The following is a 72,089-nucleotide window of genomic DNA, read 5'->3' as shown; positions in this document are numbered from 1 at the left end:
TTCTGTTAACCAGTCATATTTACTTATCTTGATATAAACGTGTCTACTCTGTGTATCACAAATCATTGTGTAGTTAAGCTACAAAAAAAATCTGCAAACCAAACCCTGGATCTGCCTGGCTAGAGTTTAGGATACGGTGTGGAGAGGTGCCCATGATGGTGGAAATACATCCCCCCGACTGCTGATACACCCACCATGACATCCAAAACTAGGGCATGGCAGGAATGGGACAAGCCAGGGGAAGGATGCTTGGCCACCACATCCAAACCCTGCTCAGACCATGGCTACACGCTCACAGCTGGACAGGCCTTATGCCAGCTAAAGGGCTGGTGTACAGGGACACAACCCAGTAGGAAACAATGTACCAATGATCAACAAAAATTGAGTCCTTGCCCCCTGCCCATGCCAGCATAACAGTACTCTCAGGATACTGAGGAGCTGTGAAGCCAATGAATACATGGCCCTGGCAGGATATAAACCCTGAATGGGCCAAGCACACTATGGCTATGCACACATGCTCCGCATGCAGGGAATCTGAATGTGAGATGAGGAGCTCTGGGGAAGGGGCACCATGATGTGTGAAATCAAATGGCTTAAGCATGCCTCACTCTGTGCTAGATTTACACCCAACAATTAAAAAAAATGTGTTACAGATCCCCTATCAGATTTCTGTGAGTACAGCTATCCGAGTGGGCTGCCCTGAGCAATAGATTTATAATGCCTTAATTGGCTTGAGCCCAGAATACCCGAGGGATCTACACCCATACGTCCTGCCCATCTCTAAGATCAAAGGAAAGACCCTTCTCTATGTCACACCTAGGGTGATGGCACAGTTGATTACAAAAAGAGACAGGGCCTTCTCAGTGACTTCAGCAGTGTTGTAGAATACCATTACTCATTAAGCACAGAAGACATCCGTCTCTAGCTATCGTTCTTTGGCTGGTAATGTCCTTTGTCTTCTCTCAGCACCCTTCACAAACTACACGTCCCAGGATTCTTTGGGGTAAACCATGACTGTTTAAAGTAGAATAATAGTGGAATAAATGTATGGTGTGAATGTGACCTTTGCCTTCATCTGAAGGGCCCAGTCTGCTCTTCTTTGCTCATTTCCTTGGTTACCACTCTGACCTTCACATGCATCGAGATTCTCACACAATCTGTGAGGCCTGCTAGAAAGAAATTCCACATGCAGGCACACACACAAACTATGTTGTTACTTTGCTCATGCAGCTAGCTAAAATTCTGACCTTGGCTTACTTAGCAAGCCACACTGACTACTCACATTCAGCAATACACAGAAGCTATAGACTTTGTCATTTCTAATGATTAGGAAACTTCCAAATATCTGATCAATTAGCATAGCACACATATAAATGGTATAATCAGTAAATCAGTGAACTGTTACAAAATATCCTGGTTTAACTCAGGGGTTAATCAGCACACAAGGAAGTACTATATAAAGGAAACCCAACAAAAAGAAAAAAACTACAGGTGATATGGCTTTAGTCAGTGTCTGGAAGTGGGGCAAGGTGTCTCTGTGTGAAAAGGAAATGGGCTTCAGAGGTGCCCACAGTTGGAGATGGGCTTCAGGTGTGCCCACAGACAGGAGAAGGACAGTGCTGCAGTTTGGGACTGTGGCCTAAAAGCATTTTGGAATGCTGGCTGTCTTCCTAATGATCTGATGAGGGAGCAATGGACTTTGCCTATTGGCATGTTTAATCTGTACCTCCATCTATGCTCAAACTGTGTGTTTGCAAGCAAAGCAACTACTTGTTATGTGCCTTCAAGTCGATTATGACTTATGGTGATCCTATGAATCAGTGACCTCCAATAGAATCTGTCGTGAACCACCCTTTTCAGATCTTGTAAGTTCAGATCTGTGGCTTCCTTTATGGAATCAATCCATCTCTTGTTTGGCCTTCCTCCTTTTCTTCTCCCTTCTGTTTTTCCCAGCATTATTGTCTTTTCTAATTAATCATGTCTTTTCATTATGTGTCCAAAGTATGATACCGTCAGTTTCATCATGTTAGCTTCTGGTGATAGTTCTGGTTTAATTTGTTCTAACACCCAATTATTTGTCTTTTTCGCAGTCCATGGTATGCACAAAGCTCTCCTCCAACATCACATTTCAAATGAGTTGATTTTTCTCTTATCCACTTTTTTCTCTGTCCAACTTTCACATCCATACATAGAGATTGGGAATACCATGGTCTGAATGATCCTGACTTTAGTGTTCAGTGATACATCTTTGCATTTGAGGACCTTTTCTAGTTCTCTCATAGCTGCCCTCCCCAGTCCTAGCCTTCTTCTGATTTCTTGACTATTGTCTCCATTTTGGTTAATGACTGTGCCAAGGAATTGATAGTCCTTGACAAGGTCAATGTCCTCATTGTCAACTTTAAAGTTACATACATCTTCTGTTGTCATTACTTTAGTCTTCTTGGCATTCAGCTGTAGTCCTGCTTTTGTGCTTTCCTCTTTAATTTTCATCAGCATTCATTTCAAATCATTACTGGTTTTTGCTAGCAGTATGGTATCATCTGCATATCTTAAATTATTGATATTTCTCCCTCCAATTTTCACATCTCCTTCATCTTTGTCCAATCCCGCTTTCGGTATGATAAGTTATGTATATAGATTAAACAAAGAGGGTGATAAAATACAACCCTGTCTCACACCCTTTCCGATGGGGAGCCAATCGGTTTCTCCATATTCTGTCCTTACAGTAGCCTCCAGAGTATAGGTTGCACATCAAGACAATCAGATGCTGTGGCACCCCCATTTCTTTTAAAGCATTCCATAGTTTTTCATGATCGACACAATCAAAGGCTTTGCTGTAATCTATAAAGCACAGGGTGATTTCCTTCTGAAATTCCTTGGTCTGTTCCATTATTCAATGTATGTTTGTGATATGATCTTTGGTACCTCTTCCTTTTCTAAATCCAGCTTGGACATCTGGCATTTCTTGCTCCACATATGGTAAGAGCCTTTGTCTTAGAATCTTGAGCATTACTTTGCTTGCATGGGATATTAAGGCAATAGTTTGATAATGACTCCATTCCCTGATCCCTTCTTTGGAATTGGGATATATATTGAATGCTTCCAGTCTGTGGGCCATTGTTTAGTTTTCCATATTTCTTGACAAGTTTTTGTCAAAATTTGGACAAATTCAGTGTCAGCAGCTTGTAGCAACTCTATTAGTATGCCATCTGTTCCTGGTGATTTGTTTCTTCCAAGTATTTAAGAGCAGCTTTCACCTCACATTCTAAAATTTCTGGTTCTGCATCATACGGTCCCTCCGTGAATGAATGTCATCTTTGCATCTCTTTTATATAGTTCTTCAGTGTATTGCTTCCATCTTCCTTTTATTTTATCTTGGTCAGTCAGTGCTGATTATTGAACATCCCTACCCTTGGTTTAAATTTCCCTTTAATTACTCTAAACTTTTGGAATAGGGCTCTTATTCTACCCTTTTTGTTGTCCTATTTCTATACAATAACCATTGTAATTGTTCACTTTGTCCCTACATACTAGTCACTGTATTGTTGCATTTAGGGCTCAAATCGTGTTTCTATCTCCTTATGCTTTTGCTTCCCTTCCCTCTTTAACCATTTTAAGAGTTTCTTCAGTCATCCATTAATGTCTCTGACTTCACTAAATAGTTCTTCTGGTTCTCTGTCAACTAAGTTTAAAGCCTCAAATCTGTTCCTTATTTGATCTTTATATTCTTCTGGGATGTTATTTAAATTGTATTTTGACATTATGATTGCTTTGTTGTTCTTCTTCAGCTTTACTCTGATTTTCGATATGACCAGTTCATGATCTGTACCACAGTCTGCTCCTGGTCTTGTTTTTGCAGGAAGATGGAACTTCTCCATCTTCTGCTACCAATTATATAATCAATTTGATTCCTATATTGACCATTTGGTGATGTCCACATGTACAGTCGTCCTTTCAGTTGTTCAAAAAACGTCTTTGCAAGAAACAAATTATTGGCTTCACAGAATTCGATAAGTCTTTCTCCTGCTTCATTTCTGTCTCCTAAGCCCCATTTCCCCACAATTCGTAGTTCTTCCCGGTTCCCCACTTTTGCATTCCAGTCCGCCATGATGATCAGCACATCTTGTTTTGATGTGTGATCAAATTTCTTCCTGTACTTCTGCGTAAAGTCTCTCTAATTCCTCTTCTTCTGCATTTGCTGTTGGAGCTTAGACTTGGATGATAGTTATGTTTCCCGTTAAATCTCATTGATATCACTTGCTTAGACCTTGCATTGTAGCTCCTAATTGCTTTCGCTACATCACTTCTCACTATTAAAGCAACCCCGTTTCTTCTTAATTTCTCATTTCCTGCATAAAATATTTTGTAGTTGCCTAATTGAAAATGTCTCATTCCCGTCCATTTTAATTCACTCACTCCAAGTATTGCAATGTTGATACGTTCCATTTCTTGCTCGACAATTTCTAACTTTCCCTGGTTCACACTTCTCACATTCCAAGTTCCTATGGTGTGCATTGTACAGCTCCGGACTCTCCTTTCGCATCTGTGCGCATCAGCCTCTGGGCTTCCTTTCAGCTTCGACCCAGTTGTGTAGGCTAGATTTTACTTCATCAGTTTTATTCTAAGTCCGCAGGTCCTTTTTTTGGTAAAAAGATCAGGTGCTCATACTAGTATCTTGATAAAGGTGCTATGGTGCCAGCACATGGCTACCACTGGCAGAAAAAAAGAGAGGTACAGGTACTTTGTGTGGGTGAGTACTGTCAGGGCAAAAAAAAAAGCAATACACTATTATTTACACACGCACACAGGTGTTGAGGAAAAAAAAGTAAGCAGGTAAGTCAGAGGGCAGCCAGACATTAGTAAGCTGATTAACACCTACTACCCTAACCAGGTGAACTAGTTAGCCTGCTCCTGTTCTTTCCTGTTTAAACTCAATTAAGGGCTTGGCCTAAGTGTAAAAAGTGTGCAGAGTCACCTAGATCATCTTCTGTGTTTGTGTCATCATTTTATGGTGGGAAAGCTTTGTTTAACAAAATCTTCTTTGCCTCCTTGTAACTGGCTCTGTAAAGTATTCTAAGCCAAAGTAGATGAATTGGCACAGCAATCCAAATCCTCGCTGGAGAGTAGAGCAGCAGATCAGTTCCTACATCTGAAGCCGTGCCAGTTTGTACCAGCCAAGGAAGAAAGCGGGGGAGGTTTTACTTTTTTTTTTGCTGTGTCAGTTCCAAGCTGACACAGCTGTGGGGTTGGGTCCCTTTGAAGAGAATGGAGAGGCTTAAGATCTATTGGATCTATGACCAGCTCTGTTTCCATCCCCACTCTGATAGCTCCATTTTGTGCCCTATGCTGGCTACACCTCATGAGAACACCACTAGCTGTAGCTTTCCATGCACCATGCCTTTCCTGGATGCAGCAGCAGCAGAACCCCCTCACTAGGGCCACATTCACGCCATACATTTATTTCTGTTATTCCATTGTAAACACCCTTCACAAACTACACTTCCTAGGATTCTTTGGGAGAAGCCATGACTGTTTAAGAGAGAATAATAGTGGAATAAATGTATGGTGTGTGAAGGTCTAGCGGAACCTGCTCCATAAGAAAAGGCTGAGGCTGCATACACACCACAAGTTTACAGCACTTAACTTCCTCAAAAGAATCATGGGAACTGTAGTTTAGCCCTCACAGAGCTACAATTCCCAGCATCCTTAACAAACCACAGTTCCTAGGATTCTTTGGGGAAAGTCACGTGCTTTCAACATATGGTGTATATGCTGCCTGAGACAGTATTTGCCTGCCTTCTTCTCTCTCCAGTAGCTAGGTTACTTCCACTAGCTAAAATATTTAGTTAAGGTTCAAGGCCTCAAGTCATCATGAAGCCCATGTAGAGGGAGAAGCAGGGTGGGCTCAAGACAGTTTGCTGCTTGAGGTGAAAGGCTTGCTGGTGCCCCCCCTCCTCATTCCACATGCAGACATGATAGCATCCTCCCTTGTTACCTGAGGCAGTAGGCTAACTTAGGTATGGCCATACAGCATACAAGCTTTATTCTCCAACATACGGGAGTGGGAGGGGAAGTCTTAGGAACTGCATCTGTCTTCTGAAGCAGTTGTCTCACTTTGCCTAATGGGAAGGCCGGCCCTGTGGAAGAATATATGAAAGGTACACAAGCAACCAGGGTTGCCTATAGCAGGATGCAGAGACCAGAGCAAACAAGTGTGTGAGTGAGTGGGCCCCCCTATTGCCTTTTTCTTTCTTCTCCTGCCACTGCTTCCTCTCCATGGCAATGGAGTGTAGGAACATAGAAAGCTGCCTTATGCTGAGGCAGACCATCAGTCCATCTAGCTCAGTCTGATCTGCACTGAACAGCAGCAGGTCTCCAGGGTTTCAGGCAGAGGTCTCTTCCAGCCTCCTGGAGATGCCAGATATTGAACTGGGGACCTTCTGTGTGCAAAGCAGATGTTTTAACCACTGAGATATGGTCCTTCCTCCTCTCCCTCCACATTACTTGTTGTTTTGTCACCACTTTAGTGATAGCTGCCTCTCCCCCCTCCTTACGTTTTTCCTCCATCTTCACCTCCTTCTTTCCTGACTTGCTGTAGGAAGGGAGGAGATGGAGAATTTCATTGGATAGGTGGAAGGCAGTAGGGCTCCTGGCTGTGGCCAGAGGTGCCAGGCACAGAGCCCCCAAAGCACAGTCCTCAGGGCAGTTCCTCTGTTTCCCCTCTCCCTAAAAATGGCCCTGTAAGCTTATTTATCAAACAGCTCAGATGGCAATGTTTTCCCCAAGCAATGATTGGTCTCACAAACTGAATTTGTGTCAGCTTAGCAGCACTGCTGAGCTGAGCGTTTCATCCCAAATGAATGCAAGGCATTTGGGGCTGGGAAAAGATTAAGTGGGTGGGTAGTGACTGCCCCAGTGAGGATCTCAGAATGGGAGTTTCTGTACATAAGCAGTGGAGAAGAAGAGGAACTTGGAAAAGGAAGGAAAAAATTTCAAATAGGTAGGGAGGAAGGGGACATGTCCTTTGAGATGGTAACCTAGAGATGGGGAAATTTGGAGGAAGACAGGGTGAACTTTGAATAAGTTGCCTCTTGACAAATCTATACGTATGTCATATATTATACCCTGCAGTCTAAGGTTAGCTGCCAAAGTAAACAGACCGCAGCTGTAATGAAGAATGATAGCAAAGGCATGGGGAAAGATTCATATAATCAAAAGGACAAGATAGTTTATTTCTGGTCAGAAATCTACATCTATAAGTTTAGGATATTTTCAGTGGACATAATTACCAGAGAACAAGTTCCTTTTCCATTTTGGGCTGCCATCTAGTGTTAGAAAGTAGAGGGGTTTTGTAGTATTGTGTTCAGGCTCCTCCACATACTAGACTACCTCTTTATTTATTTATTTATTATTTATTAATGATATTTATTAGTCGCTTTTTTTCCAAAATGAAACTCAAAACGACTTACAAAAAAAATCTCAAAAACATGTACGGAATAAAGATAACAGTACAAAAGCATACCAAGGAAAACTCAATACAATAAATAGAATACGATAAAAATGGCAACACACAATACAACTCAAATATAGGTTTTCTGCTACCCCCCTCCTGTCTCAAAAACTCAGAACCTACTAGTTCAGCCATCGCAGCCAAGAAACCCCCAACCCCAGGCTTAGGCTACAGAAAGCCTCACTTCAGGTACGTTTGGTGGCAGAAGCCACGTTGGAATGATTCAGCATTCATTGTGATTTGCTTGTGCAAAACTTAAGCAGTGAGTACTTCCAGACAATGTGGTTCTTGAGCCTTCATCCTGACTTGTTTGCAGGGAGATTAGAGTTGGCTATTTAATGTGCATTTGTTCTGATTTATTTGAAGAAAGGTTAGATAACGTTCCATCAAAGCAAGTGTTATTCCACATTTTCCTGGGCATTTTCCCATCATTTTAAGAAAATATTATTATTATTAGTTTACTCTAAAAATTTATATCCTGTTTTCCACGATCTAGATCCCAAAGTGGCTTACAATGATAATATGCAATATGCAAGATTTAAAACATAAATTATACCTCAAGATGTTAAAATCTCAGAAATTTTAAATGTCACAAATTTAAACAAAGAACATCAAAAAAAGTAAAACATCAGAGAATCATGTGTGATACAAATATCTCCTGAAATAAAATGTTTTTCCTTATCATAAAAAGTCTGATCTTTTGGGAAAGAAGATATGTTGCACGAGAACCCCCTAGCAACTATAATTGTGCAATCTGAATTTGATTGAATCCCACCTGAAAACAGTGAGTCTGGATTGGAAGTACCTGTATCCAGCCTTTATTGAGCATTCATTCTGATTTGTTTATAGGACAGTTACTACGACAATGAGCATTTCTCCTGTGTTCATCCTGGTTTGTTTGCAGGATGATGGTGATGGTGATTAATTCAATTTGTACACTGCCCTTCCTCCTAAAGGAGCCCAGTGCGGCAAACACACCAACAATAAAACTCTTTAAAAAGCATTCTAAAAACAGTTTAAAACATTCTCTCAACCACTCATCTCAGGATCGCCAGGAACAGTGTTTTTCAGCCATCAAATGCCTGGGTAAACAGGAATGTTTTTAAATTCCTCCTGAAAGTCAATGAGGGAGATAGATACATCTTCACCTGATTCCACAATCAGTGAACCACCACTGAAAAAGTCCTGTTACAGGTCAGTGCCAACTGAACAGGCCCCACCAGTTGCACCACCATTGTCTAACCTTCCAATAGTAGAGCCCAAGATGCTTGATACTGGAGAAGGTGCTCTTTTAGGTACTTGATTCCCAAGCCATGTAGGGCTTTATATGCTAGTATAAACACCTTGAATTTGGCCCAGTAGCTCATGGTAGTTTATACACCTTAGAGCAGCCTTTCCCAACCAGTGTGCCTCCAGATGTTGTTGGACCACAACTCCCATCAGCCTCAGCTAGCATTGCCAATGGTCAGGAAAGATGGGAATTGTGGTCCAACAACATCTGGAGGCACACTGGTTGGGAAAGGCTGCCTTAGAGACTGTCCCTATTTTCAGGTGGGATTCAATCACATACCAAAAAATTCAGGGTGCTCATTGTCATGTAACTACCCCACAAACAAATTAGAACAAATGCTCACTAAAGACCAAATATAGTTTAAGGCAGTGGTTTCCAAACTTTTTTTCCCCCATGGACCACTTGAAAATTGCTGAGGGACTTGGTGGACCACTTAATAAATTTTCTGTATATTGCAGAAATTGTAATTCCATAGATTTCAAGTTGTAATACAATAACATAAATATAAGAAATATAAAAACAATAAAATACAATTTAAAGTCAATATGAATACTCATTGAGATGTGCCATCTCCCATCTTCAATCACAAATCCACAGACATGCCACAGACCACCTGAATGAAGCTAGTGGACCACGGTGGTCCACAGACCACAGTTTGCAGAACCCTGGTTTGAGGACCACGTAAGTGTGAGCAAATCAGGATGAATGCTGAATAAACATTTTTTTAAAAAAAAAACTTGATTTGTTGTGCTAGCGTGACACTTTAACTGAATCCCTGTTGCAAAATACTGACAGTCTGGAGCTCCCCTTCAGTAGTTTTTAGTAAACATTCTTTACCACAAAGAGCCAATATTTCCCCACAACATTCCAGTGGGGCAGTGAATTAAAGAATTGTGTTAAAACTAGAGATATGAAGGTGTAGAAAAAAACTGAAAAATTCATGGGAAAAATGTTCTTCCCCCCATTTTTTTCCAAAGCCTTTTTTGTTTTTTCTGAAAAAATGGGAAAAAATGAAGAAAAAACAGATTATGGAATGTTTTAGTTTAGCATGATGAATAAAATGTTTAATTAAATCTTGGTTTCCCCCCCCCCTTTTTTTCCCCTCAGTTCTTTTTATGGGAATGGATGCTTTATGTCTGCTTGACACTGTGGAGAACTAGCGGAGACATAAATAATTTTCTTTGTTATTCATGTTGATGGTTTCTTTTTTAAAAAAAATGTTTTTTGCCTGCTCCTCGTAAACTGGCAAAACGAAAGAGGTTCCTTATAGTTCAGGTGTTCCTTACAGTTCAGGAGCTTGTAGCTCCATTTGTTACAAAAAAAGTAAAACTTTTAAAAAGTAAATTCAAATTGTAATAATTGTTTGAATAAAATGTACTTTTAATATACCAAATGTGATAATTTTATGCCAAAACAACTTGTACATAATTACATTTTATGTTCCTGAAGTAACAAAGTGACTGACTTTCAATCTGTAAAAAGTGCTAATATTGCATTTTTTAAATTTTTTTGAAAAATTTCCATTTTCCCCAAAAAAACCCAGAAAAAATGTTTTTTTCCCCATGGCTTCAAAATTTATGGAAATGTTACATCTCTAGTTAAAGCAAATAACGGTGAATAGCATCAGATAAACCTGTCCAGATTTATAGGAATTTGGCTTTACTGCTGAATTCCTTGCACATTGTGTGTGTACAGGAATATAATATCCACAAAAAGGGATTATGTTCAGATTATGTATTCATTGCTTTAAAAAATTTTGTGCCAGTTGTAAAGCAAAAATTAGAGCCAAAAAAAATTCTGTAAATCATTCAAATAAAGTTAATTCCCATAATCTTTCATTTTGCACAGTTTATTCTGGTCAGGGATACTCAACCTTTCCACTAGAAATTTATTTATCTAAAGATTTTTACACCACTCTTCAGTCAAAAAAGGCTCCCAAAGTAGCTTTCTCTCTCTGTCCCCTATGGCCTCAGCGGTGGGAGCAACCCAGCTGACTTCCAGATATTCCACCATTTCTATACAACCATGAAAGTTACAAACTTGTTTTTAAAAGTAACAATAGCTGAGATTCTCAGGAAATAGAATTCAGTGTTCAGTATTAGATTACAGTATGTGCTTTTCCTGAAGTTTGGATGGTAATTTAAAGCCAAGTAGCTGTATCAGTGTAATACAACATGCTTTTAATGGCCCAGCTATTTCTAAGTCCTTTATCAAAGAGTGTCAGAGCAGGTAGTGAAACTAGTATTTGGAACAGAGAGGAAAAAATCGTTTAAATCCTTAGCCATGATGCTCACATAGACAGGAAAGTTTGTAATAATTCACCTATTTTGAGGGTGTACAAAGCTATCATTTTATTCAAGCTAAGCAGGTCTGGGACTGGTCAGTGTCTGGATGAGTATATGCCACCTTCAGTTCCATGATAAAAGCAAGGTGACTGAAAATAAATTAAAATATGCTTTATGCATGTTACTCAGAAGGAAGTCCTCCTACATTCAGCGAGGTTTATACCTAGGAAAGTGAACACAGCATTGCAACCTGAGCATTACCTGTGAGCTGAATCATAGCCAGCAACTATGCAATTCACTGCCAGTAGTTCTGGCTTGCAAGGTTGCTGTAAATCACTCTCTTATTCTCATCCTCAATTTGCAATATTAACAAGGTTATTGCAGGGACGTTGTTAAACCCATTATTACAGCCATGCAAATCACTTGCATTAGAACTGTCACTGGAAAGGCTGTTTTTTGAGGAGGATTAAGACACCCCCCTCCCGAGACATAGGGTGAGAAAGGCAACTCTTCTCTTTGCTGTTACCTTTTTTTCTGGATGGGCACGCTGTGGCTTACTACCAGTTGCAATCCTGAGTTTCTATACTCATTACTATGGGCAACTTTGTTTCCTCCTGTGTGTGCGTGTGTCTCCAATATACACCCGGAAACTCCCTGCTCTAGACCCTTTAAAACTTCTCTGTAGCTCTTTGTCTGATATGTGGAAATGAAACAGAGAAGAAGCTTCTCTATTATCATCAACAACAAAGTCGCCTGTCGAAACGTTCCAGCTTGCACGCATGCGTACTAAACAAAGTTGGGGAGGCGCACTCCCACATAGAGGAAGAGCGACAAGTTTCGATTCCACTGACTCTCTAATGAGCGTGCGTGGTCGATCGCGCATGCTCACCAACTCGAAAGAAAATGGCCGGTGAGACTGAAGTTCCGGGTTGTGAGTTTGGCGTTCTGGCAGGCGGCCTAGCGGCTAGAATGTTGACCTCTGGGCAGCCCTGCTTGGGGTGAGTGGTCGCTCCTGTGTCCTTTTGTTTCCTCGTCTGGTTGTCTTGCCTAGTGTCGTGTCCGTACGCGCTCCCTGTCACGCTACTGTTTATCTGTTTTTGTGAATCACTCTGTTATTCCTGTGTGTACGCTGTATTTTTGTTCTTGGTAATAGGATTTTTTTGTGCCCTTGTGTACGTAGTAGCTTCGGATGCCCCAGCTAGGAGCCCTTAATATCAGTGAGCGAATTACTGCTCATCCCTGAAGTCCCCCTTTTAAATGATGGTAAAGTTTGTTTGAGGGACTTGTGAGTCATTTGCTTTCCTTACAGTTGAGTGACATAAATGATGTAGTCATATGTCAGGCATTTGAGGACATGACATTCTGGTTATGAGTGCGGCTTCCAAACATCCTTGAACTCTATTGTTTGCCTGAAAACTGCCTGCCAATAGTAGTGGATCTGATACCTTCTCTCTTATTTCCTCTCACAATATAAAGGAACACAAACAATAGTATACGTGATGCCTTCCCTCTGAATCTCTCTCACACACCCTCGCCTTAATTTGAACACCTCTTCTGTAGTGAATGAGGTTTAATATTCCGTTTTTGTGCTTATGTATGTTTAAAAGTGTTTGCCCCATTAACGTTTTCTTTCGAAATATTTTCTGATTCAAGGTTTGAATGCTGTTGTGTTGGTTTTTTTAATGGATGAGGGAATGACTTGATGGATGGGTACCTAATATTTGCTTGCTCATCATCTGGGGCTTGTTTTAGAAAACCAAATGTGTATGTAGTTTTTTCCCCTTTCACTTAGTATATGTTTTCAGTCTTCCACTGGATCAGAAATATAATGAAGCATTCCACTATGTTGATTGGGGATCAGGTTTATGTACTGTTTGTTTTGTGTCCTGAAAATACACCTAATGCTTGTCAATTTGCTTAAGAGTATCTGTGAACTTATATCCAGATGTCTACTAAGCATGTTTCACTGAAACCTGTAGCTGTTAGGGTCTGGAAGGTTTTCTCTTGTTTTTAAGTGTATTCCTATATGCAAGTTCACATTTTGTCAATTATAGATAGTTGCTTGTAATGAGTGATCTTTGCTGTACATGGAACAGGTCCTACAAAGTGTCATGTACCCTGCTGTCAACTAGTCATTGTCCTCTACTCAGTTTGTCCTTCACTTAAAACAAAATGATTGACAACGCACACAGCTCTCTCTATGCAGCTCTTTCCTTAAAATGCCACACTAGGCTTTTGCTGGGAGGAAAGGAGGGATATGAATGAATGAATGCAAGGGCAACCCAAAATATGAAATACAACAGTGGGCATTGTGATGCATACAGCATGATTTTAATGTAGTATTTCAATAGAGAATTATTTTATTAAGAAAGCAATTTCTTCCTCTTAAAGTTTTTCCCGAAGCATGTTTTCTAGAGGCATTTTTTATTGCAATGCTCAGTGGGAAATATTGGATGGAGATTATTGGTGCCAAAGTGCAATGAAAAGAGATGTCTTAGAGTGGAATTGTTGTGTTTGGAGGTACAGTTGTCAGTGGGGAGGTATAGAATGGGTGGCTTTGCACTACTGGAAGCACTTCTATTTGCACAAGGTAGGAAGCCTAATTTTCGCTGATCCCTCCTCTCCAATGCACCCCTGCACCCCTCAAAGCCTCCTGAGGGTTGGAAGACCTTATGGAACAGTAGGGGTATGGCACAGAGACCTGCAGTTGGTAGGGAATGGATTGGTGAAAATGGGGTGCCTTGCCTTGCACTTGCACAACCACTTTCACTAATTTAAAGCCACTATTGGAAACAACGCTATCTCTAATATGGTTAGTTAATTCATTATGTCTAATTCTCCCCCTTCCTGTTCTTACGGGAATTAATGGTATGGTGCCTCTATCTCATCTCTTATTCTTTGAATGAGTGACCATATTCTCTCTTGCTTTCTTCTATTGCTTAATGTGGAGGAATTCTTGGAGATGTGGTGGTGTCTTGCTTCAGTGCATGACACTGTATTTGAGTATCTGTAAACCTATTCCTTCACATGATATCCTCTGATGCTAATTATTTCTATTCAACTTCTTAAAGATGTGGCTTCCTGGGATGATACAGTTATAAATGTAATGAGCTACATCTTAAGCTAAAAACAAGTATAGTCATTCTTGGGAACTCTTACTTGTTGCTTTGCTGAGTATGTTTTGCTCAACAAACTAACGTTCTTTATTTTTGATTTCAGGTAACATCATGAAGAGTGATGTTGTTGGATGAAACTAATTTATGGATGACCTCAGTATTTATAAGTAATGTTGGTTTGTTTGCCTTTAGATACCTATCCATACTTAGTAGTTAGTTCAAAAAGCCTTTGTAAACAGAGGACGAGGCAACTGTACTACTTGTACAGACCTAACCTTTTTTGGAGGATAAGCCAAGCTATTCCTCTGCACACAAGCAAACCATATTATAAATGGACCGGAGGCAAAACGCTCTGGTATAACAAGCACCTCTATTGTCATGATTTCTTGCATTACAGAGTTTCTAAACTTAGTACTTCTAAGGAATTGACAACTACAAACAGTCGCATGTCACGATTTAAGAATACTTTAGAATCTGTCTCAAAAGCTGTGACTGGAACTCACAGTGAACTGGTTTCACGGATAGCTCGGCTAAAGCCGTATTCTGATATATTGAACAAATCATCTGGAAATAATGGACAGGAAAATAGCTTTCATATGAATCCCGAAAATGTCAGACAAACCTCAAACAACAGGAGTCAGGAAGGGTATGATGACAGCATAGATGACAAGAATTTTGTGTCTGCAGGTAGAGACCTGGATCCCAATAGTGCTAATCGAGGTTCTTTGAAAGATCTTGCGGGTATCAAAAATAGCCTTTTTCATGTTAGCTACTTTGCTACAAATTTTGGAGAAACTTACAACTTTCTAGCTAATCACATTAACTGGTACTTTAGCACTGGTAGTATGGATCAAGAGAAAAAAGGGAATGCTTTCTCACCTAAGCCACAGAATCAGGGGGGAGAAGCACTTGATTCACCGGAAGACGACATATTAAGTAAAGAAGACAGAATGAATGCAATATCTGCTTTAATACCTGCAGCACAGTCTCCAGACTCTGAAAAGGCCAATGCCACTCCCCCAGCTTCAAGCAAAAAGGGTATCGCAAGTTTTCTTTCTTACCCAAGTAACAGTGTGCAGGCCTTTGTGGATGGTTACATTGGAGGCCTGGTGCCCAAGTTACGATCTGATACAAAATTTTCCTTGCAAGAAAAGAGCAAAGTACAAGAAAGTGAGGATACATTGAAAGATGGTGGGGAGACTAAACGCCGTGAAGAGAAAGAAAAGAGACTATCTCTTCAAAGAGAAAAGGCAAGTCTCTCTCTCTCTAACCATCACTTTTTAAAGCTATTTTGTTAGGTGACAGATAAAGTACAGTGAATAAAGTTCCATACAGTAGAAGAAAATTGCAACACACTTGCCCCAGTGACTTTAATAGGCAGGGCTGCAACCATTGGTTTTACAGTCTCCAGGGTATAGACTATTTAACTTAGTATAGACTTAGTAACAGCTGTCATGAAAATACTTACATGGTAAAATAAATGTAGAGATGCTTAAATCTTTTTTTGTATGATATTGGAATACCATTAAAGAAGAACTGATCAGTTGCAGGATCTGGTTTGCTGTTTAAAGAAGGCTAGTCTAGAACATTTTCATAAATCAGTCTACAAAAGTTTTCTGCCCATGCATCATTAACAAAAGTCAGGTAAGGAACATCAACAGCCTTGAGGCTGGGAGATGACCCGTTAACATAGAACATAAAAACAGCCCTGTCTGTTCACCTGGAGAGATCTGTAGTTGCCACAGATGAAGCTGCTGTTCAGAAGGCTGCCTGCTGCTTGTTGACCTCACGGGACTGTTGCAAGGATTGCCAGAATTAGTTGAATATTAATGCCAATAAGGTGTTTTTGAGTGCTGTAAAAAGCTATATAAAGATTGATTTTATGTAGATTCTATGTTGGGAAAAGAGCTGTGTGTTCTACCCTCATATTTTTCTACTCTTTCAGACCTCCCCACAAATCTCCAATTAGGTTTCTGTTTATTATCCTATCTCTCCCTGTATATATATATATACCCCCCATCTCTCCTACTTATTTTTGGATATGAGGGGGAAAATTGTAACTCTTGTAAACGGCCCTGTTTGACAAAGCTGATTCTTAGATCAACTCAGGAAACAAAGTAAGTGGTTATGTACAGGTCTGGTTTAGAAAAATAAAACAATGAAAATCATTATTTTGCTTGATAATGCTTTTTAAAAATTAGTTTCAGAGGAGTTTTGTTACAGCAAAACTCCTGTGGTCCCTTGAAGATTAAGGCTGCAATCCAGTATGTGTCTGCTCAGAAGTAAGCTCCATTGGGTTTAATGGGACTTACTTCAGGTAAGTATGTATTGGATAGCAACCTAAGGCTGTAGTCCTGTACCCAATTAGCTACATTAAAGTCAATGGGACTTGTGACATTGTGGTACAAGCTAGCACTCACTTCATCAGATACAGGAAATTGATATGCATAATGCAATCCTATGTATGTCTACTTGGAAGTCATATTAAGTTCAAAGAATTCTCTCCCAGGTAAGTATATACAAGATTGCAGCTTAAGTGGGTGGGTATTTAACCTCTGATCATAGAGAAAAGGAGGCAACAAATGGTATATTTGTAGTTTTTAAATGTGTTTCATAAAATGGGTTCTGGCATAAAAGTGTGTGCTGTAGGATCCCTTAGATATTTGATGGTTTTTAAAATTAATAATTCTTTTCTTAGATCATTGCAAGGGTGAGTATAGATAACAGAACGCGGGCTTTAGCTCAAGCATTACGGAGATCCTCTAGCAGAAGAGTCTGTATCAGCAGGGTTGAAGAACTGACATACCATCTCTTGGAATTTCCAGAAAGTAGAGGAGTTGCTATTAAGGTACAAATCAATTCCATCACCTTACTAGGAATAGTGAATGGAATCATAAATGTGCAAGCTTATATACCACTTGATATTGAGCTATGAATCCATAAGAATCAGTGGCTTTTTATATCCAGTCTAGATGATGTAGGATTCCAGCTCCTATCAGGCCCAGCTAGCATAGCCACTTGTCAGAAATGATTGGAGTTGAAGTCCAGGGACACCTGAAGGGCCACAGGTTAGCCATCCCTGTGCTGACATTGCACCAGTACACTTCTTTAATGCAGGGACAGTAATGGTACATAATATTCAAAGAATATTATGATACACAAATCATTCAAAGGTTTTCTGGTTATTTTCATGGCGATTTCTGTCTGATAGTACAATCTGGAGTTGAGTATATTTAGTTATACATTTTTAGAAGTTTAACTCTTTCATTATGGCCCTGCAACTTGAAAAATAATGCATTACATTTTCAGTAACAGAAAGATTCTCATAGAATGATCCTGTGAATCCCACAGATTTTATTGGGATTTATTGTGTGAGAAAAGTTTCAGGAAAACATCAGTGCTTTAATTTAAAAATATCTGCTTTAGTAGTTTTCATTTTAGTGTAATAGTAGAAGTACTAGCTAAATTAACTCTCTATTTCCTCCATTTAATATCTTTATTTTGTTTCTAGGAAAAAACCATTCCATGCTTGTTGCAGCTAAGACAGGCAAATGATGAAGCTCTACAGGCTGCTGTCAGGAAGGCTTTGGCTGTAATTGGTTATACAGACCCTGTAAAAGGGTGGGGCATTCGAGTGCTCACTATTGATGGTGGGGGGACAAGGTAGGACTGCACAAATATTGCACCTATGTTCTCTACTGGAGTAAACTATTTTAAACATTTTATTAATCTGTTTATTTTCCTTTCAGGATAGTCCTGTGATCATGAAACACATTCTGCTAGTTTGAGTTGAAAGAGAAAAAGAATGCAACTCCCTTGGAGATTAAAAACAGAATTATGCAGGCTCCATTGTCTCTCTGAATTTGTAGATTTATGTTTATGCTGTTGGGCTCTAATAGCTCCTCTCCCTTTGAAGAGCGCTGGAGATTCTTTTAGAAAGCTCTGTCTCTGAGGGTTGGCTTATATGCAGCACCACTGTTTGACAATTCATGAACATGGCTACATGCTTGTGTGCTCTGCTTTAACAAAATTATTCCTGTTTTTGTAGAAACATGAGTGGTCCATTACATCTGAACTAGTAAATCATAGTGTATATTCACTAATAGGCAAAAAACCTTGCGGTTTAAGAATGTACCTATAGCCCACAGATATTTCTACCAAACTTTAAAAAGCAGGGAAATTTCACAGCTATAGTGAATGCACCAGGGGAGCAGGAGACCTGAACTCCTCTCTGAGATATTGGACTGCCCTACAAAGTTGTCAAAATGCAAACACAATTTGGGTTGGTCTTTCACAGTCCAATCCACTTGCTGTGTAGCTTGGAAGAATTTGGTAACATGTGCCTCTGAGCATATGGTGAGTGGTGGCAACACCTGCCATCTCCAAAGATGGAGAATTATATTTTTGTATCTTTGTTGGTGTTCTTACTTTGCTTCTTTCCTGTGTTACTAATGTTTCTACAGAGAATCTAAACTAGAAAATTTTATTTCCCTCATTAGTCATCCTAGAAATCTGTGTCAAATTTATTTTTATTAATTTCAAACCCTTTTTATTGGTCAATGTCATATGATGGTGAAGATAGCCTTTTGTGTTTCAAACTGGAGGTTATGGTCTATTTCTATTTTGGGTGCATTAACAGTTGGACCTGAAACTGCAGTTTAATGTAAAATCAGACTGATTACAATATACTGCTACTTTAGCAATGACTCTAGTTGTTGGAAACAAGAGGATGCATGTTTTCAGGCTGCTATGTTTAAACCACTTTATTTAAGGCAAGGTGTTCACGATCAATTAAAAACATAGAGCACACCTAGAATTTTGCTAGAATATATTTCACTTCCCACTGTTTTATTTTGTGCAAATTGAGACACTTCTGAGGTCCACTGGAGACTATTTTGCAGAGGTCAGTGCCATTATTCCACAATTACGTTTGGAGTTTTTTTAGTATAAATTTTGCAAAGTGTTGCTGTACTTCACATATTCATAGAAACAAAAGCAAAAGAAAATGATTTCCTATAGAAAACTTCACTAAAATTGCAAAGGAAATCAGACATATTTAAAGTGACCATCTGAACTATATCAACTGTCTTAATAATGTTGCTTCCTCCCTGCTAAAACAAGATCAGCACAGGACATATTTTCTTTCTATTATTTGGGCTGATTGCAGGTGTTGCCACCACTCACCATATGCTCCGAGGCACGTTACCAAATTCTTCCAAGCTACACAGCAAGTGGATTGGACTGTGAAAGACCAACCCAAATTGTGTTTGCATTTTGACAACTTTGTAGGGCAGTCCAATATCTCAGAGAGGAGTTCAGGTCTCCTGCTCCCCTGGTGCATTCACTATAGCTGTGAAATTTCCCTGCTTTTTAAAGTTTGGTAGAAATATCTGTGGGCTATAGGTACATTCTTAAACCGCAAGGTTTTTTGCCTATTAGTGAATTTCCCTGCTTTTTAATCCGGGTGGTAAGAAATGGGATCCTGTGCAAGTTTGCTGAGAATGGATTGATCATTTGCATGCTTATTGAGTTAAGTGGGATTTACACACACACACACCAGGCAGTCATGCTTAGGATAGGTGAAACTGACCACAGGTGAAGGGGAAGGGAGGAGGGAGGGGTGGAAAGGCAGAGGGGAGGACTGGGATGGGATCGGCAGGAGGGGGAGGGGAGAAGGACAGATGTGGTTGTTTGCATGTTTATTGAGTTCAGTGGGATTTACTCCCATGCAATCATGCTTAGGATAGGTAAAACTGACTGGGGGGGAGGGACGGAGGGCTGGAGTGGGCAGGGAAGGCGGAAGAAGGAAGAGGGGAGGAGAAAGGGAGAGGAAAGGGGAAGGAGGGAAAAGGCATGTCTGATCATTTGTATGATTATTGAGTTGAATCGGATATACTCCTATGCAATCATGATTAGGATAGGTAAAACTGACCAGGCTGGGCCTGCCAACCAAGGCATCTTCTGTATCTTTCACAGTTGGGCAGGGGGAAGGGACAATTCTACCTTGTGGTTTTTCCCATTACAATGTTGCACTTGGCTGACTTTCTCTTCTCCTAAAGATACAGGATCAGTCTCAGGCCCTGAACCTGGCAACCCTACCTCCCACCCAAATTTAAAACAACGCTGTCCCTGGCCACATCCACACCAGGCCTCTATTACACTTTGGACAATCGTTATTTATTTATCTATTTATTTAGTGTATTTATATACCGCCCCATAGCCAAAGCTCTCTTTGCAGTTTACAATAACTAAAAACATTAAAAACAAATATACAAATTTAAAAACACATCTTTTAAAAACAATTTAAAAGAATTTATCATGGCTTCTCTCAAAGCCATGTCTCAAAGCCAATCATGGCTTCTCTCAAAGAATCCTGGGAAGTGTAGTTAGTGTTGGGTGCTGAGAGTTGCTAGGAGACGCCCTGTTCCTCTCACAGACCTTCAATCAAGAGTGGCTGACTGTTAACCATTCTCTCAGGGGAATAGGAGTCTCAGCACCCTTCACAAACTACACTTCCCAGGATTCTTTGAGGGAAGCCATGACTGTCTCAAGTGAAATCAAGTCTGGTGTGGGTGTGGCCCTCTTATTAACCAAGTCCAGCAGCTGTGAGGCTTTTAGAACACTGACAGTTGGTCCTTACTGAGCATGGCCCGCGTTATAATAGGCTTCCAGCCAAATTTTCTTAAATTAATTAAAAATCAGCCAGGCATTTTTTAAACTTTTAAACTGCAGCAGATGAAGGTCAGAGTATGGGGCAAGGTCAGTATTAGGATTACAGGTACTCTGTGAACATGGCTGATTTTTAATGAATTTCAACAGATTATACAAGTGCAATAAATAAATAAATAAATAAATTATGAGAACTCTCAGAGAAAAAAGTCCAAAAGGGCTCTGAGGTTTTTCTCTCTCCTTTTAGACTTTGAACTCTCTGTTCTCTCTGACTGTTTTGTGTATCGCCATGAAAATTGAGAGGCTGTTAAGCAAGCGTTTCTGAGTTCAGAACTATAAGTTTTGTAAGGTTTTGTTTTGAAATGAGCTTATGGGAATCCTCAGAATGGCATGGGGGATATTTTCCATTTAACATTGCGGAATGTGAAAAATCCCCGCTGACTGTAGTATACAGCCACTCTCGTGGCTGTATAATAAAGAAATAATTGAAAAGGTTTTGTGCTGGTTTGCAATCCTGGTTTGGAGGGCTCATGCACACATAGTATGAGAATTTGGATATAATGGCAAATGCAGCTTTCTGCAAACTTTCTCTTATCCACTTTTTTCACTGTCCAACTTTCACATCCATACATAGAGATTGGGAATACCATGGTCTGAATGATCCTGACTTTAGTCTTCAGTGATGTATCTTTGCATTTGAGGACCTTTTCTAGTTCTCTCATAGCTGCCCTCCCCAGTCCTAGCCTTCTTCTGATTTCTTGACTATTGTCTCCATTTTGGTTAATGACTGTGCCAAGGAATTGATAATCCTTGACAAGTTCAGTGTCCTCATTGTCAACTGTAAAGTTACATAAATCTTCTGTAGTTGTTACTTTAGTCTTCTTGATGTTCAGCTGTAGTCCTGCTTTTGTGCTTTCCTCTTTAACCATCAGCATTCATTTCAAATCATTACTGGTTTCTGCTAGTAATGTAGTATTGTCTGCATATCTTAAATTACTGATATTTCTCCCTCCAATTTTCACACCTCCTTCATCTTTGTCCAATCCCTCTTTTGGTATAAGTTCTGTATATAGATTAAACAAAGAGGGTGATAAAATACAGCTGTCTCACACTCTTTCTGATGGGGAGCCAATCGGTTTCTCCATATTCTGTCCTTACAGTAGCCTCTTGTCCAGAGTATAGGTTGCACATCAAGACAATCAGATGCTGTGGCACCCCCATTTCTTTTAAAGCATTCCATAGTTTTTCATGATCAACACAATCAAAGGCTTTGCTGTAATCTATAAAGCACAGGGTGATTTCCTTCTGAAATTCCTTGGTCTGTTCCATTATTCAATGTATGCTTGTGATATGATCTTTGGTACCTCTTCCTTTTCTAAATCCAGCTTGGACATCTGGCATTTCTCACTCTATATATGGTAAGAGCCTTTGTTGTAGAATCTTGAACATTACTTTACGTACATAGAATATTAAGGCAATAGTTCGATAGCAACTGCATTCCCTGGGATCCCCTTTCTTTGGAATTGGGATATATATTGAACGCTTCCACTCTGTGTGTCATGCCGCCTTTGGAGGAGTCCTCAGAAGGGGAAGAGGAGGACTACTCGGGAGCAACTCCTGAGGATTTTGCTCCAGCTCCCCCTCAGCTGGAGAGTGTCCAGGGCACAGCTGAAGCCCTTCAACCAGATTCAGGCAGTGAACAAAAGACTCCCCTCCCACCTGCAGAGCGAAGACGACAAGAGAGTCATGCAGCAGCGTCGCCGGTCTGGCTGTTTAAGACAAGCATGCTTTCAGAAGCCAGAGGGCTGATTACCTACACCTGTCTTAGGGAGTGGGATTTAAAAGACAGCTCCTGGCTTCAGCATGTTGCTGACTACAATGTCAGGCATGACCTCTGTGTTCCTCATATCTTCCAGAACCCAGATTCTCGGACTGACCTCTTGGAAAACTGGACTAGGAATCCCCCATTGACTTCACTTCTTGGATGCTGACTTGGCACATGAACTCGGAACGAACCCTCTGACCTTATCTTGCCTCCCCCCTGGTTATATCGCTAGCCTGGCAGATTTATAACCCAAGCTACCAGCTAAAGACTTTACAACCCTGACAATTACTAAAGAATTTATAGCCCAGCCTACATCCCGCCGACACTGACATCTCCCTGTAAAAGCTGACACTTTGGGCCATTGTTTAGTTTTCCGTATTGGTTGACAAATCATTGTCATAATTCAGACAGATTCAGTCTCAGTAGCTTGTAGCATCTCTATTGGTATGCCATCTGTTCCCGGTGACTGGTATCTTCCAAGTATTTTAAGAGCAGTTTTCACCTCACATTCTAAAATTTCTGGTTCTTCATCATACGGTTCCTCCATGAATGACTTTCATCCTTGCACCTCTTTTATATAGTTCTTCAGTGTATTGCTTCCATCTTCCTATTATTTCATCTTGGTCGGTCAGTGTGTTCCCCTGTTGATTATTCAACATCCCCAGTCTTGGCTTAAGTTTCCTTTTAATTTCTCTAATCTTTTGGAATAGGGCTCTTATTCTACCTTTTTTGTTGTCCTCTTTTATATTTGTATAATAACAATTGTAATAGATCTTTGTCCCTACGTACTAGTCACTGTATTGTTGCATTTAGTGTTCTAACCGTGTTTCTATCTCCTTTTGCTTTTGCATTTCTTCTCTCTTTAACCATTTTAAGAGTTTCTTCAGTCATCTCATTGAGGTCTTTCTAACTAGAGGTATTGTCTTTTTGCATTCTTTCCTGATAATGTCTCTGACTTCATAGAATCATAGAATAGCAGAGTTGGAAGGGACCTATAAGGCCATCAAGTCCAATCCCCTGCTCAATGCCGGAATCCAAATGAAGGCATTCCTGACAGATGACTGTCCACCTGCATCTTGAATGCCTCCAGTGTCGGAGAGCCCACTACCTCTCTAGGTAATTGATTCTATTGTCGTATGGCTCTAACTTCAATCCATAGTACTTCTGGTTCTCTATCAACTAAGTTCAAAGCCTCAAATCTGTTCCTTATTTGATTTTTATATTCTTCTGGGATGTTATTTAAATTGTATTTTGGCATTATGATTGCTTTGTTGTTCTTCAGCTTTACTCTGATCTTCGATATGACCAGTTCATGATCTGTACCACAGTCTGCTCCTGGTCTTGTTTTTGCAGAAAGTATGGAACTTCTCCATCTTCTGCTACCGATTATATAATCAATTTGATTCCTATATTGACCATTTGGTGATGCCCACGTGTGCAGTCTTCTTTTCAGTTGCTCAAAAAATGTGTTTGCAAGAGACAAATTATTGGCTTCACAGAATTCAACAAGTCTCTCTCCTGCTTCATTTCCATCTCCTAAGCCCCAGTTCCCCACAATTTCTAGTTCTTCTCTGTTCCCAACTTTTGCATTCCAGTCCCCCATGATTATCAGAACATCTTGTTTTGGTTTGTGATCAATTTCTTCCTGTACGTCCGCGTAAAATCTCTCTAATTCCTCTTCTTCTGTGTTTGCTGTTGGAGCATAGACTTGGATGATGGTTACGTCAAGAGGTTTCCCATTTAATCTCTTTGATATCACTTGCTTAGACCTTGCGTTATAGCTCCTAATTGCTTTTTGCTGCATCACTTCTCACTATTAAAGCAACCCAGTTTCTTCTTAATTTCTCATTTCCTGCATAAAATATTTTGTAGTTGCCTGATTGAAAATGTCCCATAGCTATCCATTTTAATTCACTCACACGAAGTATTGTGATGTTGATGCGTTCCATTTCTTGCTTGACAATTTCTAACTTTCCCTTGTTCATGCTTCTCACATTCCATGTTCCTGTTGTGTGTGTTGTACAATTCTGGATTCTCCTTTAATTGGTTGGAATTTATTAAAAATCAGTCATGTTCACAGAGTACCTGTAGTCCTGTTACTGACCTTGCCTTGTAGTCTGACCTTCATCTTCTGCAATTTAAAAGTTAAAAAAATGCTTGGCTGATTTTTAGTTAATTTAAGAAATTTAACATTGGAGTCAATGATAAGCGTGGGCATTCCCAGTAAGAACCAACCGTCAGTGTTCGAAAAGCCAGTCTCACAGCTGCTTGGCTTGTCTAATCAGGGAGGCACATCCATGCCAGCTATTTATTTTGCTTTAAACTGTCCAGACTCACAACTGCTTGACTTGGCGAATCAGGAGGCCACACCCATGCCAGCCATTTATTCTGCTTTAAACAGTCATGATTGTCCCCAAAGAATTCTGGGAAGTGTAGTTTGTGAAGGGTGCTGAGTTGTTAGACTCCTGTTTCCCTGACAGAACTCCAGTAGCCAGAGTGGTTTAACAGTCAGCCCTTCTTCTGGGGATCGTAGCTCTGTGAGGGGCATAGGGTGTCTCCTGGCAACTATCAGCACCCTTCACAAACTACATTTCCCAGGATTGTTTGGGGGATGCCATGACTGTCTAAAGTGGAATAAAGGTCTGGTGTGGGTGTGGCCAGTGACAGCTTTGGTTTAAATTTGGGTGGGAAACTACATGTGTCTGCTGTAGAATAAAAAGGTTGGGGAAATCCTGAAAAACAGTAATGTTCACAATGTTTTCTTTTTTTGAAAGGAAAGAGGGTTTTTCTCTGCCCAGTGCCTGCCCACCCAATCTCTTCCCCTCCACTTTCCTCCATTTCCCTCCCCCAGGTCAGTTTCACCTATCCTAAGCAAGGGAGTAAATCCCACTGAACTCAATAAGCATGCAAATGATCAATCCTCACCTTATGCTCAGAGGCACATGTTACCAATTTTTTCCAAGCTGCATAGGAAGTGGGTTTGACTGTGGAAGGGCAGTTCAATATCTCAGAGAGGAGATCAGGTCTCCTGGTGCACTCAGTATAGCTGTCTAATTTCCTTGCTTTTTAAAGTTTGATAAAAATATGTGCTGGCTATAGGTACATTCGTAAACCGCAAGGGTTTTTTTTGCCTGTTAGTGAATTTTTCTGCTTTTTAATCCAGGAGGTAAGATACAGGATTCTATGCACATTTGCTGAGAATGGATTGATCATTTGCATGCTCACTGAGTGCAATGGGATTTATTCCCTTGCAATCATGCAAGGTTTTTTTGCCTGTTAGTGAATAAAAAGCTTGGGCCCTCATTCTTAGTTGCATACATCTTGTAGTGTACAGCAGGAGTGGAATAGTCCTTTTTCTCTCCCACTCTCACAGCCTGATGGAATGGCTACTGTAAATAACCATTGCAGGATGAGCCTGATACGGCTGGCCACTGGAGAGGCCTTGCATATATGCTTTTATTATGTTGATCACCTTGCTCATCTATTGGTTAATGGTCTTTTTTATGCTTAGGTAGAACATGGGTTTTTCAGTTCTAAAGTGAAAATTGAAGAATCATGCAGTGAACACAATGGCTATTGGCACCTCTAATTTACCTAATGTTTCTGGAATGGGCAAGACTCTATTTGTGCTTTTGAAATATGGTAATCCAGAGCCATATCTTGAAACATGCAGGAATAATGCATGTGAAAGTGGTAAATGAAATAAAAAGAAAACTTATATGGTCATATGATTTCCTATGGGGAAAAACTTATGGCGTATATCCAGTTGATATTTCTCTCATTTTCATTGGTAATAGAAATGATTCAGAGCAAGCATTTTTGTTTGACATTTTGTCACATTTAATGGGCCATTCTAACTGATACTAGAATTAAAAGCTATCTTTGGTTTAAAGGGATGATAGCTAGGAGTATGTTGAAATGAATATTGTCCTTGGTAATCTGTTATTTGTGTCTTTCCCCTGTAAAATGCAGTTCTTTGTCATTTCTCTTAGTGCAGTGCTCATTGCCAGTTGATATTTTGGACTAATCTCACCAACTGTAAACTAACATAAATGTGACACTAACCAATTAATTGCTCATAAAGTATAGAGCTGCCTGAAAACATTAATTACATGTAATCATTACCATTCTGTCTTGTTTTGAATCAGTGAGCTGTGAAAGTATGTGGTAATGTATTCTTGTTTCTGATCTCCTTAGCAACTGCTTTCTCGCTTGATATCTTCTCAGTATTGGGGCTCCGTTTAGCACATTCTCTCCAAATGCCATGATTTCAGTTTTTGCCTCAGTAGTTTCTGTTTTTAACTGTGACGTTGCTCACTTGCATGACATAGTTGTGTTTTATGTTACAGGGGTTTGGTGGCGCTTCAGACTCTTCGTGAACTAAGCCCTAGGCTTAGCAAAAAGGTTTTTCTTTACCAAAGGGGGTCAACTTGTTACGCCAATGATAAAAATTTTAACAACTAAATTTCTCCCAAAAATTTTATATGGTGCAGAATTATGGGGATTGGCAGCAGGAACTAAATTGGAGTCAGTTCAGAACGCTTTTATGAGGTTGGTGCTAGGTCTTCCCCCGGGGACTCCGTCAGCACATCTTAGAGCTGAGCTGGGATTACCCTCAGTCACGGCACGAATTGATCTAACTTACTTACGATATTGGATCCGAATCTTGAACAGCGAAGATTCAACCTTGGTTAAGAAATGTTGGTATGATCAAATGCTGCGGGAAGGGTGGGCCATGGAATGCCAGTCACTATTCTCCAAATATGATCTTTCCCCAGCTAAATTATTGGAACTAAGCAAAGCAGCACTTACCAACTGGGTTTATGATTATGATGCTGCTCAGGACCGTGCGTCCATAGTGTTGGCCCCGTTCTCAACCTGGTTCCCATATATTAAACTGAATCATATGGCAGCAAAGTACCTAGAAGTACTTGATAGAGCACCAATCAGAAAAGCTATTACTGCATTACGGTACCAAGTAATTCCCACAGCCTATCTTGATGGCCGTTATCGTGGCATACCAGTGACTCAGCGTCTCTGTATCTACGGCTGCGATGCAATTGAGGAGATCGTGCACTACTTACTCCATTGTCCACTCTACGACGATCCCAGGAGGAAATTTTTATCTCCGTTTTTAGATATTTTAGTACATAGTTCAGATAGTGAGAAGGTAATCGACCTTTTAATGGATAATTTTGATTCAGTGACCCGCGCAGTCGCCAATTTTGCATTGGCTGCACAAAAACTGAGAGATGCCTTTGTGAAACGAATCATATCTTGAAAAGACCTTCCTTATTTTTACATTTGTTTAGCTGTCTAAACCAACTAGAGGTTTTGTGTATATATGTATGTATATGTATGTTTGGTTGCACATGGCCTATGGCTAAGCTTGCAATAAAGTATTCTATTCTATTCACTTGCATGACATAGTTGTGTTTTATGTTACAGGGGTTTGGTGGCGCTTCAGACTCTTCGTAAACTAGAAGAGCTCACTGGAAAGCCAATTCATCATCTTTTTGACTACATTTGTGGAGTCAGCACAGGTAAATACTCCTGCAAATATTGTAATGCTTGTGATGGGAAGAATTAGGGTTCTGCACAGCCACCCTCACCAGACCTGCATCCCCAATCCAGGAGTCTGGGAACAGGCTGACCTGCCCCATCCTGACCTAGGAACCACCCATCCCGGGTCTGAAACAATCTAGGGGATGGGGCTAATGTTTAATCTTAATCTTTCTAGACGGATGGTTGGGAGGGGGAATGTGGTGATGCTGTGTCTCTTTCCTCCTGTCCCAACTGAGAACAGGGGCTTCATCCTGCAGAGTGCAGGATGCTCTTTCACAAATGCCTTCACATAGGGAAAGCGCTTGCAAAGTAGCACCCTGCAGGATTGAATCCCAACTCCCCCTCCACAAAAACAATTTATGCCAGACCTCATGGTCTGTTCCTATGGCAACTGCTATGGCTTATCTTTGCCACCATGGCTTCGCATTTGCTCCTCTCCAGCCAGGGCCTGGCTCCTCTGGTATTGGTGTTCTGCAGCCCAGCTGTGGCTGGTGATAATAGGCTTGGATAATTACTGTGGCAACAAAGCCTTGGGAATGGGCCACAAGGGAGCCTGGAGAGTAGGGAGAGGAAGTCTGTAGGGTGCTCCTTCACAAGTGCCTTCACTCAGGGGTCGGACCTGTGAAGGAGCATTCTCACCCAGCAGGATTCAGTTCTCCTTTCAATAACTACTGAGCAGAGGATTTAATCGTGGGGTGCTGCTTCAGGGCGGGGCATTGGGCAGAAAGGAAAGGTTGGGCAAGATAGCTATGTGCGACAGAGCACCTGACCTTGCCCTGCCTTTATCCAAAGGCATCCACTCCCCCTTCTACCTTGGACAGTGCAGCTGGCAGGTAGGTTCCTCCTCACCTATGCTTTTTCACTGCTTCTCCTTCTTTCTGCCTGACACCCCACCCCTTGACATCCCAGATCACTCTGGGCTCCCCAACCCATGACAATCCAGGTCTGTCTTCATCTGACTTGAGTGAAGCCTGAATCCCCTCAAATTAGCCTGGTTCGCCTTTGACCATATCCAGTGCACTGTCCTCTTTCTGGGTGCAAGGGCAGAAGATCTGTCTATGGATCTTTGCTTCTGTGTGTGAACAGTAGTCTGTGTGGCAACACATCTTCCACACACCTTCACCAGTTTGAGCAGAATTTTTGTTAAAGCTTGTGATGGTGCATGTTTGTTCTTGGCTTGATGCTCATAGTTTGTCTGGAGATAAACAAACCACAAGCCTGGGACTGAATGTCACAAGCAGCCAAGGTTTCTGGTTTGTTGCTCCTGGCACGGACAGGAGTGAGAGAGGAGTGAAGCAGGGACTTTTGAGCAGTATGCACCATCACAGTGCTTGTTTGTGAAACCATAAGATGTTAGCTATGGTTTCATGTGATGTGCAAACCAGGTCGTTATCTTCTTGCACACTAGGTGGTGCTATAAATGAATGCTTAATGTTGCATGCATTTCTCAGTTTCTGGGCCCTTTAAATTATTTGCCCTACCATTGGTCCATCTTGCTCAGTATTGTCTGTACTGACTGGAAGCAGCACTGTAAGGTTTTTGGACAAGGATTTTCCCCCCAGTCCTGCTTGGTGATGCTAGGGATTGAACCTGGGACCTTCTTCATGTAAAGCAGATTTTCTATCACTGACCTACGGCCCTTCCCCATTTTACTTTGGGAAATGTAAAGCATTTTGCATTGACACTGAAATAATAATTTTACTCCTGAAACCAAAATTACTCTGATGTTAAAAAAAAGATGATGATGCAGAGTACGAAGTTTATGATCTGTTTAAGCAATAATACTATAAAAGACCCATTAGGTAGTGTTTGTTTTAAAATGCCACATTTAACATTTATAAATGTTTGGTTGCAGGTTCCATATTGGCATTTATGTTGGGGCTATTCCATATGCCTCTGGATGAGTGTGAAGAACTTTATCGTAAACTAGGAACTGATGTGTTTAAGCAAAATTTTTTTGTTGGGACAGTTAAAATGGGCTGGAGCCATGCATTTTATGACAGTGAATTCTGGGAGAAGATTCTTATGTAAGTTACATTTATCAAACATTTGTTTAAAATCCTCACCAGTTTTGCTTCCTTTAATGTGTATCAAAATATAAATAAACACAATACTCTTTCCACCATCATAAAAATTCATATCACAGTAGCTACTTAGTGCAATGCCACAAAATATTATATTCCTGATGTTGCAAGTAAACAAGGTGACCCTGTCTTTAGAGTCAGTGGTGGGTGACATTATTGCAATTTTTTCAAATAGTTTTTTTGTGTTCATGCTGTCCAGTGTCTTTTGATGTGATTTTGTTTCTGAGGAATAAACTGAGTTTATATACCCAACTGCTTCATATCTCTTTGTTGCGATTCATTATTGTCACTAAAAATGTTGAGAATCGCCAACTGAGGAATTTTGTCAGTAAGCTAAAAATGCTAAAACTGATAATGTGGTGATTGGTGCTTTCTGCAAAAGGAAACAAAAATGCAGAGAGTCTGGATCTAACCCAGTACGTTAGTTGAAGCTGAGTCCCATAGATTTCTGTGGGAAGTAAAACATGACTAACTTGTCCAGTTGACTTCAGTAGAACCTAAATTCAACTAACTTGGTCTGGATCCAGTCCAGTAGAATTGTCTTCCCTGCCTAAATACTTAGACCATTAATACACTATTGGTTTATTTTTTTAACAATTATTTTACTAATAACAATGGGTGACATCCAACAATGAAATCCCATTTATGGAACAGACATCTGTTCATGCAGTGGAACTTCCCCTTCCTCTCCTCCCCCTTTGCACCCCCAAACCTGCTCCAGAAGGTATGGGAACCCTCTAGACCAGATTTTGGGTAGGATGGGGCTGCAAAGAGGAGGAGAGGAAGGGGAAATTCTGTTATGCACGTGGAAATTTCACTCGCACAGTGTTGAATATTGCCCGAGTGAATGTGCAGTGCCTTAAGTTAGAATAGAATGCAAAGAACCATTCCATTACTTCTGTGAGTGAAAGGACTTTAAATTTAATTTTCTCAAAGGACATGCTCGTGTTACATAGAAAGCTGTTTTTTGTCAAAAGAATGCAAAAAGGAATAACAGCTGAAGGTCAGGGCAGCAGTATTTCTTTAGAAATACAAAGAACAAGGGCAGGCATAGCATATTCAAAATTGTAATTTGTAATTGTACCATTTTCTTAGAGATAAAATGGGATCAGAAGTTATGATTGAAACAGCAAGAAATCCCAGATGTCCTAAGGTAAGTGTACCTTAATCTAATGCAAGCTTATAAAATAGCATAAACATGTATTTCTCTTCTCCTTTTCAGTTCTAAAAACTCTGTTCTCAGTGCTCAGTTCCTGCTTTGCAGTAGCCTAGTACCTCCGTTCTTCCTACAGCCAAGTTTCAAAAATTGTTATTTCCTGTGGAACTACAGTACCCTACAGAAACAAACACATAATTTTTCAATTAGTTCTGCATTACTGTTTAACATGAACAGGATGGAAACGCTTTCGCTCCTGGCCTACAGAAAATATTTGTAAACCCATCTGCAGGTGTCATTAGGATACATTAAGTGAACCATTGGTTGAAATATCCAGGGATTTGGGTTTCAGTGTTGTCATTATGTTGATGACACTGATGAGTAGACCCAGGGTTAAAAGTGGATGATGCATTGTTGAACTTCATAATCCAACTGCCATTTCACAATTTAGACGTAATTCATGTACTTCTGTTTTTCTTCTAAAAAACCAGTTACCTATTACCAGCAGTATGTAGGAAAGCAGCATTTACACGTGTCAGTAGGTGCAGAATGTAAGTCCCTAGGCACGTTGATGCCATCAATGATCATTTGGAATTTAAAAAGTACAACTTGTTCCTAAATCTGACCATTTGCAAATCAGACCCATGGAGGGAAGAGTATACTTTGCCACCTAAGTGACTAAACACCTTGATCTGGCCCTTGAAAAAGCCAATGGGAACATAATTCTTATCCACACGGGAGCATACTTTCGTACTAAAGACACTACCATTGTGATAGATTTTACCATCGTGATAGTTTTGGAAGGTCCACACTTGGTAGCTTCAGATCCACTGTTTTCCATTCATGCTAGTAGGCATTCCTCTGTGAAGGATCAGTGTCGCTGTTTCCTTGCGGCTCTGCCCTCTAATTTTACATGTTTACTCCCTCCAGTTCAAGGCTGAAGCCGGGAGGGTGCGTTGGTATGAAACTGACAACCTCCCTCCATTGTCCCAGCCTAGAGGGAGGGGGGGTGAGATTGAGTGAAAAGGCAAAGAAGGGTGCAGCTGTGGCAGCTTTTGCGGGTGGCAGAGAGAGGGGGAGCAGGCGATGGGGCATTAAAAGAAAGCCCGCCCACTAAAAAAAATGGAAGCAAAGTGCCTACAAGGAGGGGCACTGCATAGCTGAGACGGTTTTTCCATTCCTTTTGTCATTATAATTGGATTGGGTTAATATGGATTTAAAGGGGAAAACTGCATTATAGCTTCTTTGCCTGCAACGTCATGTGAACTACAAGGGAATGCGAATAGCACCAGACACACACTAAATCGCCATGTGGACAAGCCCTCTGTTCATTGCAGTTTGTGTCTTCTAAGCAAGCAGGTCCCAGTGGGAAGAGAATAGCAGGAAGAGAGCTAAAGAAAAGAGATTCCCTGGCCTCTCTTTCTTTAACCCTAAATACCTAAGATTGGGCAAAAGGATTTCCACCCCACCCTTTTTTGCCATAAACCAATCATATCTTACGGGTTCGCAAGAGGCAGGTTTATAAAAAAACAGGAAGAGCTGGGCAAAGCAGGATTGTTCTGCACCTGATCTGAGCAATGTAATTTCTTCCTAGTACCCATTTCATCAGGTCTGCATTACAATAACACATCTAAGTAATACTCATTCTTGAGTTTCACAACTTATAAGAATACTTACAATAATTTTTTAAAATAAAAACAATATAATTTACATTTGAAACAGAACACTCAAAGTGGTTCAAGAAGATAAACATTTTTAAATGTTCTGAGTAAATGAAAATGTTTTTGCCTGGTATCAGAAAGACGTGCAGTTCAGTATCAGATTAGCCTTGCTGGGTGTGTTTGCTGAGAGGGTGCTTTATTTGGTTGCTAACTTCCTGAAGGTAGAGATATCCAGAGAAGGGTCTCAGAAGATGGCTTTCACCTTTGGGCAAGTAGGAGTAGACTGTACTTTTACAATATCTGGCTTCACAGCCTTTTAAAGTTTAAAAACCAGCACTTCAAATTGTGCTCAGGAATGAAATTATTAAAAGAACCAGCTACAGCCCATATCTGCAATTGAACACCCATATTTTAGATCCGTTGCACTTTCTGAGAAGACCTCAAAGGCAGCCCTACATACAATATATTGCAGTAGCATAATGCAGTGTTTTTCAGCTTTGGGTCTCCAGATGTTTATAGACTACAACCAGCATCATCCCCAATGGGAGCCAGTGGTCAGAAATATGGGGCTTGTAATCCAACAGCATCTGGAGACCCAAGGTTAAAGAAGGCTAGCCTAATGGATGCTACGAGAGCCTAGATAACAGTGATGAGGACTCCTTTATCTCGGTGAAAAAAACAGCTTTTGTTGATGTAAGATGCTTCATGTTAAACATTATCACTGATCATAAATAAAACCAGATGTCAATATTTTAATTTCAAGCCATGGAGCTGATCCATTAGGGCAGTGGTGGGGAAGCTGTGGCCCTGCAGTCAATGTTGCTAGATTACAACTCCCATTCATCCCTGTTGGTTGGACTGATAGGAGTCCCAACAACTACTAGAGGGTGAGAGGTTCCCCACCCCTGCTTTAAAGAGTGCAGCTCTTTCAGAATGGTTTGACCACCACCTCTCAGGTCAAATAAATCACCCTCCTTTTCTTTAATTGAACCTGACTTTTTTGGTTTCATCTAGTATATTACTGGCCAGTCAGTGAATTAACATAAGGAGCAGAATGAGGTGGTAGAGTGGATTGTACCACTTCAGACTTGGGTAGGTAGTGCACATAGTAAACCCTCTCCATTTTTTTTAAATACTATAATGGGGTGGAGTCTATCCTTGTTTATTTCCTGTGGTGCCAAAATTTCCTGATTTTAGGGAAGAATTCCATTCTTGTTTCCTGCATCTGTAATTCTGAGGTGCAGATTTATTCTACAATCCTGACCTAACCATTCAGTTCATGCATAAACCATGTATTGATAGTGTTTTAAAGGGGGATTTTAGGAGGGTAGAAAGACCAGGACTCTGCTCTAAATAAGAGTTTAAACACTTCTGAAGTAAAATTGCTCTGCTTGACATGACAGACAAATCACATTCATCACAATGCCTAGTTCTTTCTCTGGACTTCACTGCCAGATATAGTAGATTCTTGTGCAGTCATTCACTAGTTAGTATTAGACTAGATGTGGGTGAATAAACTCTGTCCACCAGCCAGAGATCCTAGTGATGGGTCCTATCAATCCTGATTTGGGGAAAATGCCTGTCCTGGGTAGGGGTCACATTTCCATCTCTGTTGGTATAACTACTATAATATGTTTCATGTCATACTGCCCTTGAAGACAGTCTGGAAGTTTCAGCTGGTCCTGAATGTGGTTGTATATGTATGTACGGACTCCCTTCGATTCGATCCCAACTTATGACGACCCTATCAGTAGAGTTTTCATGGTAAGCAGTATTCGGAGGGGTTTACCATTGCCTTCCTCTGAGGCTGAGAGACAGTAACTGGCCCAAGGTCACCCAGTGAGCTTCATGGCTGTGTGGGGATTCCAACCCTGGTCTCCCAGGTCATATGTATAACATCTATTCTTTTTTAACTTCACTTGCTCGCTAGTTACTTCCAGGCTGGATTCAAGGCACTGTTTTAATCTGAAAAGCCCTAAATTGCTCAAGGCCAGTAGCTGCTCCCATATATATGCATATTCCCATATCCTATCCTAACATGGACCAGTAAATTGAGATATGTGGTAGAAATGCTTCTTTGGGTATTGTTGCTGGTCTAAGGCAGCATTAGCCTTTACTAGGAAAATAAATGTTTTCCCCCAGTGGTGACACACATATTGTAGAATTCCTTCCCTAGCTACTCCATTGTATATTTGTAGAAGATTAGTAAAGAGGTTCTTTTGGGAGGGAGGTTGGACCAAGCCTTCCCAGAATTGGGTTTTGAGGCAATATCAGTTGGTCTTAGTATGTTGTGTTGATTACTGTTATATTGTGCCATTGATCACCGTAGCTCTTTGCATAGTATAAGAGGTCAGTCCCCTGCCCCAGGGAGTTTATCTATAATTCATCACAGAGAAAGAAAACAAAGGATGGGCAGGAGAATGGAGATGGGGATAAATAAAAGAAGAATATGTGATTATTTCAGTGACATGTACTTAGGCTTAGCTACAGTAAGTTATGGGATATGATGGAATTGCTCATTTCATTAATTACTGAAAACTATGGGCTTGTATTAGCACCATACATATCTGTACACATCTGTGCATTGCTGTTGTCATATTCAAGTAATATAAATTATGAGTGAGATTTTATTTCAGCTTTGTATCTGAGAATTTCTTAATTTTTGAAGTTATTTTTTTATAGAATGATATTACTTTGTAGCTAGACAGAAACAGTATGACTATAACATAAATGCAGAGCTTAAGTGTTTGGGTCACGATTTCTCAAGCAAAGGCAAGTCTGAAATGGGATACAAATAGAAATATACACCCACTGACTTGCTAAGGGTAACAATTTAAAAGATGGTATTTGTGTGCATCACTATAGGAATACCTTGAACTTTTCTGATGCTTATTGTTATGTACTCACTCCCAACATCTATTTCCTAACTATTTCAGTTGTGTCTTGAGATAAAATCAACTTTGCACAGGAACAAAACACTGACCATTCATACCATCATCTAAGGTTTTTTTATATAAGGAAGGGTATGCTGACAGAAGTCTTCTTTAGAGAAAAATTCTGTTGTAGAAAGGAATTAAGGAATTTTGGTACCGAGAGCACATTTGGCTTGCCTGTGATGAGGGAAGCTGGTTTAGTCATGGTTATTTCTCCACCCTGTTTTCTGATTATGAGGTGAGGCAATACCAGTATTTACCCAACATGCCTTCATGATGGTTATCTGGTAGGTAGTGAAAGTACACAGGGGACAACCAAGTAAAATATTGGAGAAACAAGCTGTGGCTTGCTTGCTCATCTCTTTACTGAAAATTATGGTTTGATAACAACAAACCATGGTTTGTTTTATGTGCAAATGCAGACAATGTGTATATGTTAGCATTATAAACATATCTGGATGAGAAGTATTTCATGGTTATGTAGGCCTAAGAACATCTATAAACCATAGGTTGGATCCAGACTTTGCTTCCTGTGAACAGAAAGGCTTCTTCCATCCACAGGAGGTTTCTGATCCAGCAGACTAATCTTGCTGTTGTTGTTGTTGTTGTTACGTGCCCTCAAGTCGATTACGACTTATGGTGACCCTGGGAATCAGTGACCTCCAATAACATCTGTCATGAACCACCCTGTTCAAATCTTGTAAGTTTAGGTCTGTTGCTTCCTTTATGGAATCAATCCATCTCTTGTTTGGCCTTCCTGCTTTTCTACTCCCTTCCGTTTTCCCCAGCATTATTGTCTTTTCTAGTGAATCATGTCTTACTATGTGTCCAAAGTATGATAACCTCAGTTTCATCATTTTAGCTTCTAGTGATAGTTCTGGTTTAATTTGTTCTGACACCCAATTATTTGTCTTTTTCGCAGTCCATGGTATGCGCAAATCTCTCCTCCAACACCACATTTCAAATGAGTTTATTTTTCTCTTATCCGCTTTTTTCACTGTCCAACTTTCACATCCATACATAAACATTGGGAATATCATGGTCTGAATGATCCTTAGTGTTCAGCAATAGATCTTTGCATTTGAGGACCTTTTCTAGTTCTCTCATAGCTGCCCTCACCAGTCCTAGTCGCCTTCTGATTTCTTAGCTATTGTCTCCATTTTGTTTAATGACTGTGCTGAGGTATTGATAATCCTTGACAAGTTCAGTGTCCTCATTGTCAACTTTAAAGTTGCATAAATCTTCTGTTGTTACTTTAGTCTTCTTGACGTTCAGCTGTTGTCCTGCTTTTGTGCTTTCCTCTTTAACTTTCATCAGGATTCATTTCAAATAATTACTGGTTTCTGCTAGTAGTGTGGTATGAATCTTGCTGACATGGTGCTAAAAGAGGCAGTTTACATAATCGTCCATCTTTAAATGTTCCCTAAAACTCTTCTCTGAATGGTTGGGGGGCCCTCAGGAACAATGTGGGATGTAGTGCACTTCCCCACCCCCCTTCCCTCTGGCAGGAGCATCGTGAGCAGAACTCTTCTCAGGCTGGTCCCATCAGCAAGAACAATTTCTGGATTCAGCCCGATGAAATCATCCTTAATTCTTTCTTTGTGTATTCATAGTTTACCTGGAATGGTTTTTATAAGGTATAGGAATTTCCTTAATAATGTAGAGACTCTTTTTTCCAGATATTTTTAATGTAATATTAAAGTGCGCGTATAAGTTTGTCTATGTAAATAAATGGAATGTGTCCCATTTCTCACAATTGACGTAGTAGAAAACATTGCTGTCATCAGATGAATCCTAATGTTTTGTTTCCCTGTCTTTGTTAGGTGGCTGCAATAAGTACCGTTGTAAGCAAAGGAACCCCTCTGAAAGCTTTTGTGTTTAGAAATTACAATCACCTCCCTGGAGTCAAGTCTCACTATCTTGGAGGTTGCCAGTATAAATTATGGCAAGCTATCAGAGCATCATCTGCTGCACCAGGTTACTTCCAGGAGTATGTACTGGGGCATGACCTTCATCAGGTTAGTTTTAATGCTTTTTATTTAAAATAATTGTATTTCTGTGCAGACAAAACTAATCTAGGATGAATGGAAGTTAAAATATGATTAAATATTGTTTAATGGAAAATGTCCAACAAGAAAATGAATGATAAGAGTGCATGCACTACAGAACCAAGATTAACCATGGTTCCATGGTTCCTTGCCATGGGTTTATGCAGTGGAACACTCTTCAGTGTTCATGCTGCAATATTGACTTCAGTAGTTCGAAGAGCCTTCTGATTTTTATAAATTGTTTAACCTGATAATAAAGGTCTTGCAGTTCTGTGATCTCTAGCAAAGTTCTGCATGTTTCAGGGTATGTTGACAAACCTTTATGCCAGGGCATCTGCTGTGAGGGTTGTATGCTGACTCTAATTAATGTTTCCACTGGACAGAATCCTTTGATATGTGGCATTAAAAATTTATTGTCTTCTGCTTCCTGCCTAATGAACCAGCTTATTAAGTATACCAGTTCTTTGATGTGTGACCATATTGAGAGTCTTAGGACTGCTTCATATGGTGCTAATTTGCTACAAGTAAAGCACTTCAGTGAGGAAGGGACATGAAAATCAGATGATCTATAGCCCATCTTTTTCTTCATGGAAGTAAAATAAAACTTGAAGCAGCCCTTGGAATTCTGTTTATCCCACCTTCCAACAAGAACCTCAAAGAGGCTTACAATTTTAAAAAGGCAATATACAATAAAATTACCTCCATAGAATATAGTTAATAAGAAAGCTAAAAGAAACAGAACCAACAACATTCTTCATAAACACACAAGACAATATTAAATAGTCATAAACAATAAATAGTGATTAATTTGAAAAAAGCACATTAGGTATAAACGTAATTTAGTTCAAATGTGATGAAAGTTTAGTTGAACTACACAGAGAGATGGTTCCATTGATGGTATTCTGCTCTGGGGACCCACCCGCTGGAGGAACAGGAAGAAGCTCTTTTTATTGATTGCCCTCTGAAAAGCTACTCTGGAGGTGGTGCTGGGGGCTGCAGAGAGAAGGGGGAATTAACAAAACTCACTTCTCTTTTTCTCCTCTCTTTTTCCTGCAGCATTAAACTAAATAGACAATTCTTTTCTTTCTGTGTATTTGTATGCAACCTGTTCTGCTCTGGAATTTTCTTTGGTACAATATGCTAGTTCCTACCAAATAAACTCCTAAAACTGCTTGGAGCCTAGGTCCTTGAAGGAGGACAATCTTCCCCTGAATATACTTGATTATATTCAACAACTGTGATCCTGCCTCTAGGTGCCCTTGCAGACTGAACATCAGCAGGAGTCTATTAGGAGGAGGACCTCTTTGGTAGGAATGACAGCTTTATGGAATGGCCTCCCCTGAGAGACCTGATGGCATTTTGAATCATGAAATTGTTATGACATACTTGCTGTTAATACCTGTTTTTGTATTTGGGCATTGCTTTGTCCCCTGCTGGTTTCTGCAGTTAAATTGCTCTGGTTTGCTTCCTTTGGTTTTTGTAGTTATTAGCTGATTTGATATATTTGTCCCAGTCTGTATCTGTGTTGTAATTGCTTTTTAATATGTTCTTAAACTTTCTTTTTAAAAATGTTTTTAATTTTAGAATATGTTTTTAATCTTGGATAGCTTTTTTAAAGTAATGTCTTTGAAGATGTTTTCTTTTAATGTGTTTCAAAGTTTATTTTTATGATGTTTTAATGTTTTTAGTGCTTTTGTTTGCTGCCCTGAGCTCCTGCTGGGAGGAAGGGTGGGATATAAATCTAATGATGATGATGATGAATAAATGTTAAGGGGGATGTAATCTTACATGGCTCACATCATACCCTCTCCCTGATCAGCAGAGCAGCAGGAGATGGTGGTGGGGACCTTTCACATTTTTTTTCAATCCAGCTCTCTTTTCACCATCCTCACCAGTTCCCCAGTCAGCTGAGAAGTATGGGGATGGGGGTTGCTGCAACTCTTCCCTTTCCTGCTACTCTGCTGATAAGTGGGAGGGCATGTTGGGGGCCATGTAAAATTAGGCAGTGGGCCTGAAGCAGCCTGACTGTGGGGCCAATTGTACACATTTAAACAAGAGATGGGATGGGGGGAAGCCATATTTCTTAGAGGCTATGCAAAGTGACTGGAGAATGTGCATATTGCTTGGAGAATGTAGAATATTTAGTAGATATATGCACATTCCCAAGGCTTGTATGTTATGCATAATATACAAAGTTTACCCAAGATATGCACTAATAGTAATAGTAATAAATATTTATGTTGTCTACCGCTCACCCTGAATGTTGTTCCCAAGGCAGATTTCATAGATCCAAAAATACAAAGCGTATATAAAACCATACAGAAATTTAAAAATACAAAAACATACAAAGAACCATACATAAACAAATCCATAAAATCCTTAAAAACATCAATACGAAGGGATTATATCATGGATGAGCCTGTATATAAGTAGTTATAGGTAAGCTGCTTTGTTTTTTCAAAAGCCCTAATGTATTTTCCCTTGTGCTTGAAAGTGTTTCACTGGAACAGTGGGGATAAGACAAGATGGCTTCGGATATAGTAAAAACTGCCAGTCTTCCCGTCTCTTATCCTGAAAGTTACCTGCTTGGTTCAAAACACTGGACTGCTGTACTTAAATTCTGTTGTTACAGTTGCTGCAACAGCTGCCTGTACTTTTCTCTTTGTAACAGCTTTTAAAATCTATCTATTTGGAATATTTCCTGTATTGAACGTGTTAAACCTCTAAGCTAATTTTCATACTGGTGTTTCAGCACAAGAAAATCAAAGTTTCATCAATTTAAGCACAAAGTATAGTTAGTATGCAATTAAAAATTTATACCATTGTTTCCCAACCTTTATGAGTACGGGACCCCCTTTATAAGCTCAAAAAAGGTCATGACCCCCCCAAACACTAATTGTAATTTTAGCCTCTGTTAATTGAAAAAATTGTGTGTGGCAAAATCACATCTCCAAATATCCCTTTCCATAGAAAGCTCCCAGCAGACAGGAAGCTCTTCCTTCCTTCCTTCCTTCCTTCCTTCCTTCCTTCCTTCCTTCCTTCCTTCCTTCCTTCCTTCCTTCCTTCCTTCCTTCCTTCCTTCCTTCCTTCCTTCCTTCCTTCCTTCCTTCCTTCCTTCCTTCCTTCCTTCCTTCCTTCTTTCCTTCCTTCCTTCATTTATTTATTTATTTATCCCTCCCTTCCTCCCAGCAGGAACCTCTTTTCTTAATGCAAAGGATCATCAAATTGATATCTCCCCCCCCCCAATAGTCTGAAGATGTACAGTCCTGTCTCCCAACACCAGTGGATTACAGTGTTGGACTAAGATCCAGGTTCAAATCCCCACCCAGCCATGAAGCCCACTGGGTGACCTTGGGCCAGACACAGTCTCTCAGCCTGACCTATCTCACAGGGTTGGTGTAAGGATAAAATGGAAAGTGGAGGAGACTATGTGCATCACCATGAGCAACTTGGAGGAAAAGTGGGATATAAATGCAGTAATAATTAAATAAATTCATTTCAGCTGCAGTATGTTAACCCTAGCCTCAGCCAACCTGCTGAGCTTTAATAATAATAATAATAATAATAAAGCAATGTGGTAGTGGTGGGGATGCTAGATTGTGAAGACAAAAGAGTGGATAGATTGAGTAAGGGGGTTAGTGCTTTAAGGCCTTTGGATGATCATCAGAACTGATGACTTGGTTAGAGTACACTTGGGGAATGAGAGTGGAGCAGAAGACAGTTCAGCGCATGCACACCCAAACACACCTGCCCATCCTACAAGTATCTGCAGGAGTGCATGAGTTTGGACACGTGGGAGGGGGGAAACTCTCAACTGCTGCAGCATCTTGGAGAGAGAGATTGGGTGGGCAGAATGTAGGTAGAAGAAAGGGGGGGATGCTGGCACACACACCTAGCTTCAGAGATGGGGGGTGAGCAAGTCCTGAGTTTCCTCACTGCTCCTTGGCTCCATCTGGGCCAAAGTCAAGATCTGGGTGGCCTCACAAAAATATGAATTTTTAAAAAGAGATGGCAGTGAATCAGGAGCCAAGAAAGGTAGGCAGCTCTGGCTGCCAGAAAGGAAGAGGGAAAGCAGCCTTTCCTTGCAGCCTTGCTTCTTTATGCTTCACGAAAAGCCCTCTCCTCTTGTTCTGAGTAAGGGTGTTGTCAGCAGTGGCAGTGCAAAGAGACAGGAGTCGGTGATAGTAATCCCCTCGTCTTCCTGGTAGCTTCACCCTCAGTCTCCTTTGGCACCTGTGATGTGTTTTATAGGCAGATGCCTGCCTTAAGCGCATCTGAAAAATACTCTGGTGCTTCAGCAAAAGTCCTCCCCTCTTGTTTGGAACAAGAGGGAGGTGTCATCTGCAGTAGCAATGGGAAGCAGACAGTGTCCATGGAATGAAGATTTATTTTTTTAAAAATTAATGAATAATACATTTATTTACTATACTATACTATTTACTATCTGGATTACTTTGTGGGGGCCCTGGGGGTCACGGCGCCCAGGTTGGAAACCACTGATTTAGACCACTATGATGTGCTTTGTTCAGAATTGTATGCTAGCCTTGCACTTATCCATATGATGTCTGATGTGCTGTTTGTAGCAAATACAAATGTAGTGTAAATGAAGCAAATGGACATTCTGAGTGTGGAAAATGTATTTTTTTAGTAGTTCTATATTACACTACTATATGAAATGAATCACGTTTGCGATTTCTAGTTTGTTTCTTAAATATTTAATTTCAAAATGGGTGAAAAAACATTTTTTGGTTCACAATGTTCTTTAATAATTAAATAGAAGACTTTCAACTTAACCTTCAGCTGAAGGTCTTATTCTTAGCGTGAAGGAAACATGATTCACCTGAAGTGGTGAGCACTTCTAGTTCAATCCATGCAGCAGAGAAGTATGCTATTTATGCTACTTTCTGTCCCCTGGTAACCATCCTAATATTTGAAGAAAAAATGCATCTTTTGCTAATACACTGGGATGTGAAAATGCATCAAGGAGCTGGCTCCCTGTTGTATGTCTGCTGTGTACAGGGCCGGTCCCAAAGGGAGGCCAGGTCGGGCTCTGGCTGAGGGCCCCTGGAGCCACAGAGGCCCCTGAGGGGCCTCTCAATAGGTTGAGGGAGGAGTAGCGCTCCTTTTCCGTGATCCGCGGCAGAGTAGCTACCATAGATTGCAGGGAGGGAGCTTCTTCTGCCTGCCCGTTTACTGGCTCCACCTATCCATCTCTCCTGTCTTTTGTGGTTGTGTGGGCTGCATGAGCAGGACTGCCATTAATCAAGATGGTGGCTGAGGTTTCCCTAAGGGACTGAAGCCTCTGCCACCATCTTGGTTGATGGCAGTGATGTGCACTCGTAGCAGCCTGTGCAGCTGCAAAAGACAGAAGAGACGGAGCCAGCAAAAGGGCGGGCAGAAGAAGCTCCCTCCCTGTGAGAGACAAGTAGGCGCAAGCTGGTGTCCAAGGGCCTCGGCATGTCTGGCACCGGCCCTGGCTGTTTATTTATAGGTATGATTTTCTTTAAACATCATGGCTGTTCACCAGCAGACAGCGGCCCAGCTCTGATCCAATGCTAAACAATGGTTTAGAGCTATGTGGGCAAGCCTCAACAAGTCTGAACAAAGTGCCATGTACCCCCCTCTATTTTTTTTCTTTCATGTTACTTCTGTTGAATGTCACTTCTAAATAATATCTTCCATTGTATACAAACCACCAATTTTGATTTAAAACCAACTCTGGTCAGGTTTCATAATAAGTCAACTTGAAAGAATGGGTTATGAAGAAGTCTTTTAAAAAGTAGCTAGTTTGCTAAGTTGAGATTCTTCAGAAATGAAACAAAACAAAGAAGCCTAGCTGAGCTGGACAAGGAAAAGGGGTAGCACACAAGCTCAGTCCTTGGCTTAGGTTAATTTGAGGATCATCTATGATAGCAGGGGTAGCAGACATGGTGGTCTCCAGGTGTTGGGCTTTAACTCCCATCTGGCACAATCTACATGCTGCCCTGGCCTCCTTCTGGAGGGAAGGACGGGATATAAATTTAATAAATAATAACAATAATAATAATGGTCAGGGATGATAGGATTGTAGTCCAACAGCATCTTGAGAGCACCACATATAGCTACCTCTGTTTAGTGTTGCATGCAAATGTCTCTGCTGATGGACAAGTGGCAAGGTCCTCTGCCATGTAAAATGGCAGCTAGCTCTTGGCAGGATGGAAGATCAGTTCCTTTGGACAACAAGTACAATTTAATTTCGTTGCAACTTATTTGTATTTTATTCGACTGCATTCATTTATTTATTATTTATTTATTATTTGATTTATATCCTGCCCTTCCTCCCAGCAGGAGCCCAGGGTGGCAAACAGAAGTGCTAAAAACACATCAAAACATCATAAAAACAGAGCCTAAAATACATCAAAACAAAACAACTTTAAAAACATTTTTTAAAAAAGCTTTTAAAACATCTTTAAAAAAGGGTCAAAAAACAGTGTTTTTTTTTAAAAAATGTATTAAAAAGCAATTCCAACACAGATGCAGACTGGGATAGGTCTCAACTTAAAAGGCTTGTTGAAAGAAGAAGGTCTTCAAAAGGCGCCAAAAAGATAACAGAGATGATGCCTGCCTAATATTTAAGGGGAGGGAATTCCACAGGGTAGGTGCCGCTACACTAAAGGTCCGTTTCCTATGTTGTGCAGAACGGACCTCCTGATAAGATGGTATCTGCAGGAGCCCCTCACTTGTAGAGCACAGTGATGGACTGGGTATATAAGGGGTAAGACGGTCTTTCAGGTATCCTGGTCCCAAGCTGTATATGGCTTTGTACACCAAAACTAGAACCTTGAACTTGGCCCGGTAGCAAATGGGCAGCCAGTGCAATTCTTTCAGTAGTGGGGTGACATGTTGGCGATACCCTGCCCCAGTGAGCAGTCTTGCCACAGCATTTTGCACCAGCTGCAGCTTCCTGCCCAACCTCAAGGGCAGCCCCACATAGAGCGCATTACAGTAATCCAACCTGGAAGTTGGATGATTTGCTTCCCATAAAATATCTTGAAGCAATTTCACAGTAAGGGCATCAACAACAAAAACAATTCAGTATGTAAAAACCATTCCATATATACAAACAAACAATTCCACATATAAAATAAGTGAAAAACAATTCATATGTAAAAACAATTTTATTAGGACTAGCAAATAGGACAAGGAGTGTCATCCTTGTTGAAACATTCTCAAAGATTTATTTCATAATGTACCCTTTTAAAAACTTGGAGATTTTTCCCATCGTATGTACAGTTGAACATTTTTGTTTCCCTTCTAATGAATTTATGAATAGACTGCATCCATATAAGTGTGAAAATTAGTTTTTATGCAGCATTTTTACTGTTGTGCCCATACTTCAGTGATAGGATCACAATGTCAAATGTGTAGGATAACTTTTAAAATATGAGAGATTAACAAAGCGTAAGAGGCATTTTTTGTCCATGTTATGACTTGCTTATTTTAAAATTGATGGAGACATGGAGAGGGGGTGGGACCTTCTATTATTTGTGGCATGGAGCTAAGGGTGCTGAATTTCATCTGCTTGGTCATTTTGCAGTAACAGAACAAGACAAGAGTGCTTTTTCCTAGGAATGTGTTCCATCTCTTGCTGCCATGGTATTAAATTCCAGATTTGGAAATTGGCAGGGAGTAGAACTGTGTGCTTTGAGGGCAGCTATAGAATTTGGATGGGATTGTCAGCTGCTAACCCAGATATGGTATTGGTACCCTTAAAACCTCTTTATGGGGATTGCAATATTGTCCAGCCATGCCTTCTATTCCCCACCCAACTGTTGTGACTAGAGGTGGTATTGTGCTTGCCATCAAAAGTGAGACAAATGTGAACATAGAACTCCAGAGACCTTAAAAGTGCCAGAACTGTGATTTGGTAATGCTAATGAGCTATGAACAGAGAACAGACCTACTATATAGATAAGACAATTAAGTACAGAGTTTCTCTTAGCACAGTTTTAAAGAGAACATAAATGGATGTCCACCACACACCCCTCCTTTGTTTTTCCTCACACTCTTTTCTACTTAGTATTGTGGTGTTGTCCTTTTTCTGTGGCAATTCAAGTAGTGATTAACATTCAAAAAGCATTTCAGTAAAATCCATTGCAATAGAAATTGTGATAATTGAAATTATGCAAAACGTCAAATATTTTTGTTGTGTTTGCCGCCCTGGGCTCCTTCTGGGAGGAAGGGTGGGATACAAATTTAATAAATAAATATTCACATCACTTGTGTTAGGTGAGTGTGTGTTGAACATATAGCTGTGATTGAAGTCCAAGGCATACCGTGAAATGCTAAAGTTCAATTTTACTTTTGTTATAGAAATGAAAATCCAGACTCCAGTGGAGTTCCTGAAAGGTTCTCTTATTTGAAAAAGAATGTGCAGAAATAATATACATTAACACTTTACCTTGACTGTTCCACCCAATATTTACCAGACAAAAGAAATAATGTACTCAAAATTCTTAGAAAACAGCTGTTTTAAAACCACTCCTACTTGTACACACAAGCACAATATTAATATTTTATTGCTGAATTTAATTTTAAGACAGGACAATTCTGTAAGTGAACATTGTTGACTTGTGTGGAGTCTTCTTTTTCACAAGCACAATGAAGGTAAACAACAGAGCAAGTCTGAAATGAACTAGAAATGCAAAGCATGTCTGCACAGGCATTGAAGGGAAATGGTTGCTATGGAGCCAGCAAACTCCAAGTATTGGAATTGGCTTTACTAAATCACATCTTTCAGTACCATGGGACTTGGTTCACATAACTTCACTGTGCTGAAGAAAAAAACTGTTTTAGAAAAGAAAGAAAGTGCTCTGTATGGTATAACTTTTGAAATTCTGCCTTTTTCTTGTAAATTATACAATAGACTTTAAATGTACAGTACTGATGAAAATGAGTAACGAGATTTTTAAAGTCCTAATAAGTAGCCTCCTGTTGGGCTTAGGATGAATGTATTTTGCCCAGATTCTTGTTGTCACAAGTGTACTAATGGCCACTTGTGTAGTGCGAAATATTCCAGTAGCTACAAAGCAGTCTAAAACGTGCTGCCACTTGTCCTAGAATAGGTAGTAAAATACTAAATTGCAGGAGGAATAAAAATTATTTTCTTGGGCATGTGATTGCTGAAAGCTGGAAAACAAGACAACTGATAATTTCTATTAGCATAAAAAGTGTCCCAACATGCATATTAACCGATGATCTTCTGTCACCCATCATGAACGCCAGAGAGGTCTGCAGAACTTTGCGAGAAAGAGAAAAGGAAATCGAGATATCTGTTAAAGGAATGTAGTTGTCCAGGAATGCATACCTTTAACGAATTGATTTATGTGGAACTTCTAGTTAAGGGAGGCTTCTGCCTCTCTCTTTTTACTGACCTACATAGGTTTTGAGTAAAGCATAAAGTGGGACTTTTCTTTAAAAAAAGAGAGTGAAAAGAAAACCTTGTCTTTGATCTTGTAAGGAACAAACAAGCCTGAGTTAGAAGTGGCAGCATTCTGCTCCATAACCTGTTTCCTTCACACTGAAAAAAAGTCCTTTATAAAAAGATAAGCAGATACTTTTATACCAGAAATGGTCTGGAGGCCAAAGCTCTGTGTTGAAGATTGTAATAGAAAGATTAAACCCTTTCAATGTTCCCAGTGTGCTGATGGCAACAGCAGGGCAAGGGATCAATGTAAGAATGCAAGAGCACAAAGAAAGGCAGAGATGGCTCATGTATATTTGGGGAGTAGTGAAGAGAGAAACTTGCAGTTGGAATAAGAATAAACAGGGAGCAGAGAAGACAAAATAGAGGGCAAGGAAAGGCAACATGAGAACTGAAAAGAGAATAAATGGAATGAAGTGCTTGTCAGTTTTGGCCAGTTGCCACATAGTTCAATAAAATCCAAGTCTAGTGCATGCACTTCATACGGATGTTTACTAAAGCATCTCAAAGAGAAGGGCATCCATCGTAATAGTTTTTCTACACTTCCAAGTATGTAAGGATATGTGATTTAAATATGACAGTACATGGTTGGTCTACTCTGTGAAATTTCAAGTTCATTTTTAGCTTGTACCAACCCAAAGTTTTAAACAGATGTTTTCTCTATACTTAAATAAATCCTCAAAGATAAGTTCTGTATTTAGCGGAGCAAATAGTAATTGCAATTCGAGCATAAACAAAGGTACAATGTGTGACATGTTCAAAACTGAGCTTTTGTGAACTCTTGTTTGACCTTTTGGGCACAAGGGTTATTAGTAAAGTTGATAACCTGCCTTCTGTGTATAAGAAACATCCGCTTAACTAATCTGTATGAAAGCTGAGTAGCTGCTTCTTTTTGGATATAGCTGCTATGTTAAAGTGCAAAATTAAGGGGAAACTTGATAAAATGGAGCTCAGGCTAAAATACTACAGTTAACTTAGATGATTTTCCCGTATTGTAGATAACTAAAATATATTGAGCATACAGTGCCTTGCAAAAGTAATCAGATCCCTGACCAATGCTCTCATATTACTGAATTACAAATGGTACATTGTAATTTCGTTCTGTATGATATTTTATTTTGAAACACCGAAATTCAAAATCAATTATTGTAAGGTGACATTGGTTTTATGTTGGGAAATGTTTCTAAGAAACATAAAAAACTGAAACATGTTGCTTGCATAAGTATTCAACCCCTGTGCACATTAATATTTGGTAGCGCCAACTTTCACTGTAATAACAGCTTTAAGTCTTTTGGCGTAGGTATGTACCAGCTTTGCACACAGTGTCGGAGGGATTTTGGCCCATTCTTCTTGGCAGATTTGCTCCAGGTCATTCATGTTGGTTGGACATCGTTTGTGGGCCGCAATTTTCAAAGAGCGCCACAGATTCTCAGTGGGGTGGAGATCAGGACTTTGCCTGGGCCACTGTAGGACATTCACCTTTTTGTTCTTGAGTAACTCCAACGTTGCTTTGGCCTTGTGGTTGGGATCGTTGTCCTGCTGAAAAGTGAATCTCCTCCTAAGCTCCAGTTTTTTAGTGGACTGAAGCAGCAGTATTTCCCTGTATTTTGCTCCATCCATTCTTCCTTCGATTTTAACAAGATGCCCAGTCCCTGGTGACGAGAAGCATCCCCACAGCATGATGCTGCCACCACCATACTTCACTCTAGGGATGGTGTGTCTTGAGGCATGGGCAGCGTTAGTTTTGCACCACACGTAGCGCTTTGAGTTTTGGCCAAAAAGCTCTATCTTTGTCTCATCTGACAACAAAACCTTTTACCACATCGCAGCTGGGGCACACTCATGCCTTCTGGCAAACTCCAGATGTGCTTTCAGATGGTACTTTTTGAGTAATGGCTTCTTTCTTGCCACCCTCCCATACAGGGCAGTGTTATGCAGAGCTCCTGATATGGTTGACTAGTGCACCATTACTCCACTCCCAGCCACTGAACTCTACAGCTTCTTCAAAGTGAATGTTGGCCTCTCTGTGCCTTCTCTCACAAGTCTCCTCCTTGTTCGACGTTTGAGGGACAGCCTTTTCTTGCCAGTTCCTTGGTGGTGTGATGCAGCTTCCACTTCCTGATTATTAATCCAACTGAGCTCACTGGGCTATCCAAACACTTGGATATTAGTTTGTACCCTTTTCCTAATCTATGCATTTGTATTACATTATCTCTCACTTCTGTAGAATGCTCTTTGGTCTTCATTTTCCTTCAGATCCACAGCCTGACCAATGATCCTTCAACAGTGGAGTTTTTATCCTGACAATGTGACAGCAACTTGAATGGTTCACAGGTGGAGGCCAATGGTAAGGTAATTGTGTCCTCAATAGGGCAATTTCTTTCATCTGTGTAAACTGGGAGCTTCCACAACACGGGTTGAATACTTATGCAAGCAGCATGTTTCAGTTTTTTGTTTCTTACAAACATTTCCCAACATAAAACCAATGTCACCTTACAGTAATTGATTTTGAGTTTCAGTGTTTCAAAATAAAATATCATACAGAATGAAATTACAGTGTACCATTTGTAATTCCGTAATATGACAGCATTGGTCAGGGGTCTGATCACTTTTGCAAGGCACTGTATCTGTAAAGGAAAGCAAAAGAACATGATTATTTCTTTATGGGAAATTGAGGGAGGAGGATTTAGAGAGGGGGGGATGGGAGGGGGGAGTTTATTCATTTATCTGTTCAATTATCTTGCATTTATTATTGGCATGAAAATACTGGGAAAAAATACATTTGGCATGATCTTTTAAAATGCTTAAAACTCATAGAACTGTACAAAGGGCAGAGGGGGGATCCAAATAGATCCCTGTTAGAATGACTTACAGAATGAATAAGCATAGTGTAAAGAGTGCTGAAGGGCAGATGAAAAGTAGCAGATTCAGAGTTCTGATTATTTTTACTTTTTAAAATAGCCACTGGTAGAGTCTGCTCTGGTAAGGACGTCCCTGTGGCAGTTGGTCCTAGACAGGCTGACAAAGAGATCCTAGCTTTCTTTTGTGTCAGGTAGAATTTATTTATTATTTATTTATTGTATTTATATACCGCCCCATAGCCGAAGCTCTCTGGGCAGTTTACAGTACCTAAAAACACTAAAAACACATATACAAATTTAAAACACATCTTTTAAAAACAATTTAAAACACAGTTTAAACATTTAAAACAATTTAAAAAATTGAATGTGCTTATTAAGTCAGTAAGTCTTAAAGGTGCCTATCATTTGCTGGATCATGCCCTTAAACTGTTGTAGTGTATATGATCTACAATTTAATGAATCGGGTGTACTTAAAATAAAACGTTGTTGTCCCCAAGCAGATTCTGTTAATATTTATAGCCTTCAGCTTTAAAAAAGTTATGGTGTTAGACTGAATTTAGTAGACTTAGTCATAGAGTGATAGCGTTTACAATGGGTGCTGGGGTGAAATCTGATTTTAGCCAAAATTAAAAAATGTGCACTAAGAGACTACTGTTCTTCTTACTTCTGAAGGCACAATATACTAATTCGGCCAGAAAGAGTTCAAAAAGCTTTTGTAGATTGTATTGAAAGCTTAGTCAAAGGACTTTCTCATCAGGCCAATGATCTGCATCCTACTTTATCTATTGCAGCTGTGGGAAAAAAGACTTTCTGTTTTCAATAAAGAATTCACTTGACTGTCATTTGAGGAATATAGTAAATAAATGTGATTCGGATATTCTTGGGATGGGATAAATTTAGAATTAGAATAGCTTTTTTAGAGATCTTGTAGTCTCACAGAAACAATTATTGCTTTTACACACACCTGGAAACAAGGGTTTTGCATACCAAAAGCTCAAAGAAAAAAGTGGTCCAAATTTCAGAATCCATTTCATAGAATACAGTACCTGCAGCTGGTTCTCCCCCACTCCACCTCCTATATGCTAATGCTGTTGTAGTGCACATTGACCTTGTGATCAGTGCTTTTAACATGATGATATAGCCCATGATTCAGAAAGTCCTTTTGCTATATAATTGCAGAGGGAATGGAAGTTGCCTAAATCTTTTACCATATAGTAATTTATAGTGAAGCACAGTTAATATACTTATTGACTTCTCAACAGTCAGGACTTCAAAGCATTTCGCAGGCAGTAAAAACCTAAAAAGAAGCCCCCCACCACACACTTCAAAGCACCAAGTGTAGCGAAAATGAGCAAAATGTAACCCTCCAGGAATTAAATCCTTCTCAGTTTGGCAGGATTACATGCAAACTGCTTTTGGCAAGGGATTTCATTCTGCTTTCATACCCAATGCCTCACATAATGTATGATGGATGTAGGGCAGGTAGGCATGGCTTACCCAAAACAGCCTCACAGGCCAAGTGGGAAACATGGCAGGCCAAGTTTGGCTCATGGGCCGGAGGTTCCCGACCCCGCTTTATAAATTCATATTGAGCATTGCATGTGACACATCATTCCTAATGAGCAAAGAAGAAATAATTATTGAACTCTGTGCAGTGAGAGAGCCTTAATTATGTGATAAACTGAATTGCAGAAAAGCCATTCTCATCCCATCTAGGGCTATGATGCAAGAATTTTGCTGGAAAAAAGGAGATACAATTGTAGCTGCAGCAGGGTTTTTACAGACAATCTCTGTATCTGTGTGTGAAGAACCCTTTTATCCTTTACACAGAAGTGTTTGCCATGTCTTGGTCCACCAAAGTGTGACTTTGTTGCCAACTTCTGAAGGGCAGAAGACCTACAGGAAGTTCCTGCAGAACTTGTAATATTTCTGTAAATTTCTGAAAAGCAAAATATCAGCACAAGCCCTGTTGAGTCGTTTGAATGTATCTGCAGTAACTTATGTACAAATGTATTTGTTTATGTTTTATCTTAATTGAAATGTGGAGGATTGGAGATACAGATTCTTGTGCAACTTCTAGTTCAGAGTAAGCAATACTGTGGGCACAGAATTGCTGACTGCTGGGATGGGAAAGAAACAGGAGAAAAATGGGCAATAGAGTGGCTGGTACCCTGAACAGAACAGTACCCTGAACATTCCAAATTGCAACAATTTTGTGCAGGACCTCACTTTGTTGTTGTTGTTATATGCCTTCAAGTTGATTACAACTTAACAGTGATCCTATGAATCAGTGACCTCCAGTAGCATCTGTTATAAACCACCCTGGTCAGATCTTGTAAGTTCAGGTCTGTGAATTCCTTTAGGGAATCAATCCATCTCTTGTTTGGTCATCCTCTTTTCCTACTCCTATTTTTCCCAGCATTATTGTTTTTTCTAGTGAATCATGTCTTCTCATTATGAGTCCAAAGTATGATAACCTCAGTTTCATCATTTTAGCTTCTAGTGATAGTTCTGGTTTAATTTGTTCTAACACCCAATTATTTGTCTTTTTCACAGTCCATGGTATGCGCAAAGCTCTCCTCCAACGCCACATTTCAAATGAGTTGATTTTTCTCTTTGCTTTTTTCACTGTCCAACTTTCACATCCAGACAGAGAGATTAGGACAATACCATGGTCTGAATGATCCTGACTTTAGTGTTTGGTGATACATCTTTGCATTTGAGGACCTTTTCTAGTTTTCTCCTAGCTGTCCTCCCCAGTCCTAGCCTTCTTCTGATTTATTTTGTCTCCATTTTAGTTAATAACTGTGCCAAGGTATTGATAATCCCTGACAAGTTCAATGTCCTCATTGTGAACTTTAAAGTTACATATCTCTTCTGTTGTCATTACTTTTCTTTTCTTGACATTCATGTGTAGTCCTGCTTTTGTGCTTTTCTCTTTAAGTTTCATCAGCATTCATTTCAAATCATTACTGGTTTCTGCTAGCAGTATGCATATCTTAAATTATTGATATTTCTCCCTCCAATTTTCATACCTCCTTCATCACTTGTACTCCTCTAAAGCTATGGCTGTTCTATCTTCCTGAGTCTTGCGTCAAGGAATAGTTGTTTAATACTGAAATATTTTAAAAAGTAATGTATACATTTCATTTAGTTTAAAATTACAAAAGGATATCATCAGCTGAGATACCACACATTTAAATCCCAAATTTACCAGTCACAAAGAATCCATGAAGTTATTTTATTTACTAAATTCAGCATGTGTAGTACTATAACAATCCTCTCATATATAATAGTGACTATTGCTTTTGACTCTCACTTGGACTGTTGGCACATATATTAGGGAAGCAATAGCAATATATTTCGTGTAGCTTCCTTGCATTGTAGTATATCAAATTTACTTCAATATTTGCAGAAGGTAAATAAAAACTGAATTCCAGATATGATTATTTAACAAGACTATTTGTTTTCATGCTGTAATTTTTTAGTGATATGCCTGGGATTACTGATAGCTCAAACACCTTGCTTTTGTTGGGTTTTTTTTAATTCACAGGATGGAGGACTTCTTTTAAATAATCCTACAGCTTTAGCAGTACATGAATGCAAATGTCTTTGGCCGAATGTGCCACTTCAGTGTGTAATATCCCTGGGAACTGGTCGATATGAAAATGAAGGGAAAACTAATGTCACCTATACAAGTCTGAAAGCTAAATTGACTAATGTCATCAGCAGTGCTACTGATACTGAAGGTTGGTATCTAGTGACTAAGGTTGTTTGGTTTTTATATTGGACCTTATGTAGCTCTTTGGGGAGTCTTGAGCATGCACGTTTTCATGATTAGAAGTGGAATAGCACAAGGTATATTGATATGAAAAATGCTTTACCGGTAATAAAAATATCAAAGGATATTTTCATCAAGGACATTTTTCAAACTCTTTCTTTGAATTGAAGTTATTTTATTAATCCCCATTTGCTGCCATCCATGTGAGGATTTTGCATTTAGTTCATATATAAAGCCAACATAGAAAGAGAATTAAAATGCATTGGATTAAATCAGTCTGCTTGCAAGTCCTTGTGTATGACATATTTAAGATTTAGTCTTTTGTCTGGCTAATATATTGTGCTGGATATTTTGTGAATAAGGATTGTACTGGCAGCTGATGATAAAGCATGCCAGATATGCATTTAAATTAACTGCTTGAGACTGTACATTGATTATGCTGCTATTAAGCTGTCTTTGATTGATGAATACATCATATCTGAAAAGTGTGGCTATAATGCTGATGTGTTGGAAATACAAAGGTCCATCCTTAAGAAAGGTTGCTTGCCTTGAAATTCAGAAGGGGTGCTAGAATTTGCATTATAGTAATTTGACAAGGACTTGTATAGGTTTGAGGGCAGTGGGAATATGCAAAATGGAGGAAGATGCTCCTTTGCAGTACTTCACATCAGTTTGTCACCAGCATCAAAATAAGCAGACAGCCATTTACTTAAAGTTCATAGAATTATTTAATGGCTTGTTTGATTCAGTTGAACTAGGAGCTGGTATAGACACTACTGAAAACCTTTTGGGTAAAACACCACCAGGAGATGAGTTGCGTAGTCAAGTTGTGTTGCTGTGAAGAAAGGCATGAGTTATCACTAACTTTTAACAGTAGTGACATATATGTTATTGTTTTTATTGCAGATGTTTTTATTGTGAAATCACTTCAAAATATTTTATGCGAAGTGTTTCATAAATAGAATTAAATAAATAAATGTTCTCTCCTTTGAAGCTGCTATTTATGTTGGAAGGAAATTCCAATCAATGATATTGATGTGGTAATTCTAATACAAATAACATCTTATCAGGAGATCCGTTCCACACAACATAGGAAGTAGATCTTTAGTGTAGTAGCACCTACACTTTGGAGTTCCATCCCCTTAAATATTAGGCAGGCACCATCTCTGTTACCTTTCAGCGCCTACTGAAGACCTCCTTCTTTCAACAAGCCTTTATCCCAGTCTGTGTCTGTGTTGAAATTATTTTTTAAGATGTTTTTAAAACTTTTCTTTAAAAAGATGCTTTTACAGATGGTTTGTTGTAATATAATTTAAAGTATTTTTATGATGATTTACAGTGTTTTTAGTGTTTTTGTTTGCTGCCCTGGCCTCCTACTGGGAGGAAGGGTGGGATATAATTTTAATAAATAAATAAATAGAGGTTTTGCCTCAGGAGTGCAGCAGAGAAAAGTTAAATTTCCCCTTCACACCTACTGAAATCTTGATAATTATCATCCCCCTTAGATGTTTGCATTTTTAAAACCTACACAATAATGGTGAGATCTAATTTGATGCTGGATCTACTTACGTTAGCAGACCAAAACCAGCCTGATGGTAGATGCTTTGGACTACAACTTGCATCATCCCTGACCATACTGACTGGGGCTGATGGAAGCTGCAGCATAACATCAGGAGGGCATCAGGTTGTGGAAGGCCATAAACCAGAGAAATATGAGGGAAGAAATTGAACTTGATGGTCTTGTGGCTCTAGATCTAGATTTTTTGTTTTTTATTTTTAAGTGCCAAATGCAGTATCTTAGTAAGGATGTGGCTCAGGAGCCTTCACGTTGCCAAACTCCCAAACTGTATTCCAAGGGCCTGAGAAGTGCCTTGCTACTGACAATCGCCTGACATAAAGACTTATTTTATGATAGCTGAGACCATTTTCTTACTGATTTATATGAGTGCAGTGAAGATTAACTGGCAGAATAAAAAAGAATGATCAATTCCTGATTTTCTAGTCACATGGTGAACCAGGCATTTCTTGGTTTCCTGCTTCTGAGTTGTGACAATGATTGGTTAGCTGCATAGTCATAGCCTACAGATACATACACTTCTAAGCAGCAAAATCAAAGGGTGAAAATACATTATTTCTTGTGTTTCACCTGCTTAAAAATGCATAATGTGGTAGGTCTGATATAAATGTGGGGATGCAGGGGACCAGGTAATAATTTGGTTCAACGTGTGAATATGGGCTTATGATAACTCATTCCCTAGAATGTAGAGCTGTGCATAATGACCTTCTAAACAGAAATAATTGGGGGCACACCTGTATTTTGTGTGTGTGCTGATCTCAATAACATATGAGAGCCAGTTATGTTAAGTGTGTGGCTATTGAATGCCATGTGCACATGTTTATTGACCTCCTAACCAACTTAGTTGAAAGTATCTGAGCACCAGACTTGAAGCTGAAGCATGTTTACCTGACTTTATGGTGTATTAAAATAACTGATTTTCTTTCCAATAAGTATTTTCAGATTATAGTTGTCAGCAGTAGTATTGGTAAAGAAAGGAATGACAGTCATAGAGTTCAGGGAGAGTAAATGTAGAGGCTTGCGTTTAAACCACACATGATGATGGCAGAGCTGTGTGTTTAAACATGGTCTGCCTGAATCCTACAGAAAGTAGACTGCCAAGAGCCAATTTAAAAAGCAAGCAGCACATGAATTTTGAGGAGGGGTGCTAAACCCCTATCTTGGCTTACCTCCCCACAGCCACTCACCATTTACTTCAGACACATTCTGTTACTGGAAATATGCCTGTCTGGAAGAAAAGCACTTTAAAAGAAGTATGAGTATGGTTTCATGCTACTAACCCATTTGCTCATCTAGCCCATTAGACCCTCCACCTCTTGCTTTCTGCTTCATATGGGCAGATCCGTGATATGCTACTGATTTGCTGCCATCACATTTGGTTCTGCTAAACTCAAACTAATATTTGAATAGTTTCAGACAGAAATGGAGAGTGAGTGTATGAAGACATGTGAGCTCACAGTGAAGTGAAACATGGAGAATAAACGATATAGCTCTTCCAGGCCTATTTTTTTCCTAGCAGTATTATTTATTTATTACTAAATTTATATTCCACCCTCCCAGAAGGAGCCTAGAGAGGCAAACAAACACTAAAAGCACTCTAAAACATATTCAAGCAAAACATCTTTTAAAAAAAGCTTTAAAAACATTTAAAAAAGTAATTCTTACACAGATGCAGACTGGGATAAGGTCTCTACTTAAAAGGCCTCTACTAGCTCTGCCTTGCACCCTCCTTGAGTGTTTTAGCCTGGTTAGAACATGTCCTAAACTTTGATAATGCCTCCTGCTTCCCTGGATGTAAGACAGAGAGGGGTGTGTGTGAGTGTGTGTAGAAGCTAGCCTATTATATACAAAGGTAAAATTTACATTCGTTGCTGTCCCCACCACTGGCATGCTGCCCCCAGAAGGTTGCCCAGAATGCGTGCCTTGGTCTGAAGAAGGTTCCCTATGCTTGCTGTGCAATGTTGCAAAAACTTACTTTTTGCTTTATTCCTGCAGCTCAAACTCTGGCTTACATTCTGCTAGTCTCTCACCTTGGCTACTGCAAGCTTCTTCTGTTCAGGTTTCCCTTATCCTCACTTTAGCCCTCCTCCCTCTGTTTAGGCCTCCGCCATCTAAATCACTTGACTATCCAATTATACAGAGCATGTCCTTTGGCATGAAAGCTGTCTGTGGTTTTTCTGTCACTCCCACCTTGTGATTTTATATCCACTCATTACCTCCATTCCTCTGACTCTGCTGCCCTTACGTATTCTCTCTTATGCCTGGATTCCTTCCATGCTTCCATCTCCTCATCCCCAGCATCAGCTTAAAACCTACCTAAACCAGAAAGTCTTTATCTTTAATTCTGAGTCCTCATTTTCAAATATAGCAGAGCTGAGGTTTGCATAACTGCATTTGTCTTCCCAAACTAATGTTTTGTTTTTACTGTTTCTGCCTTAAAACTAGAAGTCCACACTATGCTGGGTGCCCTTTTACCTCCAAACACTTACTTCAGATTTAATCCTTTGATGAATGAAGATATAGCTCTGGATGAAAATCGTAAAGAAAAGCTTAATCAGTTGCTGACAGATGGCATTCAATATTTAGAAAGAAATGAAGAAAAATTGAAGAAAGCTGCTAAAATATTAACACAGGAAAAAACAACTTTGCAGAAACTTAAGGACTGGATAAGATTAAAATCTGACATGTATGAAGGCCTTCCATTTGTTTCCAAATTGTGAATATGTAAAGTAAATTTTGTTTCAGAAATCTGTTCTGTTTTGCAAGGGATCAACATTTATTAGTCACTATGTCATTATTTTTGAATATAATGAACAAGATGAGCTGGGGGAATAGCACATCAATGGTGCTTCTGGTTGGATTGAAAGATTCCACTATCAAAGTCAAAGGGGAGGTGGCCAGTTGCTTATTCTGTCCCCTTTTCCCCACATCTGCAGCCCTGGAGGTTTCCTGGCCCTTTGAAGCCAGATTTCAGAAGGATTCAGATGGGAGTATTGATGACTCTCACATACTTTTGGCATTAGTGGAAACATTCTACTTGTGCAGTGAAATCTAAGGATTCATGTCTGTCTTTACAATTCTTGAAGTGAGTTTTTACTGGAAGTGTGTTCCTGAACTTTCTCCAAAGTAGTCACTTGGCTTTTTTTAATCTAACATTCATTATGGTCTGCCTAAATTTGTGACAATTATGGGGGACAAATTCTATTTTGGAAATTCATACCAAAATCATGTTGACAAAAATGAAAATGTATTTACCTGTTACTAAACTTTTTTTATGTAGGATGAAAAAACAAACCAGTTGGATATCCTGCTCTACAAAGCTTATGGCGGAATAAATAAAACTAATTTAGTCACATTGAATTATTGGAACTAAACTCTCTTAAATCCACTGATATCATATTGGATTGCAATGTATTATAAACCTGCAGTGTGCTACAGGTTCTTCACACTGCTGCTAAATGCCATTCCTTCTATTTAATGACAATGTAGATTGCCTTATGAGGTCTACACATGTAAACAATTATTGTATTTTAAAATGTTAAAACATTTTGTATAATATGCATTGGGTATCCATATTTCATCTAGTTTACATTATCAGTAGTTGGCTGATTACGGTAAGGTCTACAATAGTTAATCTTACATTTTTCAGGAAGTTTAAGAATGTTTCATTGGCTGTACTTCCTTGTTTGAAAATAACACAAAAATTCATATCTTGTAAGGAACAAAATCAATTTATAACATGATTATATGTTCATAGTATAATTTCTTTAGTGATGTGTATATTAAGCCTAGTCTAGTTATTAGTAAAATTAAACACGTTTACACATGTGACTCAAGTCCTATGCATGAATTGCTCAAAAACCTGGGTTTTAGGTTGGAATAGCTTTGCATACTGAGTCAGTGTGACTTCAGTACAAATACTCAACTGCAAAAGGACTACTTCTTGCTAACCATTGTTCATGTTGATATGCTAAAATGGCATTGGAGGGGCGGATTTCCAGGCACTCTCAGATGATGTTTTTCATAAACACCATGGAATCTTCACATTCCTCCTTGAAAATACATTTCCTAGCAGGCCTACACCTTCATATTGTTAGTCAAACAGAGATTTTCCAATACCTAAAGTCTTTGGCTTAAGCAATGGCATCTATGGTTAAGAAGTTTAAGAAGGGAAAGATCTAGATCAAAAGATAATGGACCACTGCTGTCATTTAGGCTACCAGTACTGGGCTAGAAAGACCATGGCTGTTAGTCATGATGGCTCTATACCATGTCCAGTTTCAGAAGCATTTTTGCCTCTGAACACCAGTTATTGGGAAGCAACCATGAGAGAGCTCTTGCCTCCTGCTTGTAAGCCTTTTTGGAGACAGCTAGCTGGCCACTCGCTGCAAAATGGAATATTTGACTAAATCTTTGGTCTGATCCAGCAGGGTGGTTCTTTTTAATTGATCTAACTTGCTACAGGGCCACCAACATGGGTTATTTCAAAAGAGGGTTAAATAAATCATGGAGAATAAGGAAGCTATGTTCTCTCTCCATTGCTGGAGGTAGTATGCTTCTGAATACCAGTTGCTAAGAATCCCAAGTAGAGAGAATGCTGTTGCATTCAGGTCCTGCTTGTGGGCTTCCGATTGGCATCTGCTTGGCCACTGTGAGGATGGGATGGACTGGACAGGCCTTTGGTTTGATCAGCAGGTCGCATGCTCTTAAGGCTCATCCTTAAGGGTGTCATTGGGTTGTATCCAGCTATGTCATAGGATTGGTTATGTCAATTGATTTCAAAGGGTCTACTCTTGATTTGTACACAACCCTTTGTTTCTTGAGTATTATGCTTAGAATCCCAGAAATGACAAGCTTAATGGACAGACCACTATGACTTAGCTAGTCCACTATGCATGTCTTCTCTATTTTTACTCTTTTTTTTTTACTGCTCTTTGTCCTCCTAAAGCATGAGTAGATACAACCGGGTGTGGGGGACCTGTGGCCCTCCAGATGTTGTTGAACTATCATTCCCATCAGCTCCAGGAAGCATGGCCAATGGTCAGAGATTATGGGAGTTTTAGTTCAGCGACATCTGGAGGGTCACAGGTTCCCCATGCCTGCCATGAACCACAGCTGCTCCTTGGAATTTGACCTCTCAAGACTTTGTCCTCTGAGAAAAGGGGAATGAAAATGGTAAGAATAGTTCCACAGGAACAAGGAGAGCCCAGATTCTGAATTTGAAACAATACATTTGTATTGGGGCCATGTGTGCTGCCAACAGTTCTAAAAATTATCATTAAACTTGCTCTATACCCCCAGCTGTGCATGAAGGACCCAAAAGAGACAGGATGTCACTTTGTCAGCTTGAAATGAAAATATGCACAAACCTATGCTTACTCCATTCTTCGTCTCCATGGCTTGCTTGCATTTTTCTAAACTACCTGAGATGCTGATAGCAACAAAAAAAATTGCCTTCATAGACCTCATGTCCAATTGATTCCAAGACAAGCAAATCATTTTTAGCATGGGATCTGTCAGTAAAATCTTGATTAAAGAGTTTACTGTTGAATACAGGTATAGTTTATGTTGTCTACAATTCCTTTAAAAATGTTTTTAAATTGTTTTAATTACAATGTTGCTCTGCAAGAAACCTGGTCAGTAAATAACATCTATTTAAAGGATTTTATAACTTTAGAACTCCCTGCCACACCAGCAAAGAGTAGGGGCAGACCAAAGGCTGGTCTGGCAATTTTGCTATCCACAACTTTGGGTGTAAAAATGTTTTCCCCCTGTGATAATATAGCCATTTCAACCCTAATAGAATTAAATCTATTTTCCATTCTAATAATAAATGTTTATATCTCGCCCACCCCTAAACAGGACGACATATTATTATTCTGGCAAAAGCTGGAAAACTATGTCATAAGCTTAGAACAACTTCATCCAAAAGCTCATTTAATAATTATGGGATATTTAAATGCCAGAATAGGTCCAACAAATGATATTCTGGCAACTTCCTATCTATGGGGTGGATTGGATACTACAAATGTAATCCCGAAACATGAAAGAATCTCTAAAGATCAGAAAATAAACTTTGCTGGTATATGCTTAAACAGCCCCGCCCCTTGCTCAGGAAGGAAGCCTGCCTTCCTGCCTTCAAAGGAAGGAAGCCTGAGAGAATACTAAAGAGTTAAGCCCCAGCTGATAGCCATCAGCCTCAAGTAACACATCACTGGCTGGCAGCAGTAGCTGGGAGGAACCAGCCACACATATAAAGTCAGAGCACCCTAGCGAGGGAGCCTGCTCCACGAGCTAGAGGGAGCCCCAGCTGACGAAGCGTCAAGGCGAGTTAAGCAGCAGAGCGAGTTCGGCAGCAGGGCAAGGAGGCCAGGGCCCCCCACTCTGCCCGTCTGTTCCCTGACCTCAACTAAACCGCAGTCTCCAACCCATTGACGTAATAAACCTTAAACAAAACTATGCAGGTAAGAAGCCAGCAGGGGTGTGGGGGCTTTCCAGTGTTTTGCACTGCCTGCAGCATGTACGACTATCTGCCTGTTGGACAGAAGTCGTGGGTGTGCTCTCGGTGCAATGAGCTCCTGGCTCTCCGGGAACGACTTCATTTCCTTGAGGCCAAGGTGGTGGACCTGGAAAAGCTGAGAGAGGCAGAGAGGTGTGTGGAGGAGGCCTTCAGGGACGTTATAGCTGTGTCCCACTCCAACGATGATAGCTCTCCTGCTATCATGGAGAACGATGGTCTCGGGGAAGGAGAGCATCCAGTTGAGGAAGAGGGAAACGATCCCTTAGAAGGGACCCATTCCTTGGGGGATGAGCAGCTATCCTCTCGTGCCGAGGATATATCTCCAGGGGGTGGAGGGATCCTTGTAGTGGGTGATTCGATCATTAGGAACATAGACAGTGGGGTGTGTGATGGGCGTGTAGACCGCAAGGTGTTTTGCCTGCCTGGTGCGAAGGTTGCGGATATCGCCCGTCGTTTAGATAGTTTGGTAGACAGTGCTGGGAAGGAGTCAGTGGTCGTGGTGCACGTTGGCACCAACGACATAGGGAAATGCAGCTGTGAGGTCCTGGAAGCAAAATTTAGGTTGCTAGGTAGGATGCTGAAAGCCAGGACCTCCAAGGTGGCTTTCTCTGAAATGCTACCGGTTCCACGCGCAGGACCAGCCAGACAGGCCCAGCTTTGCAGTCTCAATGCGTGGATGAGACGATGGTGTCAGGTGGAAGGGTTTGGATTTGTTAGGCACTGGGGAACATTTTGGGACAAGCCGGGCCTGTACAAAAGGGACGGGCTCCACTTGAACCAGAATGGAACCAGACTGCTGGCACTTAAAATTAAAAAGGTAGCAGAGCAGCTTTTAAACTGACTGAGGGGGGAAACCCGACAGGAGCTGAGAAAGGTCCGGTTCGGAATAAACCTCCCCCCTGGGATAAAAACCAAAGAAATGATGAAATTTTAAAAGGGGTAGGCCTAGAAGTAGGCATTGTGAGAGCAGGGGCACAGGATATAAATTCAGAAGAGCAAAATTACCACAGGCCTAACCACAAGTGCCAAAGACACTTGAAGAGAGACTGCTTACAAGTGCCTGTACGCTAATGCTAGGAGCCTCCGAACCAAGATGGGAGAACTGGAGTGCTTGGTCTTAGAGGAGAGCATTGATACAGTGAGCATAACGGAGACCTGGTGGAATGGAGAAAACCAGTGGGATACGGTTATCCCTGGATATAAACTATATCGGAAGGACAGGGAAGGACGTATTGGTGGCAGAGTCGCTCTATACGTGAAAGAAGGCATTGAATCCAACAAGCTCGAAACCCCAAAAGAGGCAGACTCCTCCACAGAATCGTTGTGGGTGGTGATACTGTGCCCCAGGAGGGACTTAATACTGGGAATGATCTATCGTCCCCCTGATCAAAATGCTCAGGGAGACCTTGAGATGAGATATGAAATTGAGGAAGCATCCAAACTAGGAAATGTGGTAGTAATGGGTGACTTCAACTACCTGGACATAGACTGGCTGCATATGTGTTCCAGTCATGACAAAGAAGCAAAGTTTCTAGATATTCTAAATGACTATTCCCTAGACCAGTTGGTCATGGAACCGACCAGAGGGATGGCAACCCTGGACTTAATCCTCAGTGGGGACCGGGACCTGGTGCGAGATGTAAATGTTGTTGAACCGATTGGGAGCAGTGACCACAGTGCTATTAAATTAAACATACATGTAACTGGCCAATTGCCAAGAAAATCCAACATGGTCACATTTGACTTCAAAAGAGGAAAGTTCACAAAAATGAGTGGATCGGTAAAAAGAAAGCTGAAAAACAAAGTCCAGAGGGTCACATCACTCGAAAATGCTTGGAAGTTGTTTAAAAACACTATATTAGAAGCTCAACTGGAGTGCATACCGCAGATCAGAAAAGGTACCGCCAGGGCCAAGAAGATGCCAGCATGGTTAACGAGCAAAGTCAAGGAAGCTCTTAGAGGCAAAAAGTCTTCCTTCAGAAAATGGAAGTCTTGTCCGAATGAAGAAAATAAAAAAGAACACAAACTCTGGCAAAAGAAATGCAAGAAGACAATAAGGGATGCTAAAAAAGAATGTGAGGAGCACATTGCTAAGAACATAAAAACCAACAACAAAAAATTCTATAAATACATTCAAAGCAGGAGACCATCTAGGGAGACAATTGGACCCTTGGATGATAAGGGAGTCAAAGCTGTACTAAAGAACGATAAGGAGATTGCAGAGAAGCTAAATGAATTCTTTGCATCTGTCTTCACAGTGGAAGATATAGGGCAGATCCCTGAACCTGAACTAACATTTGCAGGAAGGGATTCTGAGGAACTGAGACAAATAGTGGTAACGAGAGAGGAAGTTCTAAGCTTAATGGACAATATAAAAACTGACAAATCACCGGGCATCCACCCGAGAGTTCTCAAAGAACTCAAAGGTGAAATTGCTGATCTGCTAACTAAAATATGTAACTTGTCCCTTGGGTCCTCCTGTGTGCCTGAGGACTGGAAAGTGGCAAATGTAACGCCAATCTTCAAAAAGGGATCCAGAGGGGATCCCGGAAATTACAGGCCAGTTAGCTTAACTTCTGTCCCTGGAAAACTGTAGAAAGTATTATTAAAGCTAGATTAACTAAGCACATAGAAGAACAAGCCTTGCTGAAGCAGAGCCAGCATGGCTTCTGCAAGGGAAAGTCCTGTCTCAGTAACCTATTAGAATTCTTTGAGAGTGTCAACAAGCATATAGATAGAGGTGATCCAGTGGACATAGTGTACTTAGACTTTCAAAAAGCTTTGACAAGGTACCTCAGCAAAGGCTTCTGAGGAAGCTTAGCAGTCATGGAATAAGAGGAGAGGTCCTCTTGTGGATAAGGAATTGGTTAAGAAGCAGAAAGCAGAGAGTAGGAATAAACGGACAGTTCTCCCAATGGAGGGCTGTAGAAAGTGGAGTCCCTCAAGGATCGTTATTGGGACCTGTACTTTTCAACTTGTTCATTAATGACCTAGAATTAGGAGTGAGCAGTGAAGTGGCCAAGTTTGCTGACGATACTAAATTGTTCAGGGTTGTTAAAACAAAAAAGGATTGCGAAGAGCTCCAAAAAGACCTCTCCAAACTGAGTGAATGGGCGGAAAAATGGTAAATGCAATTCAATATAAACAAGTGTAAAATTATGCATATTGGAGCAAAAAATCTTAATTTCACATATACGCTCATGGGGTCTGAACTGGCGGTGACCGACCAGGAGAGAGACCTCGGGGTTGTAGTGGACAGCACGATGAAAATGTCAACCCAGTGTGCGGCAGCTGTGAAAAAGGCAAATTCCATGCTAGCGATAATTAGGAAAGGTATTGAAAATAAAACATTCGATATCATAATGCTGTTGTATAAATCTATGGTGCGGCTGCATTTGGAATACTGTGTACAGTTCTGGTCGCCTCATCTCAAAAAGGATATTCTAGAGTTGGAAAAGGTTCAGAAGAGGGCAACCAGAATGATCAAGGGGATGGAGCGACTCCCTTACGAGGAAAGGTTGCAGCATTTGGGGCTTTTTAGTTTAGAGAAAAGGCAGGTCAGAGGAGACATGATAGAAGTGTATAAAATTATGCATGGCATTGAGAAAGTGGATAGAGACAAGTTCTTCTCCCTCTCTCATAATACTAGAACTCGTGGACATTCAAAGAAGCTGAATGTTGGAAGATTCAGGACAGACAAAAGGAAGTACTTCTTTACTCAGCGCATAGTTAAACTATGGAATTTGCTCCCACAAGATGCAGTAATGGCCACCAGCTTGGATGGCTTTAAAAGAAGATTAGACAAATTAATGGAGGACAGGGCTATCAATGGCTACTAGCCGTGATGGCTGTGCTCTGCCACCCTAGTCAGAGGCAGCATGCTTCTGAAAACCAGTTGCCGGAAGCCTCAGGAGGGGAGAGCGTTCTTGCACTCGGGTCCTGCTTGCGGGCTTCCCCCAGGCACCTGGTTGGCCACTGTGAGAACAGGATGCTGGACTAGATGGGCCACTGGCCTGATCCAGCAGGCTCTTCTTATGTTCTTATGTTCTTATGTCTAGTACAATTTGCGGCTGGATTAAATTTAGTAATAGTCAATGGACATAAAGAAGTAGATCCTCTTGCAGAGTTCACTTTCATTTCAGGGCATGGCAGCAGTGTGGTGGATTATGTGTTGATATCTCTCCCTTTATTCACACATATTCAAAACTTCTTAGTCGGTGATAGGCTAGAAAGCGACCATCTCCCTTTAATATTCGAGCTCTCTATAGATAGGAGAAATTGTCCGACCATAAACCATTTTCAAACCAATATATCATCCAACTGTATTTATAGGAGAGTCAGTTGGAACAAATATACCATGGCTAAATTGGAAAAATTTCTAACTTCACCGAGAGGTCTTCTTTTCAAATCTCGCATAACTGAGTCAAAGGAGATTCTGGAAGTTTTATTTGAATATTCCTCCTTGTCCTCTGCTCTAGTTGAGATTTTAAAAGTACCGAATCGTCCTCGTCAAAAAACCAACAGATATCCAAGCTGGTTTGATAAGGAATGTAGGAAGTCCAAACATCATTTAAAAAATATTTACTTAAACTATCGGAAAACCAAAGAAAAAGTTCTTCCCTCTGAATATTATTTATCCAAAAAAAGTTATAAACAATTACTTAATTATAAAAAGAAACAAGCACTTCGGAAAGATTGGTCGCTATTAATCAACGCTTCTCTACATAACGACTCAAAACTCTTTTGGGCGCTAGTCACAAACGCCCTTGGTATAGCCGTACCCGTGCAATGTACCATCCCCTCTGATATTTGGGAGAACCATTTTTCACGACAGTTTGCAAGAAATAATGATAATTCTTGCTGGTCTTCTTTTTCTCTCGATCTCAACTTTTTACCAAAATGGCCACAAGTGACACAAACAGAGGTTTCCTTCCTAATAAATACTCTTAAAAATGGAAAGGCCCCAGGGTCCGACTCGATAATATCAGAAATGCTAAAAATCAATATAGCATGGTGGGCACTGTTGTTAGCCTCTCTTTTCACTCTCATAAATTTATCTGGAAAAATTCCTGTCTCTTGGTTAGAGGCGGTGGTTATTCCACTCTACAAAAAGGGTGATAGAGGTGACCCGGAAAATTATAGGCCCATCAGCCTTCTTTCAGTTGTGGGCAAAACCTATGCAAGCCATTTAAATTCCAGATTACAATCCTGGTTAGAAGAAGAAAAATTTTTGGGACAAGAACAGGCTGGCTTCTGCAAAAATAGATCTATCATCGATCACTGCCTAATACTAAGGTATCTGGCAGAAAAATATATGAGTGGAAAAAAGAGGGGCCTATTTGTAGCCTTCATGGATCTTAAGACGGCGTTTGATACAGTCCCGAGAGATCTGCTATGGGCCAAATTAAGCAAAACCTCAATAGATAAACACCTTTTATTTTTAATTAGTAGGCTGTATCAATCTACTTCAATTCGGGTCCGTCACGGGTTAAATGGCGACCTGACGCGCTCTATTCCAGTAGACATTGGAGTTAGACAGGGGTGTGTTTTGGCCCCCACTTTATTCAATCTTTTTATTAATGACTTAAGTTCAAACTGCTGCTCAAACAAATTCCACTCGCCAAAAATTGCAAATGTAAGATGTCCCATTCTGCTATATGCGGATGACACGGCCTTGTTGTCCTTCTCAGAAATTGGATTAAAGCGCCTTCTTCATGTATTCACGAGTTATTGCGAAAAAAACCTTCTTACCATAAATTTCACAAAATCTAAAATAATGATCGTTTCCCATAGGTTAACGAAACTTAATTGGAAACTTAAAAGCCAAAAAATTGAACAAGTAAAGAAATTTAAATATCTTGGAATTTCTTTCTGTTCCTCTCTTTTGTGGTCTTCCCACATAGGGGCTGCAATCTTGGCAGCACAAAATACCTCGAAAGCTAGCATCAGATTTTTTTACACTAGGGGAGGTCGCTATATTCCTCCTGCACTAAAAATTCTAAGAGTCAAGCTACTCCCGCAACTTTTGTATGGTTCCCCAATATGGATAACCAATTTTAATGCGAAAGTTGAATCGGTGCTCTCAGGTTTCTTGAGGGCTATTTTTGGTTTGCCTCGATGTGCCCCCCAGCAGGTCTTTGTCTTGAGGCCGGAATTTCCTCAGTTGAGTGAGCGCACGGCATGGTTACAAGCTGCTCCATGAGCTAGAGGGAGCCCCAGCTGACGAAGCGTCAAGGCGAGTTAAGCAGCAGAGCGAGTTCGGCAGCAGGGTGAGGAGGCCAGGGCCCCCCACTCTGCCCGTCTGTTCCCTGACCTCAACTAAACCGCAGTCTCCAACCCATTGACGTAATAAACCTTAAACAAAACTATGCAGGTAAGAAGCCAGCAGGGGTGTGGGGGCTTTCCAGTGTTTTGCACTGCCTGCAGCATGTACGACTATCTGCCTGTTGGACAGAAGTCGTGGGTATGCTCTCGGTGCAATGAGCTCCTGGCTCTCCGGGAACGACTTCATTTCCTTGAGGCCAAGGTGGCGGACCTGGAAAAGCTGAGAGAGGCAGAGATGTATGTGGAGAAGGCCTTCAGGGACGTTATAGCTGTGTCCCACTCCAACGATGATAGCTCTCCTGCTATCATGGAGAACGATGGTCTCGGGGAAGGAGAGCATCCAGCTGAGGAAGAGGGAAACGATCCCTTAGAAGGGACCCATTCCTTGGGGGATGAGCAGCTATCCTCTCGTGCCGAGGATATATCTCCAGGGGGTGGAGGGATCCTTGTAGTGGGTGATTCGATCATTAGGAACATAGACAGTGGGGTGTGTGATGGGCGTGTAGACCGCAAGGTGTTTTGCCTGCCTGGTGCGAAGGTTGCGGATATCGCCCGTCGTTTAGATAGTTTGGTAGACAGTGCTGGGAAGGAGTCAGTGGTCGTGGTGCACGTTGGCACCAACGACATGGGGAAATGCAGCCGTGAGGTCCTGGAAGCAAAATTTAGGTTGCTAGGTAGAATGCTGAAAGCCAGGACCTCCAAGGTGGCTTTCTCTGAAATGCTACCAGTTCCACGCGCAGGACCAGCCAGCCAGGCCCAGCTTCGCAGTCTCAATGCGTGGATGAGACGATGGTGTCAGGTGGAAGGGTTCGGATTTGTTAGGCACTGGGGAACATTCTGGGACAAGCCGGGCCTGTACAAAAGGGACGGGCTCCACTTGAACCAGAATGGAACCAGACTGCTGGCACTTAAAATTAAAAAGGTAGCAGAGCAGCTTTTAAACTGACTGAGGGGGGAAACCCGACAGGAGCTGAGAAAGGTCCGGTTCGGAATAAACCTCCCCCCTGGGATAAAAACCAAAGAAATGATGAAATTTTAAAAGGGGTAGGCCTAGAAGTAGGCATTGTGAGAGCAGGGGCACAGGATATAAATTCAGAAGAGCAAAATTACCACAGGCCTAACCACAAGTGCCAAAGACACTTGAAGAGAGACACTGCTTACAAGTGCCTGTACGCTAATGCTAGGAGCCTCCGAACCAAGATGGGAGAACTGGAGTGCTTGGTCTTAGAGAAGAGCATTGATATAGTGAGCATAACCGAGACCTGGTGGAATGGAGAAAACCAGTGGGATACGGTTATCCCTGGATATAAACTATATCGGAAGGACAGGGAAGGACGTATTGGTGGCGGAGTCGCTCTATACGTGAAAGAAGGCATTGAATCCAGCAAGCTCGAAACCCCAAAAGAGGCAGACTCCTCCACAGAATCGTTGTGGGTGGTGATACCGTGCCCCAGGAGGGACTTAATACTGGGAACGATCTATCGTCCCCCTGATCAAAATGCTCAGGGAGACCTGGAGATGAGATATGAAATTGAGGAAGCATCCAAACTAGGAAATGTGGTAGTAATGGGTGACTTCAACTACCCGGACATAGACTGGCTGCATATGTGTTCCAGTCATGACAAAGAAGCAAAGTTTCTAGATATTCTAAATGACTATTCCCTAGATCAGTTGGTCATGGAACCGACCAGAGGGACGGCAACCCTGGACTTAATCCTCAGTGGGGACCGGGACCTGGTGCGAGATGTAAGTGTTGTTGAACCGATTGGGAGCTGTGACCACAGTGCTATTAAATTAAACATACATGTAACTCGCCAATTGCCAAGAAAATCCAACACGGTCACATTTGACTTCAAAAGAGGAAACTTCACAAAAATGAGGGGATTGGTAAAAAGAAAGCTGAAAAACAAAGTCCAGAGGGTCACCACTCGAAAATGCTTGGAAGTTGTTTAAAAACACTATATTAGAAGCTCAACTGGAGTGCATACCGCAGATCAGAAAAGGTACCGCCAGGGCCAAGAAGATGCCAGCATGGTTAACGAGCAAAGTCAAGGAAGCTCTTAGAGGCAAAAAGTCTTCCTTCAGAAAATGGAAGTCTTGTCCGAATGAAGAAAATAAAAAAGAACACAAACTCTGCCAAAAGAAATGCAAGAAGACAATAAGGGATGCTAAAAAAGAATTTGAGGAGCACATTGCTAAGAACTTAAAAACCAACAACAAAAAATTCTATAAATACATTCAAAGCAGGAGACCATCTAGGGAGACAATTGGACCCTTGGATGATAAGGGAGCCAAAGGTGTACTAAAGAATGATAAGGAGATTGCAGAGAAGCTAAATAAATTCTTTGCATCTGTCTTCACAGTGGAAGATATAGGGCAGATCCCTGAACCTGAACTAACATTTGCAGGAAGGGATTCTGAGGAACTAAGACAAATAGTGGTAACGAGAGAGGAAGTTCTAAGCTTACTGGACAATATAAAAACTGACAAATCACCGGGCCCGGATGGCATCCACCCGAGAGTTCTCAAAGAACTCAAATGTGAAATTGCTGATCTGCTAACTAAAATATGTAACTTGTCCCTTGGGTCCTCCTCCGTGCCTGAGGACTGGAAAGTGGCAACGTAACGCCAATATTCAAAAAGGGATCCAGAGGGGATCCCGGAAATTACAGGCCAGTTAGCTTAACTTCTGTCCCTGGAAAACTGGTAGAAAGTATTATTAAAGCTAGATTAACTAAGCACATAGAAGAACAAGTCTTGCTGAAGCAGAGCCAGCATGGCTTCTGCAAGGGAAAGTCCTGTCTCAGTAACCTATTAGAATTCTTTGAGAGTGTCAACAAGCATATAGATAGAGGTGATCCAGTGGACATAGTGTACTTAGACTTTCAAAAAGCGTTTGACAAGGTACCTCACCAAAGGCTTCTGAGGAAGCTTAGCAGTCATGGAATAAGAGGAGAGGTCCTCTTGTGGATAAGGAATTGGTTAAGAAGCAGAAAGCAGAGAGTAGGAATAAACGGACAGTTCTCCCAATGGAGGGCTGTAGAAAGTGGAGTCTCTCAAGGATCGGTATTGGGACCTGTACTTTTCAACTTGTTCATTAATGACCTAGAATTAGGAGTGAGCAGTGAAGTGGCCAAGTTTGCTGACGACACTAAATTGTTCAGGGTTGTTAAAACAAAAAGGGATTGTGAAGAGCTCCAAAAAGACCTCTCCAAACTGAGTGAATGGGCGGAAAAATGGCAAATGCAATTCAATATAAACAAGTGTAAAATTATGCATATTGGAGCAAAAAATCTTCATTTCACATATACGCTCATGGGGTCTGAACTGGCGGTGACCGACCAGAAGAGAGACCTCGGGGTTGTAGTGGACCGCACGATGAAAATGTCGACCCAGTGTGTGGCAGCTGTGAAAAAGGCAA

At 40.5% G+C, this 72,089-nt stretch overlaps 1 protein-coding gene across 2 annotated transcripts; it reads left to right on the top strand.

Moving 5' to 3' along the window:
- The first annotated feature begins 11,920 nt into the window (after positions 1 to 11,920).
- On the top strand, positions 11,921 to 59,648 carry PNPLA8 (patatin like phospholipase domain containing 8). Of its 2 annotated transcripts, XM_061639963.1 has the most exons (10): positions 11,923 to 12,084; positions 14,306 to 15,452; positions 16,901 to 17,050; positions 17,714 to 17,865; positions 28,145 to 28,239; positions 30,117 to 30,288; positions 31,441 to 31,498; positions 37,919 to 38,113; positions 54,021 to 54,216; positions 58,270 to 59,648. In XM_061639963.1, the coding sequence occupies exons 2-10, from the start codon at positions 14,373 to 14,375 to the stop codon at positions 58,542 to 58,544; spliced, it is 2,373 nt and encodes a 790-aa protein (XP_061495947.1). In that variant the 5' UTR covers positions 11,923 to 12,084; positions 14,306 to 14,372; the 3' UTR covers positions 58,545 to 59,648. The 2 variants fall into 2 exon arrangements, with proteins under 2 accessions (XP_061495948.1, XP_061495947.1); XM_061639964.1 differs by lacking the exons at positions 54,021 to 54,216; positions 58,270 to 59,648 and adding an exon at positions 49,863 to 49,925 and having other exon boundaries at positions 11,921 to 12,084.
- The last annotated feature ends 12,441 nt before the right edge of the window (positions 59,649 to 72,089 follow it).

This window comes from Rhineura floridana, chromosome 8 (genome assembly GCF_030035675.1).
Source record: "Rhineura floridana isolate rRhiFlo1 chromosome 8, rRhiFlo1.hap2, whole genome shotgun sequence".
NCBI lineage: Eukaryota > Metazoa > Chordata > Lepidosauria > Squamata > Rhineuridae > Rhineura > Rhineura floridana.
This window is presented reverse-complemented; position numbering and strand designations above follow the sequence as displayed.

What these genes read in the sequence shown, in the direction of transcription:
- PNPLA8 (XM_061639963.1), top strand. Translation starts at nt 14,373, where the DNA reads ATGTTGGTTTGTTTGCCTTTAGATACCTATCCATACTTAGTAGTTAGT. An exon ending in TTCTGGGAGAAGATTCTTAT is followed by an intron (nt 30,289 to 31,440) that starts GTAAGTTACATT and finishes CCATTTTCTTAG; the next exon opens with AGATAAAATGGGATCAGAAG. An exon ending in CAGTGCTACTGATACTGAAG is followed by an intron (nt 54,217 to 58,269) that starts GTTGGTATCTAG and finishes CCTTAAAACTAG; the next exon opens with AAGTCCACACTATGCTGGGT.